The sequence below is a fragment of the Perca fluviatilis genome, chromosome 17 (assembly GCF_010015445.1).
Source record: "Perca fluviatilis chromosome 17, GENO_Pfluv_1.0, whole genome shotgun sequence".
Taxonomy (NCBI): domain Eukaryota; kingdom Metazoa; phylum Chordata; class Actinopteri; order Perciformes; family Percidae; genus Perca; species Perca fluviatilis.
Window position 1 is genome coordinate 31792533 of NC_053128.1, and position 58700 is coordinate 31851232.

The 58700-nt window shown below is 41.4% G+C and overlaps 4 protein-coding genes and 3 pseudogenes across 5 annotated transcripts in view; 6 read left to right on the forward strand and 1 right to left on the reverse strand.

Annotated features, from left to right (window-relative positions):
- The window catches only part of zcchc9 (zinc finger, CCHC domain containing 9), a 7692-nt gene extending 6103 nt beyond the window's left edge, over window positions 1–1589 (reverse strand). Inside the window, exon 1 of one of the 2 annotated variants that reach the window (XM_039778769.1) lies at window positions 1491–1589. Coding sequence is in view for 1 of the 2 variants with exons in the window: in XM_039778768.1 (XP_039634702.1) it covers window positions 1357–1383 (27 nt within the window). In the remaining variant the exon portion in view is untranslated. Of the gene's footprint in view, window positions 1–1356; window positions 1448–1490 lie in introns of those variants that run through there. The other variant, XM_039778768.1, reaches the window with a different exon arrangement.
- A 4109-nt stretch (window positions 1590–5698) lies between these two features.
- On the forward strand, window positions 5699–7501 carry LOC120546097 (tripartite motif-containing protein 16-like). Its single transcript, XM_039780871.1, has one exon. It carries the CDS (start codon window positions 5786–5788, stop codon window positions 7454–7456), a length of 1671 nt encoding a protein of 556 aa, XP_039636805.1. The 5' UTR covers window positions 5699–5785; the 3' UTR covers window positions 7457–7501.
- A 10996-nt stretch (window positions 7502–18497) lies between these two features.
- LOC120545761 lies at window positions 18498–20036 on the forward strand (annotated as a pseudogene).
- A 6000-nt stretch (window positions 20037–26036) lies between these two features.
- LOC120545813 lies at window positions 26037–27774 on the forward strand (annotated as a pseudogene).
- Window positions 27775–37790: 10016 nt separating this feature from the next.
- LOC120544927 (tripartite motif-containing protein 16-like) lies at window positions 37791–39728 on the forward strand. The gene has a single exon (XM_039778811.1). It carries the CDS (start codon window positions 37930–37932, stop codon window positions 39670–39672), a length of 1743 nt encoding a protein of 580 aa, XP_039634745.1. The 5' UTR covers window positions 37791–37929; the 3' UTR covers window positions 39673–39728.
- A 9864-nt stretch (window positions 39729–49592) lies between these two features.
- Window positions 49593–51665, forward strand: LOC120544976 (tripartite motif-containing protein 16-like). The gene has a single exon (XM_039778889.1). The coding sequence runs from the start codon at window positions 49596–49598 to the stop codon at window positions 51273–51275; it is 1680 nt and encodes a 559-aa protein (XP_039634823.1). The 5' UTR covers window positions 49593–49595; the 3' UTR covers window positions 51276–51665.
- Window positions 51666–56244: 4579 nt separating this feature from the next.
- On the forward strand, window positions 56245–58210 carry LOC120545678 (annotated as a pseudogene).
- Window positions 58211–58700: the final 490 nt, after the last annotated feature.

Below are 58700 nucleotides of genomic sequence, written 5' to 3' on the forward strand. Positions count from 1 at the left end.
GACACCATGAAAAGTTTTCAAAACTTTTTAGTTGGGGTGCACGATATATCGACTCAATATCGTTATCGCGATATCCTGTTGCACAATATTATATCGAAAGTGTCGCGATAAGTATGCAATATTTAGTTTATTTTGTGGAGCGCTGTGTCCCGTCCGTTGGCTGTGGGTCTTAGTTGTGTTTAACTTAGAGCTTGAAACGCTGTAATGATCATCGTTTCATTGGCCAGTTACCATGGTTACCGTGCCACGTGCACATGTTAGTGCACGTCAGCGCACGGGGCCACTACGTGACAGACCCTATGGAGCGTACCATGTGTGTGCATATTTCAACAGAGTGACAGTGTAAGGGAAGAAATAGAGAGAACTAAACGAATCAGAGAAGTGAAAGAAAAGTTGTGTCCCGTTCTCTTTATTTATATATTTTATACTGTCCAACCAGTCAAACATGTCCTGTTCTGTAGACATGGTCCTTATTTATTTATTCATGTTGGACCAGTCCAATATGACTGGTACAGAGTGTGTGTGTGTGTGTGTGTGTGTGTGTGTGTACACATGGTCGTTATTTATTTATTCATTCATTGTGTCACCAGTCCAATATATGAACCTTTTGTTGATTTAAAAACTTGTTTAATTTGTTATGAATCTATTTTGATGCGTTTTTCCCATAACTTGTGTAATTTGACATACGTTTAAAAATATCCAAATTAATATCGATATCGCAATATTCATAATCAATATCGTGCAACCCTACTTTTTAGAGATACTGTACGTGATTCTCACAGGACAGCGACGCCGCAAACATATTTTGATCTTATAGACTATGATACACTGCTCTACCCAACAGTAGATTAAGAGTTAAAATTAACCTTAAACATCTACAGCAGAGAAATGCAATATACACATGAACGCGGCAGGAATATTTATCCATATTAACATGAGATAGAAGAGGAAACACTGACAGGAAACATTTTACATTTAACTACTTTCAGCTGATACATACATGTTGAATGCAGGACTTGTAACGTTAGTGGAGTATTGTCACAGTATGGCATTAGTACTTCTACTTCAGTAAAGTGTCTGAATACTTCTTCCTCCTGTTTTTTGTGAAGTTACAGAAGTTTAGAGTACACGAATAACGTGAACGGCTGATGCTGAATATAGAGAAACGTGTCAACCATTGCTGAGACTGTCTGTGGTTGTTGAATGTAACTGCCATTTAAAACACCTTAAAAAGAAATGACTATACGTCAAAACAACTGACGTTAGCAATAACGTTAGCTTACGTTTTTCTGTTTTCTACGTTAGCAGCTATAAGCTATAAGCTAACATTAAGCTAGCTAAAACACAGCGCGTTACCTTAGTTTTTAATCGGAAGAAAAGCATTTTCCCGACTAGCGACGATACCTAATTCAACATGATGACAAAATAAACTCTCCCTACCGGAGATTTCGTTTAAAAAGGATGAATGTAAGATTAAAAAACAACGTTACCTTCCAAGATGTTCAGCCCATGTGTTTGTATTATTGCTGGAAGCGAATTTGCGTTTCCTATGACGGCATAGGAATGTCCCGCCCTACTCTGCCTTACTCTGCCTCTGATTGGCTTACCCTGTTAACCCTAACCAATCCGAACACATGCAACGAGTATTAGCCAATCATAGGCAGAGTAGGGCGGGTCATTTATTATTTGACGTTGTTTATTGGCGGATCGCAACGTGTAGAACAATTATCAGACTTCTGTGACTGTATTGGTAGATAGATAGATACTTTATTGATCCCCGAGGGGAAATTCAAGATCCCAGTAGCTTATATAGACATCACACACAACATACACATACATCATAAACAGGATGATAAAATAACAAATCCACAATATAACAATAAAAGAAAAAAATCCACATGAATGTACTAAGGGATGTATAAGCATGATACGCTTGCAGTGACAGGGCAGGGACTGACCCTGTGATTCAGTCTGCATGGTAAGGTGCTCTATGAGAGTGTGTGTCATGATGGTAGTGCAAATAAGTCCAATAGTGCAATGATAAAGTCTAGAGACCAGGGGGGGTTGTGCATATTGGCTAATATAGCCAGTAAACAGTGTAGACAGTGTAAACCGTGTAAGCAGTAAACAGTGGGCCAGTGGACAGTCAGTACATAACTATTGTTATAGGAGGTAGTGGAAGTAGTGGAGAGGGAGGAGAGGCAGACAGACTATGCAGAGAAGTCTATCTCTCATCTTCCCTTTTGTGAAGCACTGTAGAGTTGAGACAAATGACTTTCTCGGTCTGTCAGTTGTGCATGGCAATGTGCAAAGTTTTGAGCTGATCATGCTCTTCTGCTTTACACTAGTGCTGTGGAGTGGATGACAGTCATTGTCCACAATGTTGTTCAGGGTTGTTCAGGGTCCTTTTATCTGATATTGAAGTGATGCACTCCAGTTCAGCACAGACGACAGAGCCAGCTTTCCTTACCAGCCTGTCCAGTCGCCCAGCATCCCTCTTCTTAGTGCTTCATCCCCAGCATACCACAGCATAGAAGAGGACACTGGCAACAACAGACTGGTAAAACATCCAGAGGAGCTTGCTGCAGACATTATAGGACCGCAGCCTCCTCAGGAAGTACAGCCGGCTCTGCCCTTTCTTGTAGAGTGCTTCAGTGTTGGCTGACCAGTCCAGTTTATTGTCCAGGTGTATCCCCACTCGTATAAGTGTTTACCACCTCCATATTGACCCCCTCAATGGAGACTGGCAGCAGAGCGAGCTTAGACTTACGGAAATCCACCACCATCTCCTTGGTCTTAGAAGGGTTGAGTTGTAGGTGGTTGAGTTTGCGCCATTGCACAAAGTCCTCCACCAGGCCCCTGTACTCCTCCTCCTGCCCAGCCCTAATACACCCCACAATTGCAGTATCGTCTGAAAACTTCTGCATGTGGCATGACTTCGTGTTGTAGCAGAAGTCAGATGTGTACAGGGTAAACAGGACTGGGGAGAGCACAGTTCCCTGTGGAGCTCCAGTGCTACTGATCACAGTGTCAGAGAGTCTGACAAACTGTGGCCGCTCTGTCAGGTAGTCTGTAATCCAAGATACCAGGTGAGCGTCCACACCCATCTGCAAAAGCTTGTCTCCCAGTCTGAGGGGTTAAAAGCACAGGAGAAGTCAAAGAACATGATTCTCGCAGCACTTTTCCCCCTTGTCCAGGTGAGAATGCGTCCTGTGCAGTAGATATGTGATGGCATCGTCCGTGCCCACCTTCTCCTGGTATGCAAACTGTAGCGGGTCTAGTGCATGGCATACCGGGGGTCTGAGTATCCACAGAACCAGTCGCTCCATGGTCTTCATCATGTGTGATGTTAGAGCGACCGGCCTGTAGTCATTAAGCTCATTTGGGTGTAGATTCTCTGGGATGGGGATGAGACATGATGTCTTCCACAGTGTTGGGACTCTTCCGAGACGGAGACTCAAGGCTGTTTTATGCTTCTGCGTCAACTCCACGCCTTAGCTACGGCGTCGCTCCTACGGCGTTGTGACCCTTTCAGAGTTCTGTGTCGGGGTTGCTTTGCATCACGGTGCATTTCACCGCCATAACGCTAGGGGGTGATAAGTCTGAGGTTATTTGCGAGGTGTCTGCCAGCCAGTTTATGTTATGTTAGCAAGCAAACTTTAGCACAACTGCCCACAAACTACTGCTTGCTGGCGAAGTGCTAATTTCAGAACGTTACTGACATATAGACACTTTACAAACGGATAACCCCGTCATTGTAACCAAGATATGTCCGAGTTTATTTGCAGAGGTTATCTCAGTGAACTAGCATGTTGCTACTCCCCACAGTAGGCTGCTGGAAACACCCACTAGCAACACACAGGACCAGTTGACCAATCACAGTCCTTGCGGTCTGTGTCGCCTCGACGCAAAGTTAAACATTTTTGGAGGTGCAAGCCGAGCTACGGCGGAGCGCTCGGAGGGGGGTTTGCGGCGACGCAGAGGGGTCTGCAGGGGCACGCCGTCGATTCGACGCAGAAGCATAAATCAGCCTTCAGGTTGAAGATGTGCCTCAGTGGCTCCCCCCGTTCAGCAGCACAGACTCTGAGCAACCTTGGACACAGTCCACCCACCTTCCTGGGGCGGAGTTTCCTCAGCCGTCCTCTGACTTGGTCTGCCGTGATGATGGGGGGAGGGTGGGTGTGGTGGCTGGTGACTCAAGTCAGTGCAGCCGCACTGTCCGTGGTCACCTTGTGGTGGAGGGGTGCATCAGCCTTTGATGGTGGGGGTGAGTGTTGCACTGAGAGTGAGAGTGAGGGGGGAGGTATTGGTTGGGCAGGCAAGCAAGCAAGCAAGAGCGGTGTCTGGGTGAGCAGTGGGTGGTGGCCAGACCACTGCCGCTGGAGCTGGGCAGTTGAACCTGTTGTAGAAGTGATTTAACTGGTTCGCCCTGTCCAGATCTCCCTCCACAGAGCTGCTACTCTTCCTCAGGCCCGGTGATGGTCTTCATTCCGTCGCAGACCTTCACGTTGTTCTCCTGCAACTTCAGTTCCACCATCTTTCTGTATTCCTACTTAGCCTCTCTCAGCTTGATTTTGAGTTCCCCCTGTACGCCCCTCAGCTCTGCCTGGTCCCCCTCTCTAAATGACAGGTTAAGTCTGCAGATAATGTAACTGGTGTCAATGGTTAAACTTGTGAAAATTAAAAAAGTAAAATAGGAATGCTATTATTTCTGCCAGTATGTATAGAGGCTATATTAAAGGAATATATTTTGAAGTGGGGTTGTGAAGCTGTTCAATATCAGTTTAAGTGGACGCTATATTTATATTTTCTCAGCTTTAACTTGCCATCAGACAAAAACTTTTTACTACACAGAACACGGGAGTTGCTGGTTTACCGCTGCCTCCATGAGTTAATTAATTTGTTAGTTTTGTTAGGTCCTAACCCTTTAAAACAGCAAAGTCACACAATAACAAAATAACTAAGCGATGGAGGCAGCCGTAGAGCAGCAACCCCTGTGTGCTGTGAGTTAAAATTACTGTTTTTGTCAAAGGAGTCTGGTGGCTTTGGAGAGAGCAGAGTTAAACTGAAATATTCAAAAGTTAAAGCGCTCATCATTCAGAAGTAACCCTCTCAGGATGTGTTATTGTCCAAGGCCGAACTATATTACATTTTTTGCAGAAACTTTAACATGTCAGCACTATTTTAATGATGGTTAAGGTGGTGCTAAATCTATTCTATATATTTCACAGATTATAGTTAATTTGCAAATTTGCTATTTACTATCAAAAAGCAGTGATTCATTCAAGTGTCTTCCATGTTCTGTGTTTGAATTTTTGTAAACAATATAAATTTAATTACAGGACAACTCAGTCATTTAGTAAACTGGGGAGCCGTCTCCAAACCCTCTGATTCTAAGAAGAGTTTACCTCCTAAAAGCTGAAGTCAGTAGAGGTTTTAAATGAGGAATGAGCTCTGTTGTGAACAAGTGTTGCTGCATTCCTTATCGCATACTTTTCTCTTTTTACTTTTAGCACAAACTGTAACTGCTCTTACAATGTACGTACTGTTGCCTGCAGTACAGTCTGCAGAAAACTGGTACTTACAAAAATGGTTTCTGGCATGCTAATGGTAGTATGGCATTGCAACACACCCAGTATCTCTCTCGAACTCCCCCTCCTCTAGGAAGGAAGCAAAACTTGTTAACTCCTCCCAAACACATGCTGTTTTAAGATCAGAGCTCAAACTAGTTTCACTTCTCAGGAAGTGAGACTCAGACAGTTGTTGTCACTGAGCGAGAGGTGAAATGGCGCAGAAAGGAGTTCAGCTGGACCGAGAAACCTTCTCTTGTTCCATCTGTCTGGATCTACTGAAGGATCCGGTGACTACTCCCTGTGGACACAGCTACTGCATGAACTGTATTAAAGACACCTGGGATGAAGAGGATGGTAAGTACATCTACAGCTGCCCTCAGTGCAGGAAGACGTTCATACCGAGGCCTGTCCTGCTGAAAAACACCATGTTAGCAGATTTAGTGGAGGAGCTGAAGAAGACTGGACTCCAAGCTGCTCCTGCTGATCACTGCTATGCTGGAGCTGAAGATGTGGCCTGTGATTTCTGTACTGGGAGAAAACTCAAAGCAAACAAGTCCTGTCTGCAATGTCTGGCTTCTTACTGTGAGAAACACCTTCAGCCTCATTATGAATCAGAGACATTCAAGAAACACAAGCTGGTGGAGCCGTCCAAGAAGCTCCAGGAGAACGTCTGCTCTCGTCATGATGAGGTGATGAAGATGTTCTGCCGTACTGATCAGCAGCTTATCTGTTATCTCTGCTCTGTGGAGGAACATAAAGGCCACGACACAGTCTCAGCTGCAGCAGAGAGAGCTGAGAGGCAGAGAGAGCTCGAGGGGAGTCGACAAAACATCCAGCAGAGAATCCAGGACAGAGAGAAAGATGTGAAGCTGCTTCAACAGCAGGCGGAGGCCATCAATCTCTCTGCTGATAAAGCAGTGGAGGACAGCGAGAAGATCTTCACTGAGCTGATCCGTCTCCTGGAGAAAAGAAGCTCTGATGTGGAGCAGCAGGTCAGATCCCAGCAGAAAAGTGAAGTGAGTCGAGTCAGAGAGCTTCAGGAGAAGCTGGAGCAGGAGATCACTGAGCTGAAGAGGAAAGACGCTGAGCTGAAGAAGCTCTCACACACAGAGGATCACAACCAGTTTCTACACAACTACCCCTCACTGTCACCACTCAGCCAATCAACATCCAGCATCCATATCACTCCTCTAAGCTGCTTTGAGGACGTGACAGCAGCCGTGTCAGAAGTCAGAGATAAACTACAGGATGTCCTGAGAGAGAAGTGGACAAACGTCTCACTGACAGGGACTGAAGTGGACGTTTTATTGCCACAACCAGAGCCCAAGACCAGAGCTGAATTCTTAAAATATTCATGTGAAATCACACTGGATCCAAACACAGCAAACACAATGCTGTTATTATCTGAGGGGAACAGGAAAGCAACAGTAATGAGACAACAACAGTCTTATTCTAGTCACCCAGACAGATTCAGTGGCTGGTATCAGGTCCTGAGTAGAGAGAGTCTGACTGGACGTTGTTACTGGGAGGTGGAGAGGAGAGGGAGAGGAGTTTATGTAGCAGTCGCATACAAGAATATCAGCAGAGTAGGGAGGTTGATCGAATGTGTATTTGGACGAAATGGAAAATCTTGGGCATTATATTGTGAGGACAACAGTTATACATTTTGGTCCAACAAAGTTCAAACTCCCATCTCAGGTCCATGGTCCTCCAGAGTAGGAGTGTACCTGGATCACAGTGCAGGTATTCTGTCCTTCTACAGCGTCTCTGAAACCATGACTCTCCTCCACAGAGTCCAGACCACATTCACTCAGGCGCTCTATGCTGGACTAAGGCTTTATTGGTCTTCTGGAGACTCTGCTGAGTTGTGTAAACTGAAATAGACAGAAGTCATTTAAGTCATTTCGTCATTTATTTGCTTTTTTCTACATTTTTGACACTTTTTTTGTAATATGTTTGCTATTATCAAAGTTTTTGTGGCTTTTTTCCATTGTTCCTTTTTTTGGCTGTCTTCAACGTTTTTGTTGCATTTTTTGACGCATTACCTGTTTTTTAACTAACTATTCTAAAACTGTTTTCATCGTTCTGAAACCAGAACACAACAAATGATGACTTGTCTGTAAATTATAGAGTGTGTTCTAGACCTACTCTATCTGTAAAGTGTCTTGCGATAACTCTTGTTATGATTTGATACTATAAATAAAATTGAATTGAATTAAATTTTCCCTCCTGACACCTAAAGAGAGACAGAAACTGTCTGATGTTTCTGTTTCTATAAGTCCTATAACATAGGTAGAAACTGTCTGATGTTTCAATAAGTCCTATAACATAGGTAGAAACTGTCTGATGTTTCAATAAGTCCCATAATATAGGTAGAAACTGTCTGATGTTTCAATAAGTCCCATAACATAGGTAGGGTTGCTGCGTTGACTGAGGGGAAATGACAGAAAGTTGAAGTTATTTTAAAGGTTCCATGACATGGTGCTCTTTGGATGCTTTTATATAGACCTTAGTGGTCCTCTAATACTGTATCTGAAGTCTCTTTTATATAGACCTTTGTGGTCCCCTAATACTGTATCTGAAGTCTCTTTTATATAGACCTTAGTGGTCCCCTAATACTGTATCTGAAGTCTCTTTTATATAGACCTTAGTGGTCCCCTAATACTGTATCTGAAGACTCTTTTATATAGGCCTTAGTGGTCCCCTAATACTGTATCTGAAGTCTCTTATAGGCCTTAGTGGTCCCCTAATACTGTATCTGAAGACTCTTTTATATAGACCTTAGTGGTCCCCTAATACTGTATCTGAAGTCTCTTATAGGCCTTAGTGGTCCCCTAATACTGTATCTAAAGTCTCTTTTATATAGGCCTTAGTGGTCCCCTAATACTGTATCTGAAGTCTCTTTTATATAGACCTTAGTGGTCCCCAAATACTGTATCTGAAGTCTCTTTTATTTAGACCTTAGTGTACCCCTAATACTGTATCTGAAGTCTCTTTTATATAGACCTTAGTGTACCCCTAATACTGTATCTGAAGTCTCTTTTATTTAGACCTTAGTGGTCCCCTAATACTGTATCTGAAGTCTCTTTTATATAGGCCTTAGTGGTCCCCTAATACTGTATCTGAAGTCTCTTTTATATAGACCTTAGTGGTCCCCTAATACTGTATCTGAAGTCTCTTTTATATAGACCTTAGTGGTCCCCTAATACTGTATCTGAAGTCTCTTTTATATAGGCCTTAGTGGTCCCCTAATACTGTATCTGAAGTCTCTTTTATATAGGCCTTAGTGGTCCCCTAATACTGTATCTGAAGTCTCTTTTATATAGACCTTAGTGGTCCCCTAATACTGTATCTGAAGTCTCTTTTATATAGACCTTAGTGGTCCCCTAATACTGTATCTGAAGTCTCTTTTATATAGGCCTTAGTGGTCCCCTAATACTGTATCTGAAGTCTCTTTTATATAGACCTTAGTGGTCCCCTAATACTGCATCTGAAGTCTCTTTCCCGAAATTCAGCCTTGGTGCAGAATTACAGCCACTAGAGCCAGTCCCACAATGAGCTTTCCTTAGGATGTGCCATTTCTGTAGCTATTGAGGAAGAGAGAGAGGGGGGCAAGGTGGAGGGTGGGGGTGTGGCCTTGACCAACTGCCACTTTACTCGTTTGAAAGCCATGATGTCTCTCTCTCTCTCTCTCTCAAGATTCCAGATCGGCCCATCTGAGCTTTCATTTTCTCAAAAGCAGAGCAGGATACCCAGGGCTCGGTTTACACCTATCACCATTTCTAGCCACTGGGGGACCATAGGCAGGCTGGGGGAACTCATATTAATGTTAAAAAACCTCATAAAATTAAGTTTTCATGCCATGGGATCTTTAAAACCTTCAAAGAGTCAGCTCTTCAACTCTTATTTAGTCTTTATGTTTGTTGCTGAGAGTTGATTGTTGTGGCCTTTCTTCACTGCACAGAGATCAGCTGTCAATCAAACATTATGGGCGGTACTTTGACATGTTGTCATTAGTTGTTGTGTAAATGTTGAGTTTCTTTAGGTGGCGCTCCTTCCTGTGTCTGTTTGAAACATGAAACCTTCTCTGAGCTCTAAATGTTTGATGAATATTTGTATCGATGTATTTGTACCAGGCCTTACCTTGTACCAGGTGAATTAGAACAAAATGGTGCAATAAGATATTTTCTGGATGTGCACAAATATGCACCAAAACTGTCTTTAGTGGGAGACATGGGATGGAAATCATGTGAGGCTCGTTGGAAGATATGTACTATATACTGATGGGATGTGTGAATGGTGGATGTGTGAAAGGTGTGGATGAAGGGAATGTGTTGATGAAATCATTGAACAAGAGTCTTTGAACAGACTTTACTGATGGGATGTGTGAACAAACTGAAGCTTTACATGATGAATAAACTAACATGAACTGTAGTGGCGAATTGTCCTCAGACTGAACAAAACAAACTAAAAACTCAAAGTCCAAAAGCCACTGAGGCACCGAAGGAGTGAATCTTACGCAGAGATTTCGGCAACATTCCGGCCCCTAATTGTGAAAAGTGTAAACTCACAATTACCTTTCTTTATTTCGATAAAGGGAGCTATACTCTCTAGGTATGCTCTAACTTCCCTTCCCTAAATCAATTCTCCTTATCCGTTAGCTGTAAGAGAAACAGACAGAAAGAAGACAAGATAAAATGAGAGAAAGAAAGAATAAATGTCCATGATGTTACACTGTGGCCTTCAGCAGCAGGCAGATCTTTGTTACAGGTCTCTCCAACACACTGGTCTTCGTTTGGAGGCACACAGAACGAACCAATCCCTTGCAGTCAGACTTGGTATTCAGAACTCTGCCCATCATCCAGGATCCTCTTGGAGCTGTAGCATCAGCAATGATGATAATCTCACCTGGAGAGAAGCTTCTTCTTGCCTGAGCCCATTTTTGTCTTTTCTGCATCACAAGAAAGTACTCAGATGTCCATCTTTTCCAAAAGATCTCTGCAATATACTGTACTTGCTTCCATCTTCTTTTTATGTACAAGTCACTCTTCTCACAGATTCCTGGTGGAAGAATGGGTTTTCCTTTAGTGGGGTGATGTACTCCATGATGGGGAATGTACCACACTTTTCCATCATCTTGTTCCAACTGATTAGTGAGTACTGTTTCAGCATAGTCTTGAGCCCATGTATCACTGAGAAATGAGGTGTACTCATCTTTATACTTGACAATTCTTTCAAACTTCCTCTTCAGGCCTTGAAGCCTCTGCTCTGCAACACAGTGATTGTTTCGTCGGACAGGGTCTTTGGCTCTCTCTTCCAGATGTTCCACAGAAATCCGATTGGTTGTAACAGAGCAGCCAGTCTTGACTCCATTGTTGTCTCCACCGCGCAGTGGTCCATTAATTACCCAGCCAACTCTTGTTCGGACTGCATAGGGTCCTTCTCCTTGGCTGTTAATCACATCCCAAGGTTCTATCACTTTTGCAACATCAGTTCCAATGAGAAAATCAACATCTGCATCCACATCATGAAGCTTTATCTTCCTCAGGTAGGACCATTTTGCAACATCCTCCTGCCGTGGAACGTTCAGCCTTGAAACGAGCATAGTCTTTTGAGTTATGACGTTAGACAACTCCATAAAATCATCCATATCCATGCCGGAAACTTCCAAACCAGTCAGTACAGTGGTACTCACCATCTTCTTTTGGCCCATTGTTCTCAATAGAATGTTGGCTGGTTTGCCTCCCAAGCCCAGTCTCTTTGCCAAACTGACAGTACAGAATGTACCTGAACTCCCTGGATCCAAGAATGCATATGTATGCACAACTTTATTACTCCTCTGGCCTTTAACCTGAACTGCAACAATGGAGAAAACAGCATTATCCTCATCACCGGCCCCTATATGACCACATGTCTGCGACGGTCCAGGTAAATGTCTTAGTGGAGGGCTCACAGCTTTAGCTTCTTTAAAAGGACGTACTTGTATCCTTTTCCTCAATATGAAGGACTGATGGATGCTTCGGGTGACACACACTACAATCCAAACGACTCCTACAGTCTTTGCTTATGTGACCAGGCTTTAAGCAACCAAAACAAATTCCATTTTCCTTTATGAAACTTATCTTGTCCCGTTGCATTTTCATCTTGAAGTGTGAGCATTTATCCAGTGAGTGACTGTTTTCCTGACAAAATAAACAGCATCCAAGGTTGCTTTCAGAAGAAGAAAACTTGATCTTGTTGTCTGTGTAGACTTTATTTCCTTCTTTCAATGCAGTGACACTGGTGGCAAAGGTGCTCCCCTTTCTCCTTTGCTGAGGTCGACTAGCATCAGAAGCTTTAGTGTAGGTGGTAGGTTGTGAATCTTGAATATTTCCAAAGAGTGGGTCAGAGGCAATTTTAACTTGTTTTTCCACAAAGGTCACAAGGTCAACAAACATAGCTCTGCATCCACTTCGCTCCTGTAAATCACATGCATCATTTCTCCATTTTTCCCTTAACTTATAAGGCAATTTCATTACAATATTTCTGAGGTTAGATGGCATGTTCAACTCATCCATGTAGCTGATTTGCTGTGTTAAGTTGGAGCAACCTCGAAGAAAAAGAGAAAATGATTGCAGTGCATTAACATCCTCTGCTTTAATGGGGGACCATTGAAATATTTTGTCCATGTAAGCAATAGCAACTTTGTGTTCATTCCCAAAATGTTCAGCAAGAAGGGATTTAGCTCTTTGGTATCCTTGACCAGAGGGTAAATGCTGACAACTCTTTACAAGGTCTCTTGGCTGACCCCTAGTGTACTGCTCCAGATAGTGCAAGCAGTCACTAAAGTTGCTGGTTTTTCCTTCCACACCATTTTCAAAAGCTCTAATAAAGGATTGAAACTCAAGAGGGTCACCATCAAACACAGGAATATTTCTGCCTGGCAGAGAAGTTGCCAAATTTTGCCGAACCAAAAGCGCAGTGATGTCATTCTGTCGTTGCATGATGTTTACAATGTCATTTTGGCTGTTATTGTTGCTTGCTTGGTTCACATCAGGTCCATGTTCTATATGTTGAGCATCATAAACCACTTGTGTCATTTGTGCTTGAGTATTTCTTGTTACTGGTATGATGTCAGTTTGTGTTACTGCAGCTTGTTTAGGCCTCACAGACACTGCTTGTATCCCAGGGTGAGATTGACCTTTGACATTACTTTTATCAATCCTTTCTGGTACAAAATAATCTGCATTAGGATTTAATCCACTTGTTCTTTGGGCACTGATCTTTCCAAAATATGAATTAATTCCATCAGACACTTTAGAACCAGACTTTGAGTTCCTTTCCAGCACATGAAGTTTCGCATTGGCTGCAGCCAGTTTAGTTTCCAGAGCCAACTTTTCCTTTTCCCTTCTCAGTTCCTCCTCTTTGGCTTCCAATGAATGTTTCTTTTTTAATGCAGCCATGTGCTCCTCAAGTGCTGCCTTGTTAGCTTCCGTTTTAATTCTTGCAGATGAGGTGGATGATAATCTGGATAACTGAGAGTGTGGCCTGGAATGAATTTCTTTCACACCTGAAACGTTTGAAGCACTGTCCTCAGGTTTAATATCATCAAGCCACACTTTGGTTATCAGGAGACTCAACATCATTGTCCTTTAATTCCACAAATGGGTGGCCAGCATCAGCACACCAACTCTTTACCTCTTCAACGAAGTCATAAAACATGACTCTTTTTTCATGAAAATATTTCTTTTGTTTTTCAACTTCATCCTCTGGTAAATTCAGATTTAAGATGGATTCATGCATGTCATTAGCTTCCCTGCGACATTTGATGAATTTAACCAGCTGAGATTGTATACATTTCACATTGTCAGGGAATTCCATCAAATCATGCACTTGCTTCATGTCCCGGACTCACGGGAGTTCGTGTAAATGTCAACGTTATTCTTAATCTATTGATACGTGTTCACAGAGACGTTTTTCTCGTTTTTTACGTGTAAATGTCACGTTATTTTCTCGGGGAAAGGACGCCGGGAGGCGGCCGAAAAGGAAGCTCCATAAGCCGGGAGGCGCCCGCCAGGCGGCCCGCTGGGGACGCGCCACAATAACGGGATGGCGGAGGTTGGGTTTAGGAAAAACCTTACGGGGAAAGGGCGCCTTAAACGCCGGGAGACGCGGGACAAAACGCCACACGCAGGGACGCCATCCCCGGGAAACAAAGCGCCACACGCGGGACGCCATCCCCGCCGCCCGGGTGAAAGTCCTGTGTTGTTTCATGTCCGGCTCCACGGCAGTTCGTGTAAATGTCAACGTTATTCTTAATGTATTGATACGTGTTCACAGAGACGTTTTTCTCGTTTTTACGTGTGAATATCACGTTATTTTCTCGGGGAAAGGACGCCGGAGGCGGCCGAAAGGAAGCTCCATAAGCCGGAGGGCGCGCCGGCCAGGCGGCCCGCTGGGGACGCGCCACAATAACGGGATGGCGGAGGTTGGGTTTAGGAAAAACCTTACGGGGAAAGGGCGCCTTAAACGCCGGGAGACGCGCCACAGTAACACGCGGGACAAAACGCCACACGCAGGGACGCCATCCCCGGGAAACAAAGCGCCACACGCGGGACGCGATCCCCGCTCGCCCGGGTGAAAGTCCTGTGTTGTTTGACCCATCCACCACCCCGACCAACCTCCCTACGCGGATTTTCGGCTTTTTATATTACTCCCTACCATTTTCGTGCTGTGGCCACAAAATATGCTTCCCATTGAAATACATTACTTCACATTTTCGTGTTGTCCACCACGTAAAAACCGACAAAAACGTCTCCGTGAACACGTATCAATAGATTAAGAATAACGTTGATATTTACACGAACTCCCGTGAGACCGGGTTGTTCATGTACCACTTGGCTTGTTTGCATTTTAAAGACCTCTTTTCTTGACACATTTTCACATAAAATGCCAAGCCTTTCACTGTAAGCTTGACGCCCAGAGCGTGCAGACGCTGTTTCGCTCATTGCCTTTGATGCAGTGTCGGACATTATCTCCTTAACTTGGACCTTTAAGGCTCCTTTAATGTTGTCACTTTATTTGCAGCATTTCATAAAACACAGGGAAACATTTTCCATTTCATGACTTGTCTCCATGTTGGAGATTTTATGAATGCATGCGGCTCCGGTGAAGTAATGCGCAATCTGGCTGCGCGTCATCCAAAGTACAACTTTCCTTTCTTTAAAAGTCCCAATATTCATCAATATGCAGTGAAACAATGACTCAAGTACTCTAAATAGTAAAGCCGCTTTCCAATACAGCATCCTGAGTTAATCTTTTCACATACCGATGCTGTTGCGTGGCTTTAAGCGTTGTCCGTAGGCCGCTGACTCTCCGTGTGCCGACGCATCTTTCCACATACTCCAATAGTTGTCTGTTCCTCGTGAGAGATCCAAAACTTCCACAAAGTCCAACAACAAAAATTCCACTTCAAGGGCGGGTTTTTACTTGTATGTAGTGGCGAATTGTCCTCAGACTGAACAAAACAAACTAAAAACTCAAAGTCCAAAAGCCACTGAGGCACCGAAGAGTGAATCTTACGCAGAGATAAAAACGTTCATTGTCCAGGCAGAGATGGTATTTCTGTGAGGTTTATTAATCCAATTTCTCAGCAACAAACATTTCACACAAAGGAGCAATGCCGTCTCTAGGCTCTGGTGAAAAACCATCAGCCCTCCCCGTTGTCTACCTCCCACATAACTCAACACCCATATTTGTAGACTTCACCTGTGGCGAAGGCTGCTTGGTACTTTCAAAACAAAAGCACTAGATGATACTGAAAATAAGCAAAATAAAATACTACTGATATAAAAAAATGTATGTAGCTATATGATTCAAGCCAAAACAGAAATTAAATAAATTAATATTTAACTATTAAATATAACAAACAATGATGGCTCTAACAATAACAAACCAATGAATAGCTCCAACATGAAGAAAGCATTTTCTTCCTGTCTTCATTCCAGGTTTTCATACAAAGCTGACGGAGAAAATGTGAAACTGATATGAGAGTATAACTGAGGCCCTTTTCCTCCTGAAACACCACAAAATACAGTGTTAATGTTTAGAGTCAGTCAGTCTCTGTCCTTTCAACCTTTCCTCACTAAAACTGCATCGTCACAGAAAAATGAGCAGAGTTTTCTATCACTTGTTGCTTTTATAGCCAACATTTCCTCTCTACACTGAGTCAATAAATATTACACAGACTTAAAAGTCCTGACACACATAAGACAGTTGATGCTTCACATTTGGTTACATGTATTTCCACATTGAGGGGGTTACAACTTAAGAGGGGATTTAAATTTGAAACAACAGTATGCTTGGACAAAGCTCAATGTGTATTTTAATATGTCGTGTGTTTCTGTGGAATAGTCTGAGCGAATTGATCAAACAAAGTGTAAATATGTTGCAATTTAAAAAAAGGTTAAGAAGATTTATTTTTATTTTATTTGAAAATTACAGAAGTGAGGAAGGAGAGTGAACATCACACTGATGTTAATGCTGCTTGATTTTAGTTTTTATGTGTTCTTCCTTATCTTAATAGCTAGATAAAGTAGGATGTAAACATGAGTAGTACTTCTTTAAAATGGTTTGTTTAATTTATTTTGTTTGAACGTAATGAAAAGAGAGCTGAGCCAGAAGGTAAAGCTCTCGATCTAATGATCAATTTTGGTTTCTACCCTCATCTATCGTCATGAAGGCTGGGTCAAGACTGACAACAAGATCCAGGGTACAAGCGCGAAATGGGTTTCCTCAGGAAGCTGGCTGGCTCCTTTGCGTCAAAAGGCACTAAATGCTTGCTCTGCCTCCCTTGGGAGAATTACTGGAATTATTGGGTCTTTGTAAATTATAGAGTGTGGTCTAGACCTACTCTATCTATAAACTGTCTTTAGATAACTCTTGTTATGATTTGATACTATGAATACAATTTAATTGAATTAAAACTCTGTGATAACATTGCAGCTTGAACTTTGATCCTCTTGCTCAGATATGCTGCACAGAGGATTGTGGGTCAGAAAAGCACACTGGCTTGCATACTGCAAAATGCAACTGGAAGCATTTGGACATATATTTGACATACTATGTATTGGGGAAAACTTAATATTTTTTTTTTTTATTTTTGTTTTTTTTGGGGTTTAAACACACCCAGTATCTCTCTCAAAGCGATCCTCTTCCAGGAAGGCACAAAGTTTGATACCCCCTCCTCCTCTTCCGTCAAACACAGCCAGCTCCACTCTGTGCACATATTTCCTTGTTCCCTCCCCTTCAGAGCTACAGTTTGCATATGGGTGTAACTAACATGCCGGGGGGGAAGTACAACAGCGTATCAATGCTGTTTTTAGATCAGAGCTCAGACTAAACTGTTCACAAAAAATAAGGAAATTTGTGTTTGGTAGATTATGTCTTTGTTGTAACAATGATTATTTCCAATAAAACTTATACTATTGGAAAGCTTGATTATTTCCATTTTAAATGGTGCCACATTTGTAAGAGAGCTGAGTATGTGGGTCCCGCAAAAAATTTGCCAAATGGTCTCTGACAATGCCAAACAGCTTTTGTTTGCTGTTGCTATTGCAATCAGTGACCAAACCCTGTCCTCAAACAAACTTCATCCCCACAGAGCGGGGTTTATCAGAGACTACCTCCAGAATTTGGGAGTGGAGAGGATGGAAGGACCTTCCAGTAGTCCTGACCTCAACCCCATCGAACTCTTGTGGGATCAGCTTGGGGGTGCTGTTCGTGCCAGAGTGACCAACACAACCATGTTGGCTGACTTGCGACTAATGCTGGTTGAAGAATGGGATGCCATACCACAGCAGTGTGTGACCAGGCTGGTGACCAGCACGAGGAGGAGGTGCCATGCTGTTGTGACTGTGTATGGTTCTTCCACACGTTACTGAGGCTCCTGTTTGTTAAATGAATGAATTGTTTAATTGCCAATATGTCTTGTTACTTTAAACTTCAATCACCCTATCCACTAAACAACACCAAACAAGAGTCAAAAAGAAAAGCTGTTTGGCATTGTCAGAGAAGATTTGGCTAATTTTTCATGGGCGCAACCCACATACTCAGCTCTGTGGCTCATCCCACAAATGCAAGTTCCTCACAAATGTGGCACAATTTAAAATGGAAATAATCAGGCTTTCCAATGGTATAAGATTTATTGCCAAGAAGCATTGTTACAACAAAGAAATAATCTACCAAACACAAATTGCCTTATTTTTTGTGCGTAGTTTATTGAAATCCTAATAGATAAAACATGAACGTTACCACTTGTAGCTCCAGCCAGTTTTAAAGCTCAATATGTCCATATTTATTTACGTAGAAAGGTATCTCTGGTCATTTAAAAACACTATATTAGTATAATAGTTTCCATATTTTAAGAAACTAGGCTATAGAGCCGACTGTTGTATAGGAAACTGAAGGCAACTGCTGACTGCCTGTCTGCCGCCGACTGCTGTCGCGTGTGGATGATGTAACGACACGTAATCTTACAAGAGACGGAACATCACTACACCCGGGTGGCTGTTGTTACCATGGTACCATGTCAGACAACCAAGCCAACTTTCCTAATGAATTACAGCAAAATCGTAGCACCATTTTATTAAATAGTAAAAATAAAAAGACCCAAAGACCTTTTATGTATTGAATGATTATTTTATTATGTACATACACAAAATGTGAACAGTTGCATTAGGAAGTATTTTTGACATAGCCTACTATGTATTGGGACATACTAAATCTTTTCCTGTCATACTAATGGTAGTATGGGCATTGCAACACCAAGCACTCCTCTTTCAGGAATGAAGATAAACTTGATAACTCCTCCCAAATACATGCTGTTTGGGAGGAGTTATCAAGGCTATAACTGCTGTTCTCAGGAAGTGAGACTCAGACAGTCATTGTCACTGAGCAAGAGGTGAAATGGCACAGAAAGGAGTTCAGCTGGACCGGGAAACCTTCTCTTGTTCCATCTGTCTGGATCTACTGAAGGATCCGGTGACTACTCCCTGTGGACACAGCTACTGCATAAACTGTATTAAAAGCCACTGGGATGTAGAAGATCGTAAGTACAGCTACAGCTGCCCTCAGTGCAGGAAGATGTTCACACCAAGGCCTGTCCTGCTAAAAACACCATGTTAGCAGATTTAGTGGAGGAGCTGAAGAAGACTGGACTCCAAGCTGCTCCTGCTGATCACTGCTATGCTGGAGCTGAAGATGTGGCCTGTGATGTCTGCACTGGAAGAAAACTCAAAGCACACAAGTCCTGTCTCTTCTGTCTGGCTTCTTACTGTGAGAAACACCTTCAGCCTCATTTTGAATCAGAGACATTCAAGAAACACAAGCTGGTGGAGCCGTCCAAGAAGCTCCAGGAGAACGTCTGCTCTCGTCATGATGAGGAGGTGATGAAGATGTTCTGCTGTACTGCTCAGCAGCTTATCTGTTATCTCTGCTCTGTGGAGGAACATAAAGGCCGCGACACAGTCTCAGCTGCAGCAGAGAGAGCTGAGAGGCAGAGAGAGCTTGAGGGGAGTCGACAAAACATCCAGCAGAGAATCCAGGACAGAGAGAAAGATGTGAAGCTGCTCAACAGCAGCGCGGAGGCCATCAATCTCTCTGCTGATAAAGCAGTGGAGGACAGCGAGAAGATCTTCACTGAGCTGATCCGTCTCCTGGAGAAAAGAAGCTCTGATGTGAAGCAGCAGGTCAGATCCCAGCAGAAAAGTGAAGTGAGTCGAGTCAAAGAGCTTCAGGAGAAGCTGGAGCAGGAGATAACTGAGCTAAGAAAAAAAGAGACGAAAAACGCTGAGCTGAAGAAGCTCTCACACACAGAGGATCACAACCAGTTTCTACACAACTACCCCCTCACTGTCACCACTCAGCCAATCAGCATCCAGCGTCCATATCCGTCCTCTGAGCTGCTTTGAGGACGTGACAGCCGCCGTGTCAGAAGTCAGAGATAAACTACAGGACGTCCTGAGAGAGAAGTGGACAAACGTCTCACTGACAGGGACTGAAGTGGATGTTTTACTGCCACCACCAGAGCCCAAGACCAGAGCTGGATTCTTAAAATATTCACGTGAAATCACACTGGATCAAAACACAGCAAACACACGGCTGTTATTATCTGAGGGGAACAGGAAAGCAACATTAATGAGTCAACAACAGTCTTATTCTAGTCACCCAGACAGATTCACTAACTGGTGGCAGGTCCTGAGTAGAGAGAATCTGACTGGACGTTGTTACTGGGAGGTGGAGAGGAGAGGGGAAGAGGAGGAGTTGATGTAGCAGTCGCATACAAGAATATCAGAAGAGCAGGGAGATCGATTGAATGTAGTTTTGGACGAAATGACAAATCTTGGCGTTAGATTGTATCAACAACAGTTATATATTTTGGTCCAACAAAGTCCAAACTCCCGTCTCAGGTCCTGAGTCCTCCAGAGTAGGGGGGTGTACCTGGATCACAGTGCAGGTATTCTGTCCTTCTACAGCGTCTCTGAAACCATGACTCTCCTCCACAGAGTCCAGACCACATTCACTCAGCCGCTCTATGCTGGACTAAGGTTTAATGTTTGGGTTTATGGTTATGGAGACTCTGCTGAGTTGTGTAAACTGAAATAGACAGAAGTCATTTAAGGGTTAAATTCTGTGTTTTAACTTGTTGCTTTTATCAATGTTTTTTGTCAATTTTTCGACAGTTCTTTTCTTTCACCGTTTTTAGACGCGTTGAGATGTTTTTGGAGCCTTTTTAAACGTTTTTTTTTGCTTGTGTCAACATTTCATTTGTAAAGAAATGTAGATTTACATTTATTTGTTTGGCCAAATTATATCATAATCAATAACTCATTCTTTTCTTTTACATAGCTGAGATTCTGGTTCAAACAAAGTGATTGTGTGGATGAAGTGAATCTGTTCATGAAATCATTGAACAAGAGTCTTTGAACAGACTTTACTGATGGGATGTGTGAACAAACTGAAGCTTTACATGATGAATAAACTAATATGAACAAAGTATTTTCTTCCTGTCTTCATTCCAGGGTTTCATACAAAGCTGACGGAGAAAATGTGAAACTGATATGAGAGTATAACTGAGGCACTTTTTCTTCTTGAAACACCACAAAGTACAGTGTTCATGTTTAGAGTCAGTCAGTCTCTGTCCTTTCAACTTTCCTCACTAAAACTGCTCCGTCACAGAGAAATGAGCAGAGTTTTCTATCACTTGTTCACAGCGTTTAAGTAGTGAGTAAGAGCATTTCAATAGTGTATATAAGGGAGTTTAAGTTGTATGTTAAACAAATTTTAATAGTGTACACGAAAGTGAGAGCGTTTCAATAGTGTATAATCTATAGTGTTCTGGTTTCAGAATGATTAAGACAATTGAAGAACAATTACATATTTCCATGTAAACTATCATGTTTTTGCCAAATGATGTACAGATGTTTAGTCATTCTATTATCTGAAATGTCTTGAAATGTAGTGCAAATAGCTCTGGTAAATGGGATAGAAATCTCCTTGGGAGAAATAGATTTAGAGTGAGCCCTGGATGTTTACAACATCTGGCTCCGCCCTGGGACATGAAGTACTCTCTGTGCTTTGCACACACCTCTTATTAAGCGTCTTTATGAGTCATTTAGTTTGAACATGTTTGTGAGGACGTCAGAAAGTGACAGCTCTGATTACCTAACAGAACTCATCGACTGTTTGACGGAGTTCATTTGAATTAGATTTGACTAAACTGAGAGACGCAGTTCACGGAACTTTATAAAACTATAAGGCTCTTCTAAAATAAGCACCTGACTTTCAAAATAAAACCAGAGAAAAAATATTGAAATTTTGAACCAATGTACAGCAGAAACAGATTAATAACAGAAAAACAATAAAACTGCTAAAATATCTGCTGTGCTGTAGATAATCACTCTTATTAATACTCAACAGTGTCGGAGTCATGGAAGATGTTTTAAATATAATCACAGCCTGTCAGAAAGTGACAGCTCTGGTTACGGAGCAGAACTCATCGACTGGTTGACGAGTTCATCTGAATTAGATTTGACTAAACACTGAGAGCGCCCGGGTTCTTAAACCTGAAGAGGAAACTTCCTGATGACTGTTGTCTCTGCAGCCTGTGTGACTTGATGGGTAACTCCACTTCTCTTGACAGGTTTATGTATGTTCTCACTCTGCAACCTGTAATTAGTGTCTGGGTTTCAGCGTCCTCCCAAAACATTTTTAATCCCAGAGGAATACTCTGTGATTATAAAACAGAAAGATACTTTTTATTTACCTTTGAATCTAAAACTAGAGCGGCAAAGATTAATCGATAAGTCGTCAACAATTAAGTTAATCGCCAACTATTGTGATAATCAATTAATCAGTTTGAGTCATTTCTTATTATAAAAGTAAAACTTCTCTAAATTGCAGCTTATTAAATGTGAATAGTTTCTGGTTTCTTCACTTCTCGAGGCCTTTTTCTGCATTTCGATGAGTTTTGAAAACGCTTTTGACACATTCAAGGCTTTTGTTGATTTTTGATACATTTTCCAACGTTTTCAATGTTTTTTTTCAGATACATTTTTTATAATTCTTTTCATTTTAAACAAGAGAACAGACAGACACACTTGAACAATAACTTTGGTGTTTGTTTGACTAAAAACAGGCTGTGGTCCAGTGTAAACATGCTTAAAGGTGTCCTCAGGGTGGAGGATAAATACTGATAAATCATGGATATAAAGTATATATTTTTCTTTAATCGCTGTGGTCCTGCTCAGCGCGCCCTGCTATGCCCTGCTACACCCGTTACACTATGCAGTGCCCTGCTATGCCCTGCTATGTCCTGCTATGCTGTGCAGTGCCCTGCTACGTCATGTTATGCCCTGCAGTGCCCTGCTACACCCTGCTACACCATGAACTACTACAACTACTATTTCTAGTCATAGTTCCATTATCTTTAGTGTAATTATTATTGCCACTGTTCATCACACCCCCAACCGTCACTGTCAGACACCGCCTACCAAGAGTCTGAGTCTGTCTGAGGTTTCTCCCTAAATTGCGTGGTTTTCTCCGGGTGCTCCGGTTTCTTCCCACCATAAAGACATGCATGCAACTAGGACTACAGTTGAAAATTAGCCGATTGGCTAACACTGGCGCATTTACAGAAATGTTGATTAATGTGCATTGTCCTAATCAAATAAATAAATCTATATATAAAGGGAGTTTTTTTTCCACCAGAGCACTAAATGCTTGCTCTTGTGGGAATTACTGGAATTGTTGGGTCTTTGTAAATTATAGAATGTGGTCTAGACCTACTCTATCTGTAAAGTGTCTTGAGATAACTCTTGTTATGATTTGTTACTATAAATAAAAGTGAATTGAATTAAAACTCTGTGATAACATTGCAGCTTGAACTTTGAGCCTCTTGCTCAGATATGCTGCACAGAGGATTGTGGATCAGAAAGCACGCTGGCTTGCATTCTGCAAAATGCAGCCGGAAGCATTAGGACATATATTTGACATACTATGCATTGGGGAAAAACTAAATATTTTCCTGTCATACTAATGGTAGTATGGGCATTAAAACACACCCAGTATCTCTCTCAAAGCGATCCTCTTCCAGGAATGAACAAAGCTTGATAACTCCTCCCTCCTCTTCCTGCTCTCAAACACAGCCAGCTCCACTCTGTGCACATATTTTATTTTACCGTCAGAGCTACAGTTTGCAGATGGGTGTAACAAACACAACAGGAAGTACAACTGCATATCACTGCTGGTTTTGCATCAGAGCTCAAACTAAACTGTTCACAAAAATAAAGAAATTTATGTTTGGTAGATTATGTCTTTGTTGTAACAATGATTCTTTCCAATACATCTTATGCTATTGGAAAGCTTGATTATTTCCATTTTAAATGGTGCCACATTTGTAAGAGAGCTGAGTATGTGGGTCCCATGAAAGATTTGCCAAATGGTATCTGACAATGCCAAACAGCTTTTGTTTGCTGTTGCTATTGCAATCAGTGACCAAACCCTGTCCTCCAAGATAAAACGCTCGTCCCCACAGAGCGGGGTTTATCAGAGACTACCTCCAGAATTTGGGAGTGGAGAGGATGGAAGGACCTTCCAGTAGTCCTGACCTCAACCCCATTGAACTCTTGTGGGATCAGCTTGGGGGTGCTGTTTGGTACAGAGTGACCAACACAACCATGTTGGCTGACTTGTGACTAATGCTGGTTGAAGAATGGGATGCCATACCACAGCAGTGTGTGACCAGGCTGGTGACCAGCACGAGGAGGAGGTGCCAGGCTGTTGTGGCTGTGTATGGTTCTTCCACACGCTACTGAGGCTCCTGTTTGTTAATGAATAAATTGTGAACCAAACACACCAAACACGAGTCAACAAAGAAAAGCTGTTTGGCAGTGTCAGAGAAGATTTGGCAAATTTTTCATGGGCACAACTCACATACTCAGCTCTGTTGCTCATCCCACAAATGCAAGTTCCTCACAAATGTGGGACCATTTAAAAGGGAAATAATCAGGCTTTCCAAAGATATAAGACTTATTGCCAAGAAGCTTTGTTACAACAAAGAAATAATCTACCAAACACAATTCTTTTGTGCATAGTTTATTTAAATCCTAATAGATAAAAGCTTAAAGCACAATATGTCTCAATTTCTTTATGTCAAACTCACTGACTACACGTAGAAAGGTAATTTAAAAACATTATCTTAGTATAATAGTTTCCATATTTTAAGAAACTAGGCTATAGAGCCGACTGTTGTGTACACACTAAAAACTCCTGGGTTATTTCTTCAACCCAGTTTCTGGTTTTATGTGTTGGGTTAAAATTATGTGTTATTTTTTCAGAGAGTAACCATTTTCTGCGTTATATGGTTGCTTTTTTTTTTTTTTTTTTTTTTTTTTTTTCTCTCTATATATAAATATATATGATGTATTTTTGTTGGAGGGGTGTATTTTACGGAGTTATATTATCATGTCAATATAGTTTATAATATGAACAATCACACTTGTGTGTTGTGTACATTATGATAAAACAGTATCACCAGTATTTGTAGGAGAAATAAAGTGACACACGCTCTAAACATGGATATGTTAACTAAGAAATAGAAGAAATAAGTTCATGCATTAAACCCTTGCCCCATATAACATACACATCAGTCTGCCAGAAATTCAGAAGAAGAGGAAGAAGAAACACCTCTTTCCCTCTCTACCCCGGAGAAGAAGAACACCCCCCGCCTGCAGTTGTTCTGGAATAGAGCTCAACAGTCCCGCCCTCCTCTGAGAGACCTTGGGTTCTGGAAGTAAATTTCCCATTCATATCTCATTCATTTCTCCCATTGACATCTGGAAAAATCCATACATAAAGAGTTTTAGACCATGCCTTTGGGCTAACCAGACGGTACGTGACTCATAAGCATACAACATATGTACATATCGTCATTTTAGAGCGAAGGAACTACTCATCCCATAAACCACTGCGCACTAGATGAGTAACTTAGTATTTGAAGTAATGCAGGAAGTGTGCATTTAGTTTCCACAACAATGTCAGAGGAGGTCATAACAGAGGAGTGTGATGCGCCAGATGAGAATGCAAAGGTTTAGTTGCGTATTTCATGGCTGTAAAAACACCAATGTCCATCTGTATGTCTTTGCCAAATGCAAACCAGTACAATAAATTGTTGGGCAGGGTCATCCCTTTTTTTCCCATATCATTTTGTAGGGTCATCCAAAATGTATTACTGGTGAAGGGAGGGTCGGTCTATTTTGACTAAAGGTCCCAAAACTCTTTGGTGGCCCCCTTAAATAAATAACAAACAGTCTGAAATAAGACATACTGGCATAGTAACCCAAGTTAGGTTATTTTTGACCCAACTCCTGGTTGAAATAACCCAGAAATTAGTTGGTCCCTTTTAACCCAGCAGTTGGGTAAAAAATAACCCATTATGGGTAGGAACTGAAGGCAGCTGCCGACTGCCTGTCTGCGCGACGGCTGTCGCATCTGGATGACGGAACAAGACGTTATCTTACAAGAGACGCAACATCACCAAACCCTGGGGGCTGTTGTTACCATGGTACCGCGTCAGACAACCCAATGAATTAGAGCAAAATCATAGCACCAATTCAGTAAATATTCAAAACAAAAAGACATAAATACCTTTTATGTGTTCAATGATTATAATATAATGCACATACACAAAATGCGAAAGGTTGCATTAGGAAGTATTTTTGACATAGTCTACTATGTATTGGGACATACAAAAATCTTTTCCTGGCATAATAATGGTAGTATAGGCATTGCAACACTAAGCGCTCCTATTTTAGGAATGAAGCTAATCTTGATAACTCCTCCCAAACACATGCTGTTTGGGAGGAGTTATCAACTGTTATAACTGCTGTTCTCAGCAAGTGAGACTCAGACAGTCATTGTCTGAGCGAGAGGTGAAATGGAGCAGAAAGGAGTTCAGCTGGACCGGGAAACCTTCTCTTGTTCCATCTGTCTGGATCTACTGAAGGATCCGGTGACTACTCCCTGTGGACACAGCTACTGCATGAACTGTATTAAAAGCCACTGGGATGAAGAGGATCGTAGTACATCTACAGCTGCCCTCAGTGCAGGAAGAAGTTCACACCGAGGCCTGTCCTGCTGAAAAGCACCATGTTAGCAGATTTAGTGGAGGAGCTGAAGAAGACTGGACTCCAAGCTGCTCCTGCTGATCACTGCTATGCTGGACCTGAAGATGTGGCCTGTGATGTCTGCACCGGGAGAAAACTCAAAGCACAGAAGTCCTGTCTGCAATGTCTGGCTTCTTTATGTGATAAACACCTTCAGCTTCATTTTGAATCAGAGACATTCAAGAAACACAAGCTGGTGGAGCCGTCCAAGAAGCTTCAGGAGAACGCTGCTCTCGTCATGATGAGGTGATGAAGATGTTCTGCGGTACTGATCAGCAGCTTATCTGTAATCTCTGCTCTGTGGATGAACATAAGGCGGCCACGTACACAGTCTCAGCTGCAGCAGAGAGAGCTGAGAGGCAGAGAGAGCTCGAGGGGAGTCGACAAAACATCCAGCAGAGAATCCAGGACAGAGAGGAAGATGTGAAGCTGCTTCAACAGCAGGCGGAGGCCATCAATCCCTCTGCTGATAAAGCAGTGGAGGACAGCGAGAAGATCTTCACTGAGCTGATCCGTCTCCTGGAGAAAAGAAGCTCTGATGTGAAGCAGCAGGTCAGATCCCAGCAGAAAAGTGAAGTGAGTCGAGTCAAAGAGCTTCAGGAGAAGCTGGAGCAGGAGATCACTGAGCTGAAGAGGAAAGACGCTGAGCTGAAGAAGCTCTCACACACAGAGGATCACAACCAGTTTCTACACAACTACCCCTCACTGTCACCACTCAGCCAATCTACATCCAGCATCCATATCTGTCCTCTGAGCTGCTTTGAGGACGTGACAGCAGCCGTGTCAGAAGTCAGAGATAAACTACAGGACGTCCTGAGAGAGAAGTGGACAAACGTCTCACTGACAGGGACTGAAGTGAATGTTTTACTGCCACAACCAGAGCCCAAGACCAGAGCTGGATTCTTAAAATATTCACGTGAAATCACACTGGATCCAATCACAGCAAACACACGGCTGTTATTATCTGAGGGGAACAGGAAAGCAACATTGAGTCAAAAACAGTCTTATTCTATTCACCCAGACGGATTCACTAACTGGTGGCAGGTCCTGAGTAGAGAGAGTCTGACTGGACGTTGTTACTGGGAGGTGGAGAGGAGAGGGAGAGGAGGAGTTGATGTAGCAGTCACATACAAGAATATCAGCAGAGCAGGGGGGTTTGATGAATGTGGATTTGGACGAAATGACAAATCTTGGGCGTTAGATTGTATCAACAACAGTTATACATTTTGGTCCAACAAAGTCAAAACTCCCGTCTCAGGTCCTGAGTCCTCCAGAGTAGGAGTGTACCTGGATCACAGTGCAGGTCTTCTGTCCTTCTACAGCGTCTCTGAAACCATGACTCTCCTCCACAGAGTCCAGACCACATTCACTCAGCCGCTGTATGCTGGACTAAGGTTTAATGTTTGGGTTTATGGTTATGGAGACTCTGCTGAGTTGTGTAAACTGAAATAGAAAGAAGTCATTTAAGGGTTAAATTCTGTTTTAACTCTTCAACATATTCCTTCTCCTTGTTTTTACGTTTTTGATGCTTTCATCAATGTTTTTTGTCAGTTTTTCGACATTTCTTTTTTGCCTTTATCATCGTTTTGGACGTGTTGAGATGTTTTTGGCGCTTTTTTATCTTTTTTTCACTTATGTTGACATTTTATTTGTAAAGAAATCTAGATTTACTTTTATTTGTTTGGCATACCAAATGTTATCATAATTAATAACTCATTCTTCTCTTTTACATAGCTGATATTCTGGTTCAAACAAAGTGATTGTGTGGATGAAGTGAATCTGTTGATGAAATCATTAAACAAGAGTCTTTGAACAGACTTTACTGATGGGATGTGTGAACAAACTGAAGCTTTACATGATGAATAAACTAACATGAACAAAGTATTTTCTTCCTGTCTTCATTCCAGGGTTTCATACAAAGCTGACGGAGAAAATGTGAAACTGATATGAGAGTATAACTGAGGCACTTTTCCTCCTGAAACACCACAAAGTACAGTGTTCATGTTTAGAGTCAGTCAGTCTCTGTCCTTTTAACTTTCCTCACTAAAACTGCTCCGTCACAGAGAAATGAGCAGAGTTTTCTATCACTTGTTGCTTTTTACAGCCAACAATGAGTCAATAAACATTACACAGACTTAAAAGTCTTGACACACATAAGACAACAGATAATGTTGAGTTGACCCTTTACATCTGGTTACATGTATTTCCACATAGAGAAGGGGGATTTAAATTTGAAACAACAGTATGCTCGGACAAAGCTCAATGTATATTTTGATATGTGGGGTGGTTTTGTGGAATTGTCTGAACGAATCGATCAAACAAAGTGTAAATATGTTGCAATTTAAAAAAAGATTCAAAAGATTTATTTAAAAAAAAAACAGAAGTGAGGAAGGAGAGTGAACATCACACTGATGTTAATGCTGCTTGATTTTAGTTTTTGTGTGTTCTTCCTTATCTTAATAGCTAGATAAAGTAGGATGTAAACTGGAGTAGTACTTCTTTAAAATGGTCTGTTTGATTTACCTTGTTTGACTGTGACGAAAAGAGAGCTGAGCCAGAAGGCAAAGCTTTTGATCTACCGATCAATGTTGGTTCCTACCCTCACCTATGGTATGAAGGCTGGGTCATGACCGACAGGACGAGATCCAGGGTACAAGCGGCCAAAATGGGTTTCCTCCTTTTGACGCAAAGGCTGACTCCTTTGCGTCAAAAGGAGCTAGTTGAGGTGGTTTGCGCGTCTGGTAAGGATGCCCCCTGGGTGCCCCCCTAGGGAGGTGTTCCAGGTCCGTCCAGCTGGGGAGAGGCCTCAGGGGAAGATCCAGGACTGGGTGGAGAGATTATATCTCCACCCTGGCCTGGGAATGCCTGGGGATCCCCCAGTCAGAGCTGGCTAATGTGGCTCGGGAAAGGGAAGTTTGGGGTCCCCTGCTGGAGCTGCTGCCCCCGCGACCCCGGATAAGTGGACGAGGATGGATGAATGGATGGATGGATGGACCGATTTAGATGTGGTAAAGCCTGGGGGGAGGACCTGATACGTCTAGGGCTTCTACAGATTGGTGAGTGTTATGTTGACGTTTTGTTTTATGTTTTAGTTATACATTCATACATTTTATATGTATATATGTTTTTCTTTTAAACATTTAAAATAAAGATTTAATTCATTCATTCCTTCTAGAGCCCGACCGATATATCGCCAATATTATTGACAGATATCAGGCATTTTCCAAACTATCAGTATCGGCATTTATAATGGCCGATAAATGAATATTTAAAAAATAAAAACGGACGAAACACCCTTCAACCATGTTATGAGTGTTGGCGTTGCATAGTTTGTCCACCAGAGGGCGCTCTACAACGTTCCTGTTGGCAACACTTAGATTTTTGTTGTTATTGTGTTTTTGTTCAAAGAACTTTAAGTTTCATATCTTAAGTTTGTATTTTTCTACATTTTATTTATCAGAACTTTAATATAGTTTGATGTTCCTCTGTTCTGTTGTGACAATAAAACAAACAAGTTTATTTTTAAACTGCATTATCATATTATTTTAGTGAGGACTCATAAATAACTACAAATAACCAATGTTAGGTGTTTCTGGATTTAAAAAAATATATATATATCGGCCGATATATCGGAGTATCGGATTTTTAAATCACTAAATATCTGTATCGATATCGGCCTTAAAAATCCTTTATCGGTCGGGCTCTAATTCCTTCATATTGTTTCATCACAATTCAAGAAGTCAGAGACTATTGGCCAGGTGTCCATGCTTACATGTACAGGTCCTATCCCCTGACCAATCCCCTAACGTTAACCACCCAAACATAACCTTAACCACTTGAGGTCAAAAGCCTAACCCCAACCAATTGAGCTGCTTCGTAGGGCGGGTCTTGGCATGGCCATAGTGGGATTCGTAATTTTGTGTCCGGTATACTCGCCGTTCCCGACTCTGTTGTGCGACAGTGTGACGTCATGGGAGCACTGTTATGGTACAGATCCATTTGACCGTGCAACGCTTCTGTCGTGCCGCGCTCCACTCTATTCCTATGGGTGACGTCAAGCGACTTCAACATGCCTGCAAAGCATTCCGGGAAGGCGGCGCTGCATTGGAAAAAATGCTGCGTGTCAAAAAGCTGGCCGATGCCCAGCTTTACGGTACAGATCCATTTGTCCGACACGACTGAAGCATGGTGACGTGACGTCATACAGCCGTGGTTGATGCTCCATGCCCCTGACCAGCAGCTGATTGGACGAATGCGTGACGTGGGTCTGGCTACTCGAGAATTTCAACAGACTGCCATGGCGGCTCGTTGAGAATACGACCTCATATTGTACTAAAATAGTTCACCGAAACGTGTTTCCGAAAACATTTTAAGCGAGAAATAGGCCATGCAGTTGCTGAATCTGTCTTCATTTCAGATCGACAAAGGTTAGATTGAAAGATTTTCGTCTACTTCTACTGGATAGTTGCGTTGCGTTCAACGGATTAATTTACATAAAGCTGGGCATCGGCCAGCTTTTTGCAATTATGGTGAATGGCTTTTTTCCAATGCTTTGCATACACGTTGAAGTCGCTTGACGTCACCCATAGGAATAGAGTGGAGCGCAGTGGGGCAGAAGCATTGTGCATGGTCAAATGGATCTGTACCGTTATGCAAATTAATCTGTTGAACGCGACACAACTATCCAGTAGAAGTAGACGAAAATCTTTCAATCTAACCTTTGTCGATCTTAAATGAAGACAGATTCAGCAACTGCATGGCCGATTTCTCGCTTAAAATGTTTTCAGAAACATGTTTCGTGAACTATTTTTGTAAAATACGAGATCGTATTCTCAACGAGCCGCCATGACACTCGCCAGATCCACCTCACGCATTCGTCCAATCAGCTGCTGGTCAGGGGCGTGGAGCATCAACCATGGCTGTATGACGTCACGACACCAAGCTTCAGTCGTGTCGGACAAATGCATCTGTACTGTAACTGTTTATACTCGTGTGTGGTGGTCGCAACACTAATTGCAGTCTTCTCCTGAACAGAGGTGGCGCTAATGAGGAAAGGCTACCGACTTTGGTATTTCTACGGACTAGAAGAAGAAGAAAAAGGTAAACAATGGCGAAGAGAAGAAAAGAAGCACTTTGAATACTTCAGAATGTCTGCACAACGATTCAATGACCTACTTGGTCGGATCGAGCCTTTCATTCACCATAAAAGAACTCATCTTAACCCAGTAAATTTACTGACTGTCACTCTGAGACTCCTGGTATCTGGTTGCCCTCGAACCCGTCCATGCTTCCTGTTTTCGCTTTGTCGTAGGGCGTTGAAATAAATAGAGTGGTGCACGACCTCTGGTCACGTACTTTACTGCTGCGTTCATACCACCTGGGCATAACAGGGACCGCCCCCCGTGATTACATTGTTTTTCCGACTGCCAGAGTTCACATGTCCAGGATGCGTGTTTTTCTTCTTCTGTTACATTGGGGTTTGGCATAACAACTTGTTGCATGACTGCCACCAACGTTTGGCCGTAGCCTAGAGCATCAGGTGCGTGAAAACATGGAGGCCACAATATCAAAAGATTTGCTGCTGTTTTCTTATACAAACATAGAAACAGCACATAGACAGGTTTGTTTGTGTTATCTGCAGGACAACCAACGGGAAAGGACACGGATAAGGTGTTTTTTTTTCATACTTGGCCTATTTATGAATAAATTGAAAGATGTTATGTCTGTGTATGTTTCTTGGCAGAGGCATTTGTCCACAATAAACAGTTGGACCCCAATCCAAGATGGCAGAAACTATGTTTGTCCTGTTTTGTTTGTTTCTTGTCTGGAAATGGCATCTCTTTTAAATAATATTTTAACCTTGAAAATCACAACATATGGACTTCTGAAGCATTCTGAGTGGATTACTGTGTTCCGTTGTGGAGTTTACTCGCTTGATTCCTGGTACTTTTGGGCCTCTGTATCTCTGCACTACTGACTCACAGTTTGCATCATTCTTTGGAACAGCAAGAGGTACATCTGTATGTTTGCCTCGGATGGGTGAGAGAAAATCTGAAGCACATTACTGTGTTTTACTGGTGAATGTCTTCAAACTGGAATTACTGGAGTCTTTCTGTGTAGCTTAGCTAGCTGTGGGCTAGTAGCCATTTTGTGCCTTGGCCTACACTACAATTTCCACCTCTAGCCTAATCCTCACTCCACTACGAATCAGCTAGCTTCCACTTGCTTTAAACTTAAGCTCTGTTACTAGCTATCACTAACAACTAGAAACTAGTCATAGGCAAAAACTGCAACAACTCTATGCACTACTCTTAGCACTACTTGCAGCAAAGTAGGTGGCTTACTCATAGCCGCTACTAGCTAGCTACCACTAGCGACAGTTTTAGCCCTCACTGCTTGCTGTCACCAGCCACGGCCTCTACCACCAAACTGCTGACTGCCTACCTCAGCTGTGGCACCCACCTCTTCATCATCACCACCTCAGAGGGCCTGCCTGCTACGGCCGCAGCTCCCTCCACCTCACCAGTCTATTATCTGCTGCAGCTTCAGTGGATACAACCTCAACCATCAGTCTATCACCGGCTAAAGCCTCAGCTGCCTCCATCTCTGGGCTGTCATCTGTTATCATCACCGGACTTGTCGTCTGCTACAGCCTTAGCTGCCTCCACCACCACCGCACTTGTTGTCTGCTAAGGTCTCAGCTGCCTTCATCACTGGACTTGTCGTCTGCTACAGCCTTAGCTGCCTCCATCACCATTGGGCTGTCGCCTGCCTCAACTCACCGGTCTCCTGTTAACTACTCACTGCATTGTTATCTATTTCACCTTTTGCTACACAAAGCTGTCTGTCTAGTGTTTTAAAAATGATGCTTTATCTAGCCTTGTTTATCTTTCTGATCCCCCTTCACAGTGGGGTTGTCAAACTGCAGTCAGAGAATGAGTCCATCCATATGCAGTTCCCTTATGTAGTCTCGAGGCCTGAGAACTTTCCCATTGTCCAATTTAAATCCCAGGGGCCAAGTCACTCATTTATGTTTGTTTACAAGGCTGCAAATCTACTATACCTTCACTGTCTCTCCATTTTGAAGGATTGGTTCATTGTCTCTGCAGACTCACTCCCTGCCTTTTTAATATCATTACATTCTAGATCTGGTACTTTCTGCTACAAATCAGCTAAGTCCAGACTCCCTGTTATTATTTTATTATTAATCTCTGGAAATGTTCAGCCTAATCCGGGACGTGATAGTTTTACGCTGTGTGATACACCTGCAGATTTTAAATCTAGGTCTGGCCTAGGTATTATTCACCTAAATGTTCAGAGTTTAATGTCCAAACTGGATATGGTTAATTTATGGGTCAGGTCATCTGATGCTGACATTGTTGTTTTATCTGAAACCTGGTTGACAAAATTTGTCCTTGATAAAGATATTGGCAACGATGGTTATAATGTGTATCGCTCAGATCGTCTAAAAAGGTGGGGAGGTGTTGCTATTTATATCAAATGCAAATTTAACTCTAGTTTAATGCTCTCAAAATCAGTGAGTAAACAATTTGAGTTTTTGGCCTTAAACCTTGAAGTCTCCAAAGACCACTATGTCAGGGTGGTTGGTTATTATAGAACTCCATCTGCATCAAATGAATCTTCATCTACACTATCAAATTTGTTAAGTCAAGTTCTTTGTAATGACACTATTGTTGTGGGTGATCTAAACTGGGACTGGCTGAGGCCGCTATCAGATGCTTTTAAAGAGCAGTGTGATCATTTAAATTTGACTCAATTAATTAACACCCCTACTCGGCCAAATCCTAAATGTCCAGAGAAATCACCACTCATTGATTTAATCCTTACCAATGTCACTTTTAAGTACTCTGCAATAGGTGTTTTTGCAAATGATTTGAGTGATCACTGTGTGATTGCTCCTGTTAGAGACACAAAGGTGCCCAAGTCTGCACCTCGTATTGTTGAAAGGCGAAATATGAAAATGTTTGTTGAGCAGGGTTTTTTACATGACTTATTTTATTTTGACTGGAGTAGAATTGTCCTGATTGATGATGTAGAATTAGCCCTGACCTTCTTTCAGAACAGTTTTCTTGATATTCTGAATAGACATGCACCTATCTGTAAATTTAGGATTAAGGGGCGGGACAATCCCTGGTTTACTTCTGAGATATCTAATTTGCTCTACGAGAGAAATATAGCCTGGGCAAAAGCAAGGAAATCAGATACTGACGCTGATTGGCTTGTTTTCAGACAGTTGAGAACCAGATTCACTTCACTGTTTAGAGAAGCGAAGGCTGAATTTTACCTATCTGAAACGACCGAGAAGCTAAATGACCCAAAACAATTCTGGAAAACTAAGTCATTATCTGCATCTACTAAATAAACAGGTTTTCCGTTGTCTCTGGTTAAGAATGGTGTGACTATATCTGACAAAGTAGAAATGTTAAATTGTTTTAATGAGCATTTCATCTCATCTGGGTTCTTGTTTGACTCTGTTGCCCCTACGGTGTTGGTTCATGTAAATGATACCTTTACTACTGATGAAAACATTTTTAGTCTTAGCTCTTTCTCTGTTGCTGATGTTCATAAAGCCCTGAAACATTTGAATCCTCGAAAACCTGCGGGCCCCGATTACTTAGAACCTTTCTTCTTGAAATTAGCTGCAGATATCCTAGCTGAACCTTTGACTCATCTTTTTAATCTTTCACTGATCACAAACAAAATTCCCAAGGTATGGAAGTCTGCTTATGTTTTACCACTTTTGAAAGGAGGTGACCCAACCTTGCCTAATAATTACAGACCCATTTCCAAACTATCAGCATTGGCCAAAGTGTTGGAATCCTTGGTTAGTAATCAAGTGAAAGAGTACTTAAATGCTCAGTCAATTTTATCTAAGCATCAATCTGGTTTCAGGAAAAAACACAGCACTACCACTGCTGCCATAAAAGTAATTAATGATATAGTCAAAGCACTTGATGATAAGAAACACTGTGTGTCTCTGTTCATTGATTTGTCCAAAGCATTTGACACTGTTGACCATAGCATACTAGTTCAGAGACTGATCAGTATAGGTATGTCTGAGCACTCTGTGGGCTGGTTTATCAACTACCTCGCTGATAGGACTCAAGCTACACAAGTTGAAGGCCTAACGTCAAAATATTTATCAATCTGTAAAGGGGTTCCCCAGGGCTCCATTCTGGGGCCACTTTTATTCACTATTTTTATAAACTGTCTGGGGGAAAATGTCCAACATGCATTTTTCCATTTTTATGCAGATGATACTGTTATTTATTGTTGTGCAGCTACCATTAAGAAGGTGTATGAATGCTTGCAAACTGCTTTCGACAGAGTGCAAGCACAGCTTTATCAATTAAAGCTTGTGCCTAATGCTGAGAAGACCAAAGTAATGGTCTTTTCAAACTCAAGGAAAAAGGAGTTAGACCTGAATATTGTTACTGATCAGGGTAAAACAATTGAGGTAGTTTCATCTTATAAATATTTAGGATTTTTAATTGATGATCACCTTTCTTTTAAGCTTCATATACAGAACCTAGTAAAAAAGTTGAAATTGAAGCTAGGTTTTTTCTTTAGGAACAAATCTTGTTTTACTTTTTCTGCTAGAAAAAGGCTAGTTGATGCCACATTTCTCTCTATTATTGATTATGGTGATCTGTTGTACATGAATGCCCCATCAAAGTGTCTTCAGATGTTGGATGCTGGGAGCTTTAAGGTTCATTTCAAATTGCAGACCCCTCACTCATCACTGTATACTTCACTCCACATTAAATTTGCCCTCTCTGTCAAATCGCCGGCTTACTCATCTTTATATGTTCATATACAAAGGCATTTTAGGCAGGCTCCCATGTTACATATCTGAATTTCTTTCTTTTACACAGAGTATGGTTTACGGTCCCATAACACTATTTCATTGAATGTACCTCAAGCCCGGACAGAGATGTTTAAAAAGGCTTTCATGTTTGCTGCACCTTCTACTTGGAATGACCTACAGAAAACACTCAAACTACAGTGTCTAATTTCCTTAAACGATTTTAAAGGTTATGTTAAAACCATAGCATAGAACATGAGTCCATCCACACGTGCAAATGTTTTAACTAATGGTACTTTAATTTAATTGAAATGCACTTGAGATGTCTTTGCCTCTTTTGTGTTTGTTTTGTGATTGTAAATTGTTTTGATATGTAACATACTTGTTCTGCTATCTTGGCCAGGTCTCTCTTGAAAAAGAGATTTTATATCTCAATGAGACTAACCTGGTTAAATAAAGGTTGAATAAAATAAAAATTTACAGGGTGTGAGTCCTGTGAACAAACTGACACACGCACACGCACACACACACACACACACACACACACACACACACACACACACACACACACACACACACATACAGTGTGATATTACATCTGTTTAAATATCTCTTTAATGATGTTGTGTGAAGTTTGGACATGTCTTCCTGCAGTGAACATCCCAGCAGGTTAACAAGTGAAATGTGAAACTGATGCAGGACACAAGAGGGCGCCTTCATCCTGCTAACCAGGGATGTAGTGGAGGTTAAAGCTCCTCAGCTCACTTTCTCTGCAGCTTTTAGTTAACAACATGTTTTCAGGCTGATACAAACCTTTTATAATAAACATGCAGTGTGCATTGGACTTGTGGAGGTTTCTTACTGCTAGACTGCTTGAATCTAGGCTGAGTACTTTCTTTAATAGGCTTCTCTGCTTCACTGTTACTGTATCTGCTGTCTGACGTTAACTTGACTGCTCTGTTTGAGCTGTGTTTCTTACCTAGGTCTGTGTGAGCTAGGATTTAGTTTCACTCAGGTGTTTGAGAGAGATAAGAACCAGTTAGAGTTAAGGTCCCTTTAATAGCTGCAAAGCTATAAAGTTTGATTTAACTTAATTAGAGGACAACTCAGTCATTTAGTAAACTGGGGAGCTATCTCCAAACCCTCTGATTCTAAGAAGAGTTTACCTCCTAAAAGCTGAAGTCAGCAGAGTTTTTAAATGAGAAATGAGCTATGTTATAAACAAGTGTTGCTGCATTCCTTATCACATACGTTTTCTTTTTACTTTAGTACAAACTACAGCTGCTCTTACAAAGTACGTACTGTATCCTGCATTGCAGTCTGCAGACATTCGGGACATAAAACTCTGTCATAACATCGCAGCTTGAACTTTGAGCCTCTTGCTCAGATATGCTGCACAGAGGATTGTGGGTCAGAAAAGCACGCTGGCTTGTATACTGCAAAATGCAACCGGGTGCATCAGGACACATTTTTGGCATTCTGCATTTGACATTATATGTATTGGGATATACTATATATTTTCCTTTCATACTAATGGTAGTATGGGCATTGCAACACACCCAGTATCTCTCTCAAAGCACTCCTCTTCCAGGAATGTACAAAGCTTGATAACCCCTCCCTCCTCTTCCTGCTCTCAAACACAGCCAGCTCCACTCTGTTCACATATTTCCTTGTTCCCTCCCCTTCAGAGCTACAGTTTGCAGATGGGTGTAACCAACATCCTGTGAAAGTACAACAGAAGATCACTGCTGTTTTAACATCAGAGCTCAAACTAGTCTCACTTCTCAGGAAGTGAGACTCAGACAGTCGTCACTGAGCGAGAGGTGAAATGGCGCAGAAAGGAGTTCAGCTGGACCGGGAAACCTTCTCTTGTTCCATCTGTCTGGATCTACTGAAGGATCCAGTGGCTATTCCCTGTGGACACAGCTACTGCATGAACTGTATTAACAGTTTCTGGGATGACAGGGATGAGAAGGAAACCCACAGCTGCCCTCAGTGCAGGCAGAGCTTCACACCGAGGCCTGTCCTGCTGAAAAACACCATGTTAGCAGTTTTAGTGGAGGAGCTGAAGAAGACTGGACTCCAAGCTGCTCCTGCTGATCACTGCTATGCTGGAGCTGAAGATGTGGCCTGTGATGTCTGCACCAGGAGAAAACTCAAAGCAAACAAGTCCTGTCTGCAATGTCTGGCTTCTTTCTGTGAGAAACACCTTCAGCTTCATTTTGAATCAGAGACATTCAAGAAACACAAACTGGTGGAGCCGTCCAAGAAGCTCCAGGAGAACGTCTGCTCTCGTCATGATGAGGTGATGAAGATGTTCTGCCGTACTGATCAGCAGCTTATCTGTTATCTCTGCTCTGTGGATGAACATAAAGGCCACGACACGGTCTCAGCTGCAGCAGAGAGAGCTGAGAGGCAGAGAGAGCTCGAGGGGAGTCGACAAAACATCCAGCAGAGAATCCAGGACAGAGAGAAAGATGTGAAGCTGCTTCGACAGCAGGCGGAGGCCATCAATCTCTCTGCTGATAAAGCAGTGGAGGACAGTGAGAAGATCTTCACTGAGCTGATCCGTCTCCTGGAGAAAAGAAGCTCTGATGTGAAGCAGCAGGTCAGATCCCAGCAGAAAAGTGAAGTGAGTCGAGTCAAAGAGCTTCAGGAGAAGCTGGAGCAGGAGATCACTGAGCTGAAGAGGAAAGACGCTGAGCTGAAGAAGCTCTCACACACAGAGGATCACAACCAGTTTCTACACAACTACCCCTCACTGTCACCACTCAGCCAATCAACATCCAGCATCCATATCCTTCCTCTGTACTACTTTGAGGATGTGACAGCGGCCGTGTCAGAAGTCAGAGATAAACTAGAGGACATTCTCAGAGAGAAGTGGACAAACGTCTCACTGACAGGGACTGAAGTGGACGTTTTACTGCCACAACCAGAGCCCAAGACCAGAGCTGGATTCTTAAAGTATTCATGTGAAATCACGCTGGATCCAAAGACAGCAAACAAACGGCTGTTATTATCTAAGGGGAACAGGAAAGCAACACTGCGTCAAAAACTGTCTTATTCTAGTCACCGAGACAGATTCACTGGCTGGTATCAGGTCCTGAGTAGAGAGAGTCTGACTGGACGTTGTTACTGGGAGGTGGAGATAAGAGGGAGAGGAGTTTATGTAGCAGTCGCATACAAGAACATCAGCAGAGCAGGGTGGTTGGATGAATGTGGATTTGGACTAAATGACAAATCTTGCGCATTATGTTGTGACAACAACAGTTATACATTTTATTACAACAAAGACCAAACTCCCGTCTCAGGTCCTGAGTCCTCCAGAGTAGGAGTGTACCTGGAGGACTTAGGTCCTGACTCAGGTCCTGACCTGGAGGACTCAGGTCCTGAGTCCTCCAGAGTAGGAGTGTACCTGGATCACAGTGCAGGTATTCTGTCCTTCTACAGCATCTCTGAAACCATGACTCTCCTCCACAGAGTCCAGACCACATTCACTCAGCCGCTCTATGCTGGACTTCAGGTTTATGGTTGTTATGGAGCCTCTGCTGAGTTGTGTAAACTGAAATAGACAGACGTCATTTAAGGGTTAAATTCTGTGTTTTTCATTTTGTTGCTTTTTTTCAATGTTTTTGTTGCTTTTTATTATTTTTTTGCTTTTATAAAAAAAAACTTAAAGTGATGGTTCAGAGTAATTTCACCCTAGGGTCCTTTGCACCATGACCTCGAGCCAAACACCCCCCAGAAGCTTTTTTCACCTGGGTCTAACATTGGGAGCGTTAGCGTAGAGTAGCATTATCAGCTGAATAGCTTAGCGCAGGGCTAATTGACCACGTTTGTGACCCCAGTAAATGTCACTAATAATGTCGAGACGATACCAACGTCTACACTAGTACATATAGGTTATGCTCTCATAAAACGATGGATTGGAAAGTTTGTAAGTACACCAGAAGTTTATGTAAATAACACTTGCCTGCTGGCTTCTGCTCTCTGCTGTTGTTGTTGCTGCTGTAAGACGAGTGCTTACAAATTACATCACCGAAAAGAGATGCAACAAAAATATTTTTTAATTTAACTTTTTTTTTTTAAGTAAGTGCTGTAGTATAACTAGCAGGAGATAAGTAATAATTGAGGTAAGTTTAGAGACATTACCTTATTTAATCATTAAATTAATAAATATTTTTGTTGTATCTCTTTTCGTGTAGTAAGTTGTTGACGGCCTAAGCACTCGTCTAACCGCAGCAGCGCCAGAGAGAGCAGAAGAGAGCAGGCAAGTGTTCATAAACTTCTGGTGTACTTACAAACTTTCCAATCCATCGCTTTTATGAGTACATAATCTTTTTGTACTAGTGTAGACGCGTTGTATCATTTCGGGCATTATTAGTGGGGTCATTTACGAGATACAAACGTGGGTCCATTAGCCTCTGCGCTAAGCTATTCAGCTGATAACACTACTCTACGCTAACTCTCCCAATGTTAGACCCAGGTGAAAAAAGCTTCTGGGGGGGTGTTTGGCTCGAGGTCATGGTGCAAAGGACCCTAGGGTGAAATTACTCCGAACCATCACTTTAAACTTTTTTTGACATTTATTTGCTTTTCTAAACGTTTTGTAAATTTGTTTGAGCTTTCCTTTGCCTGTATTGACATTTTAGAAGTGATGAGATGTTTTTGTTTGTTGAGAAAAACATTCAGGGAGCTCCAGAAGCTCTCAATGTGCTCAGTTGAGATCTGTTATTTTACTTTTGATTGTTGAAACAGGACGACATGTTAAAAATAGATCTGTATTGAGATGATCTGTAGATATTAGTTGTTGTTTGTTATTCATGTGTTTCTCCACGTTATGTATCTGCGGGACAGGAAGATGTCTGTTAAATAGCGGTGTCTTGTAATCCCATGTGGGACGGGTCAAATGTTTGCCGTGACCCAGAAATCAAATCAAACTAAAAGTGTATTTAGTTTTTCTTCCACTGCGTGGCTCTGAAGAGAGAAAGCAGCAGACCTCCTTTATCCTACACACTTGGTTTTCTTTGTGAACATTTGTAAAGAAATCTAGATTTACATTTATTTGTTTGGCGGACCAAATGTTGTTATCATAATCATAATCAATAACTCATTCTTCTCTTTTACATAGCTGAGGTTTTGGTTCAAACTAAGTGATTGTGTGGATGAAGGGAATCTGTTCATGAAATCATTGAACAAGAGTCTTTGAACAGACTTTACTGACGGGATGTGTGAACAAACTGAAGCTTTACATGATGAATAAACTAATATGAACAAAGTATTTTCTTCCTGTCTTCATTCCAGGGTTTCATACAAAGCTGACGGAGAAAATGTGAAACTGATATGAGAGTATAACTGAGGCCCTTTTCCTCCTGAAACACCACAAAGTACAGTGTTCATGTTTAGAGTCAGTCAGTCTCTGTCCTTTCAACTTTCCTCACTAAAACTGCTCCATCACAGAGAAATTATCAGAGTTTTCTATCCCTTGTTCACAGCATTTAAGTAGTGTGCGTTAGAGCATTTCAATAGTGTATATTAGTGCGTTTAAGTAGTGTGTGATAGGTTTTCAGTACTGAGTATGAGATGCTTTTTGATTTTGATTTTTATGTTTTTTTCATTTAAAGCTTTTTAACGCTCGCTTTGGACGGCCCAGCACAGTAAGAAATAGACAAACTTAGTTATTGCCAACGACAACTTCTATATTTACTGTATATTTATTATTATATTCATGTATAAACATATGATCAGTAAAGTAATTATCTACAAGCAGTCAGATAATTGTACTACTGTAAAAAGTACAGTAACAAAAATATAAATATACGCAGTTTACGGGAACTTTAGAAAACTATAAGGCTCTTCTAAAATAAGCACCTGACTTTCACAATAAGAGCAGGTAAAGAAATATTGAAAGTTTTAACCAATCTACAGCAGAAATGCCTATAATTAATCCTAAAACTGAACTAAATTGTAACTTGTTTGAAAGCCTTGTTCATACTCTTCTACGTCCAACATGGAAAACATTACAGCCAATTATATTTGTTGTTGTTTACTGAGCTCCTGCTCCGTATTCTGAATTTGTATCTGAATTTTGTACTCTGAGTTTTTATCATGTGTAGTCCTTAAATCAGACAAAGTACTTATTATAGGTGATTTTAATATCCATGTGGACATTGACAATAGCCTTAGTATTGCTTTCAACTCACTACGAGATTCAGTTTGTTTCAGTCAGAGTGTGCATAAGGCCACTCACTGTTTTAACCAGACCCTCGACCTTGTGCTGGCATATGGCATCAAAATTGAAGATTTAATAGTATTTCCGTAGAATCCTTTATTATCAGACCATTCTTTAATAACGTTCGAATTTTTACTACCCGACTATACGAAATTAGATTGATTGATATCTTTATTTTGAACATGTAAATAAAATAAAAAAATATAAGACAGTTAAACAACAAAATAAACCTGCATAATTTCCAGTGCTTAAATACATCTATTTACACATGCAAAAAGGAGTAGGAAGAAGTAAAACTTATGTATCCCTACCCCTTTATACCCTTTCTACCCCTACCCTATGAATTAGCTACAAAATAATAAGTCCACAGAGATAATAAATCTATAATCAATGAAAATATATATTCAAAAGTTCTGTTCATATTCATATATTTACCCATACACAACAATAATTATACACATACTACAAATATAAGCCCAGGTTATTAATTACACTGTGTTTCTGTGTACCTCTGGAATATAATTTCTTTGAACATCTTTTTGAATTGGAATATGTTTAGACATTGCTTTAATTCATTATTTAGTTTATTCCACAATTCCGTACCACTGACAGATAAACAGAAACTTTTCCTTGTAGTTCGACAACTGGGAGTTTTAAAATTTGACTTTCCCTTTAAGTCGTAGCCCCCCTCTCTTTCAGAAAATCTTTTCTGTATGTTGCCAGGCAATAAATTGTTTCTCGTCTTGAACAGAATTACTGCGGTTTGAAATTTGACTAAGTCAAGTAATTTTAATGCTTTAGACTGTGAAAATAATTAATTGGTGTGCTCCAAATATCCAGTGTTATTAAGTATTCTTATTGATCTTTTTTGAAGTATAATTAACGATTTCAATGCATTTTGATGCATTGAATACATATGCATTTGATATATATGTGTTTCCCCAAACCTCTACACAATAATTTAAATAAGGTAACACCATTGAGCAACACAAAATGTGGAGTGATTTGTAGTCTAAAATATGCTTTGCTTTAGCCAAGACTGAAATACTTTATATTTGTTTGGATATATTTTATGTGAGATTTCCAGCAAATCTTGTCATCTATAATCACTCCAAGGAATTTCATTTCATATACTCTTTCTATATTGACACCTTCTATCTGTAACTGAGCTTGATTGATTGTTTTACTCACATTTAATGATAACTTATGTGTCAAACCACTGTTTTATTTTTCTGAATTCTGAAGTGATTATGTCCAGGAGTTGCTGTAAATTCTGACCAGAACCAAATATGTTTGTGTCATCTGTTAATAATACAAATTTCAGTAATTCCGATACTTTACATATGTCATTTATATAGATAAAAGCTTCTACACTAGATGCCTATGTAGCCAGGTAGTCTGAGCATTCATTTTAAGAGTAAAGTCATCTTACAGTGATGATAATATTATTTTATTAAAAGGGATATTTCACTGTTGGAAAGATGAATATATCTTTAAATTGGGTCATTTATGTAGTAGAAATGTGATTTATTTTTAGAAATTGGTGGCTTCTAGGCCAAGAAAAGCCAGAAAACGTGTTTTTGGTTCATGTGGATGAAAGACACCAAATTCCAGAATGCACTTGCTTCGCTGCTTTAGAGTTCACTCCCAAGCCACGCCTACCGTTTACAGACAGACAGTGAGACAGTCAACTCAACTCAAGTGTGTTTTATTGTCATTTCAACCATATACACGAAACATAATTTCACCGTGGCTCAAGTGGTGTTACACATTTAAAATATATGAAAACAACATTATATAATAATGACATACAGTACAGGCCAAAAGTTTGGACACACCTTCTCATTCAATGCATTTTCTTTATTTGACTATTGTAGTGGAAGTTTCCTTTGCAGCAGGGGAGAAGTTTTCAAAGTTTAGTAAAGTGAAAAAAATAAGACAGTTGAAACTAAACCAAATTTAGGTTTTTGTATTTTATTAAAAATATATATTTGCAAATATAGGAGCAACATGATTTCACAAAAGGCCGCAGTCCAGTGTGGAGTCAGTTCCTCAAATGAGTAAAGGGAAACACTGAGCTTAAATGCACATTGGGGAAAAGGGGAGTGACAATCACACATGGTCTGTTCTAAACATGACTTTACATTTTCTCACAGGCACATAAAAATAAAGATCCTGCCAGCTACCTCTCACAGGCGACATAAAGATACAGATCCCGCTAGACGCTTTCTAAATCTACAGAAAGCGTCATAAAACCACTTCATCTAATCCCTTGTTCTCTACTTTCACAGCTGGGGTCACATCCCCCGTACATCTAAACTGACAAATGAGGAACTAGCTCTGGGAAGGGAGAAAGTTTTACTGTGGCCTTGCAGTTTATCAGTTCAAACAAAGGGCATACACATTTGTCTCTCAGACTCGCTGTCTCCACAGTTAAGCAGAATCAAATCAACATTTGAAAATGAGATAAATTGTCTTTTAATAATGTGAGAAAATGCAATGTGCTAATAAAAACATGAGAATATATGGAATAATGCTTAAATGTAATTTTTTGCCATTACACTATTTACATTGTAGATTCTCACTGAAGGCATCAAAACTATGAATGAACACATATGGAATTATGTACTTAACAAAAAAGTGTGAAATAACTGAAAACATGTCTTATATTTTAGATTCTTCAAAGTAGCCACCCTTTGCTTTTTTGATAGCGCTGCAAACCCTTGGTGTTCTCTCAATGAGCTTCATGAGGTAGTCACCTGAAATGGTTTTACCTTCACAGGTGTGCTTTGTCAGGGTTAATTAGTGGAATTGTTTCCCTTATTAATGGGGTTGGGACCATCAGTTGTGCAATAGTCAGGTTGATACACAGCCGACAGCCCTATTGGACAACGGTTAGAATTCATATTATGGCAAGAACCAATCAGCTAAGTAAAGAGAAACGAGTGGCCATCATTACTTTAACAAATGAAGGTCAGTCAGTCCGGAAAATTGCAGTGCAGTTGCAAAAACCATCAAGCGCTACAACGAAACTCGCTCACATGAGGACCGCCCCAGGAAAGGAAGACCAAGAGTCACCTGTGCTGCTGAGGATAAGTTCATCCGAGTCACCAGCCTCTGAAATCGCAAGTTAACAGCAACTCAGATTAGAGACCAGATGAATGCCACACAGAGTTCTAGCAGCAGACACATCTCTAGAACAACTGTTAAGAGGAGACTGCGTGAATCAGGCCTTCATGGTCAAGTAGCTGCTAGGAAACCACTGTTAAGGACAGGCAACAAGCAGAAGAGATTTGTTTGGGCCAAGAAAAACAAGGAATGGACATTAGACCAGTGGAAACCTGTGCTTTGGTCTGATGAGTCCAAATTTGAGATCTTTGGTTCCAACCGCCGTGTGTTTGTGCGACGCAGAAAAGGTGAACGGATGGATTCTACATGCCTGGTTCCCACCGTGAAGCATGGAGGAGGAGGTGTGATGGTGTGGGGGTGCTTTGCTGGTGACACTGTTGGGGATTTATTCAAAATTGAAGGCATAGTGAACCAGCATGGCTACCACAGCATCCTGCAGCGACATGCCATCCCATCTGGTTTGCGTTTAGTTGGACCATCATTTATTTTTCAACAGGACAATGACCCCAAACACTCCTCCAGGCTGTGTAAGGGCTATTTGACCAAGTAGGAGAGTGATGGAGTGCTGCGCCAGATGACCTGGCCTCCACAGTCACCGGACCTGAACCCAATCGAGATGGTTTGGGGTGAGCTGGACCGCAGAGTGAAGGCAAAAGGGCCAACAAGTGCTAAGCATCTCTGGGAACTCCTTCAAGACTGTTGGAAAACCATTTCAGGTGACTACCTCTTGAAGCTCATCAAGAGAATGGCAAGAGTGTGCAAAGCAGTAATCCGAGCACAGGGTGGCTACTTTGAGGAATCTAAAATATAAGACATGTTTTCAGTTATTTCACACTTTTTTTGTTTCCATATGTGTTCATTCATAGTTTTGATGCCTTCAGTGAGAATCTACAATGTAAATAGTCTTGAAAATAAAGGAAACGCATTGAATGAGAAGGTGTGTCCAAACGTTTGGCCTGTACTGTATGAAACAGGCTACATTTAGTGCACACACATAGGCTCCGTGAAGTTCAGCTAACGCATACTAGCATTAGCGCTTGGTGGGCTGTAAACACAGAGTATAAACACAGCCGTAAACTTGCGTGGAATGTAGAATGGTCGGCATCTAACAGTCACAAACTAGTTAGTTGGATCCAAGCACCCCATTTCTGTACCAGTCCATGTTAACACAGCCCACCTCCACTAGTCTTACCCGGCAACAGAGCAGCAGGCCTGGTAGCTGGATAGTCTGGTACACTGTTGTTCAGCCATGTTTCCACAACAAAAAAAACACAGCAGTCTCTGAACTTGCGTTGGGAGTTTCGTTGAAATTGGATGTAGTCCAGTTTGTTGTCTAATGAGTGGATACTTGCAAGCAGGATTGATGGAACAGGTGGGCGGCTAGCTTTAGCTTTCCACCTAGCTCGCCTCGAACTCCTGCACTCACTTTGCGTCATCGGAGGGCTTTTTTCCAGACACACAAAACAGATATCTCTCATCTCAGGGGGACATGAGGAAGGGAAGCATGATCATTCAAAAATACTACTGGGTTTCTACTGATACAAAGCTTAATGCTAATCGGTGAAGTATCCCTTTAAACTTTTATTATCATTAAACTACCCACCTCTCATCAGACAGTTGTGACAGTATAGAATAATTACTCCCTCAGTTATTGTGGTCCACTGGCTCCCCGTAGTGGTTTAATTGAGAGAGGGCAGTAAGAAAAAAAAGAGAGACAAGAGAGAGAACGTGAACACAATAGTAGCGCCAGCAGGTAGCTCTTGTGTAATGGAAAAAAAGTTGAAGTAGAAAACTAGCAACGATAAACAAGGAAAGATTCTTGAAAGCGTGAAAGAGAAGTTATATAACATCGTGGAGCTGCCGACCCCGTCCAAACGGCATGTGAAGTGAATATTCCGGTGAGTTGGCTTAGCTGCTAGCTAACAGCAAATTAGCACTATCGGTGTTGTTAACCTTGAGAATTGTTGCTTGATTTGTGTTTTAAAACCAGTCGGAATTAGCTACTAACCTGATGAAGCTACAAAGGTCGTGGTTAATATTGAAATTGTTGTCATTGTACATTTGTACAAATGTTAACTTAGCTGTTGGTTAATCCAGCTACAGATATGTATTTTCCATCCTTTCGTTGTGACTGCTACGTTTTCTGTAAGCTAGTCAGTTAAGATGGCCAAATAAGATTGAGTTAAGCTAAAATGTTTAAGTGAAATGTGGTTAAAATGTGTAGTATGTAAGAATATTTTGTATCCTGAGGAGAAAAACAAGTGAACTGTTGCTATGGACAACTGAGTGATTATTCTGCACATTTTGTGCAGGCTGTTTTTTTGTTGAGACTCTACTAGAGACAGAACTGTGCTGCTTAAGTCACCGTCATCATACCGCCTTCTGGGTTTCATCTTCATCATCACCATCTTCTTACCACTCACTGGATCTTCGCCATCATCATCTCCACTACTCCATTCTCTGAGGAGCCAGGATGGACTGTTTTACCTGCTAAGGGTGGTGGTAGGAAAACCTGTTCATGGTTGTGAACATGGCTCAACCTGTTTTTGGTTAATTTGGTTTTATATATTTATTATAGATTTATACATTTTATTTTTCTTTGTCTGGTTTTTTATATTTTAATTTGTGGTTTGAGTACATTGGGTTTTAACCTAACTGGCCTATCTAACTTTGATTACCATACTGAATCATTTAGTTTACCCATGCTAGACTTCTGGTAAAAGCTTATTATGCATAATCTCAATTTCAAAGTATTACTGGTTGTGGGTGCAATTTTTTTCATGCCGAAGGTACGAGTTAAATGATACCCTCCTCTTCCCGCTCTCAAACACAGCCAGCTCCACTATGTGCACATATTTCCTTGTTTCCTCCCCTTCAGAGCTACAGTTTGCAGATAGCTGTAACCAACATGCCGGGGAAGTACAACAGCGTATCACTGCTTTTTTTTTTTTTTTTAGATCAGACCTCAAACTAAACTGTGCACAAAAAATAAGGAAATTTGTGTTTGGTAGATTATGTCTTTGTTGTAACAATGATTATTTCCAATAAAACTAATACCATTGGAAAACCTGATTGTTTCAAATTGTTAATTTTTTTAAATGGTGTCACATTTGTAAGAGAGATGAGTATGTGGGTTGCGCCCATGAAAAATTTGCCAAATGGTCTCTGACAATTGCTATTGCAATCAGTGGCAATCCCATATCTCCACAGTCTTGGACCAAACCCTGTCCTCCAAGATGATAATGCTCGTCCCACAGAGCTGGGTTTATCAGAGACTACCTCCAGAATTTGGGAGTGGAGAGGATGTAAGGACCTTCCAGCAGTCCGGACCTCAACCCCATTGAACACTTGTGGGATCAGCTTGGGCGTGCTGTTCTATAGTCTACCAGTCTACTAATAATCTACCACACACACATTTCCTTATTTTTTGTGCGTAGTTTATTTAAATCCTAATAGATAAAACATGAACGTTACCACTTGTAGCCGGTTTTAAAGCTCAATATGTCTATTTCTTTACGTCATACTCACTGACTACACGTAGAAAGGTATCTCTAGTCATTTAAAAACAGTATATTAGTATAATAGTTTCCATATTTTAAGAAACTAGGCTATAGAGCCGACTGTTGTGTAGGAAACTGAAGGCAGCTGCTGACTGCCTGTCTGCCGCCGACTGCTGTCGCGTGTGGATGATGTAAAGACACGTAATCTTACAGGAGACATAACATTACCACACCCTGGTGGCTGTTGTTACCATGGTACCACGTCAGACAGCCAAACAAACTTTCCTAATGAATTACAGCAAAATCATAGCAACTTTGTATTAAATAGTAAAAATAAAAAAGACATAAAGACCTTTTATGTATTGAATGATTCTAATATTATGCACATACACAAAATGCGAATGGTTGCATTAGGAGATATTTTTGACATAGCCTGCTTGGGACATACTAAATCTTTTCCTGGCATACTAATGGTAGTATGGGCATTGCAACACCAAGCGCTCCTCTTTCAGGAATGAAGCTAAACTTGATAACTCCTCCCAAACACATGCTGTTTGGGAGGAGTTATCAAGTGTTATAACTGCTGTTCTCAGCAAGTGAGACTCAGACAGTCATCACTGAGCGAGAGGTGAAATGGCACAGAAAGGAGTTCAGCTGGACCAGGAAACCTTCTCTTGCTCCATCTGTCTGGATCTACTGAAGGATCCGGTGACTACTCCCTGTGGACACAGCTACTGCATAAACTGTATTAAAAGCCACTGGGATGTAGAGGATGGTAAGTACAGTTACAGCTGCCCTCAGTGCAGGAAGAAGTTCACACCGAGGCCTGTCCTGCTGAAAAACACCATGTTAGCAGATTTAGTGGAGGAGCTGAAGAAGACTGGACTCCAAGCTGCTCCTGCTGATCACTGCTATGCTGGAGCTGAAGATGTGGCCTGTGATGTCTGCACTGGGAGAAAACTCAAAGCACACAAGTCTTGTCTCTTCTGTCTGGCTTCTTACTGTGAGAAACACCTTCAGCCTCATTTTGAATCTGAGACATTCAAGAAACACAAGCTGGTGGAGCCGTCCAAGAAGCTCCAGGAGAACGTCTGCTCTCGTCATGATGAGGTGATGAAGATTTTCTGCTGTACTGATCAGCAGCTTATCTGTTATCTCTGCTCTGTGGAGGAACATAAAGGCCACGACACAGTCTCAGCTGCAGCAGAGAGAGCTGAGAGGCAGAGAGAGCTCGAGGGGAGTCGACAAACCATCCAGCAGAGAATCCAGGACAGAGAGAAAGATGTGAAGTTGCTTCAACAGCAGGCGGAGGCCATTAATCCCTCTGCTGATAAAGCAGTGGAGGACAGCGAGAAGATCTTCACTGAGCTGATCCGTCTCCTGGAGAAAAGAAGCTCTGATGTGAAGCAGCAGGTCAGATCCCAGCAGAAAAGTGAAGTGAGTCGAGTCAAAGAGCTTCAGGAGAAGCTGGAGCAGGAGATCACTGAGCTGAAGAGGAAAGACGCTGAGCTGAAGAAGCTCTCACACACAGAGGATCACAACCAGTTTCTACACAACTATCTCTCATTGTCACCACTCAGCCAATCAACATCCAGCATCCATATCACTCCTCTAAGCTGCTTTGAGGACGTGACAGCGGCCGTGTCAGAAGTCAGAGATAAACTTCAGGATGTCCTGAGAGAGAAGTGGACAAACGTCTCACTGACAGGGACTGAATTGGACGTTTTATTGCCACAACCAGAGCCCAAGACCAGAGCTGAATTCTTAAAATATTCACGTGACCTCACGCTGGATCCAAACACAGCAAACACACGGCTGTTATTATCTGAGGGGAACAGGAAAGCAACATTGAGTCAAAAACAGTGTTATTCTAGTCACCCAAACGGATTCACTGACTGGTGGCAGGTCCTGAGTAGAGAGAGTCTGACTGGACGTTGTTACTGGGAGGTGGAGAGGAGAGGGAGAGGAGGAGTTGATGTAGCAGTCGCATACAAGAATATCAGCAGAGCAGGGGGGTTTGATGAATGTGGATTTGGAAGAAATGACAAATCTTGGGCATTAGATTGTATCAACAACAGTTATATATTTTGGTCCAACAAAGTCCAAACTCCCGTCTCAGGTCCATGGTCCTCCAGAGTAGGAGTGTACCTGGATCACAGTGCAGGTGTTCTGTCCTTCTACAGCGTCTCTGAAACCATGACTCTCCTCCACAGAGTCCAGACCACATTCACTCAGCCGCTCTATGCTGGACTAAGGTTTAATGTATGGGTTTATGGTTATGGAGACTCTGCTGAGTTGTGTAAACTGAAATAGAAGTAATTTAAGGGTTAAATTCTGTGTTTTAACTTGATGTTGCTTTTATCAATGTTTTTTGTCAATTTTTCGACATTTCGTCTTTTCAAGTGTTGGGATGTTTTTGGCGCTTTTTTAAACGTTTTTTTTCGCTTGTGTCGACATTTTATTTGTAAAGAAATGTAGATTTACATTTATTTGTTTGGTGGACCACTTGTTATCATAATCATAATCAATAACTCATTCTTCTCTTTTACATAGCTGAGATTCTGGTTCAAACTAAGTGACATTGTTGATGAAGTGAATCTGTTGATGAAATCAATGAACAAGAGTCTTTGAACAGACTTTACTGATGGGATGTGTGAACAAACTGAGGCTTTACATGATGAATAAACTAATATGAACAAAGTATTTTCTTCCTGTCTTCATTCCAGGGTTTGATACAAAGTTGACGGAGAAAATGTGAAACTGATATGAGGCACTTTTCCTCCTGAAACACCACAAAGTACAGTGTTCATGTTTAGAGTCAGTCAGTCTCTGTCCTTTCAACTTTCCTCACTAAAACTGCTCCATCACAGAGAAATGAGCAGAGTTTTCTATCACTTGTTCACAGCGTTAAGTAGTAAGTAAGAGCATTACAATAGTGTATATGAGAGTGTTTAAGAAGTGTGTGAGATTTATCAGTAGTGTGTATGAGAGCATTTCAATAGTGTATATAAGGGAGTTTAAGTTGTATGTTAAACAAATTTTAATAGTGTATACGAAAGTGAGAGCGTTTCAATAGTGTATAATCTATAGTGTTCTGGTTTCAGAATGATTAAGACAATTGAAGAACAATTAGATATTTCCATGTAAACTATCATGTTTTCGCCAAATGATGTACAGATGTTTAGTCATTCTATTATCTGAAATGTCTTGAAATGTAGTGCAAATAGCTCTGGTAAATGGGATAGAAATCTCCTTGGGAGAAATAGATTTAGAGTGAGCCCTGGATGTTTACAACATCTGGCTCCGCCCCTGGGACATGAAGTACTCTCTGTACTTTGCACACACTTCTTATTAAGCGTCTTTATGAGTCATTTAGTTTGAACATGTTTGTGAGGACGTCAGAAAGTGACAGCTCTGATTACCTAACAGAACTCATCGACTGTTTGACGAGTTCATTTGAATTAGATTTGACTAAACTGAGAGACGCCCGGTTCTTAAACTTGAAGAGGAAACTTACTGATGACTGTTGTCTCTGCAGCTTGTGTGACATGATGGGTAACTCCACTTCTCTTTAGAATAGAATAGGTCTTTATTGTCATTGTCACAGGTACAACGAAATTTACAGGTTTATGTATGTTCTCACTCTGCAACCTGTATTTAGTGTCTGGGCATCAGCGTCCTTCCAAAACATGTTTAATCACAGAGGAATACTCTTTGATTATAAAACAGAAAGATACTTTTTTTTATTTACCTTTGAATCTAAAACTAGATCTGCAAAGATTAACCGAAAACTCGTCAACTATTAAGTTAATCGTCAACAATTAAGTTAATCGTCAACTATTAAGTTAATCGTCAACTATTTTGACAGTCAATGAATCAGTTTGAGTAATTTTTTATAAAAACAAAAATTTAAACTTCTCTAAATTGCAGTTTGTTATGTGTGAATATTTTCTGGTTCCTTCACTCCTCAAGGCTTTTTTCTGCATTTCGATGTCCTTATAAAACGCTTTTGACACATTCAAGGCTTTTGTTGATGTTTTTTCATAAATTTTCTAATGTTTTCAATGTTTTCTTAAAGCTTTTTGACTCTCGCTTTGGATTCTCACTTTGGATGCTCGTATTTGACGGCCCAGCACAGTAAGAAATAGAAACACAGACTTAGTTATTGCCATCGGCAACTTCTATATTTATATTATTATATTCATGTATAAACGTATGATCAGTAAAGTAACTACCTACAACAGCAGTCAGATAAATATACTACTGTAAAAAGTACAGTAAGAAAAATATAAATATACGCAGTTCACGGGAACTTCATAAAACTATAAGGCTCTTCTAAAATAAGCATCTGACTTTCACAATAAAAGCAGAGAAATATAATTCAAAGTTTTAAGTAATTTACAGCAGAAACAGATAAATAACACAAAAACGATAAAACTGCTAAAATATCTGCTCTGCTGTAGATAATCACTCTTATTAATAGTCAACACAGTTTCAGTGTCTGAGTCATGGAAGACATTTTAAATATAATCACAGCCTGTCAGAAAGTCACAGCTCTGATTACGGAGCAGAACTCAGCGACTGTTTGACAAGGTCATCTGAATTAGATTTGACTAAACTGAGAGACGCCCGGTTCTCAAACCTGAAGAGGAAACTTACGGATGACTGTTGTTCTTCTCTCTGCAGCCTGTGTGTTTCTACGTCTTATTCATCCACTGCATAATGCCAGACGCCCATCTTTCTGTGCAGAAAGTGAGAAGAAGGATTACAATTTATGTTTTACAGAAGCTTTAACTGGAGTTCTGATTGAACAAAACTTTTAGTAAAACCTCCATACATTTTAAAACAGGAAGTTAACAAAATGCTCTACAGGATTGAACTTAAATCAAATAAACTTTTAGTTATGTAATGAGCATTGTTTGAGAAGATTTTCATTGCCAACAACTACTTCTGTTATTGTTGTGCACATGACTTCTGTTATGACCCCTCCCTTTTCTGCCTGCTGTTGGCTTCTCTGGCTTTCCTGGCTGAGCTGGCAGTATGGGATGGGTCGTTAGTTAATTGGTGGACACCTGGGTAGGCCTCAACCAAGACTGTTTGTACAAGTCACGCCTCATTGTTCTCTCTCTCTGCTGAGTTGTGTAAACTTAAATAGACAGAAGTAATTTTAGGGTTAAATTCTGTTTTAACTCTTCAACATATTTATTCTCCATGTTTGTTGCTGAGAGCTGATTGTTGTGACATTCGATTTCTTTTTACGTTTTTGATTTTTTTATCAATGTTTTTTTGTCAGTTTTTCGACATTTCTTTTTTGCCTTTATCACCGCTTTAGACGTGTTGAGATGTTTTATGCGCTTTTTTATTGTTTTTTTGCTTCTGTCGACATTTTATTTGTAAAGAAATCTAGATTAACTTTTATTTGTTTGGCGGACCAAATGTTGTTATCATAATCATAATCAATAACTCATTCTTCTCTTTTAATAGCTGAGATTCTGGTTCAAACAAAGTGATTGTGTGGATGAAGTGAATCTGTTGATGAAATCATTGAACAAGAGTCTTTGAACAGACTTTACTGATGGGATGTGTGAACAAACTGAAGCTTTACATGATGAATAAACTAACATGAACAAAGTCTTTTCTTCCTTTAAATTTGAAACAACAGTATGCTCGGACAAAGCTCAATGTGTATTTAGATATATGGGGTGGTTTTGTGGAATTGTCTGAACGAATCGATCAAACAAAGTGTAAATATGTTGCAATTTAAAAAAAGATTCAAAAGATTTATTTTTGAAAAAAACAGAAGTGAGGAAGGAGAGTGAACATCACACTGATGTTAATGCTGCTTGATTTTAGTTTTTGTGTGTTCTTCCTTATCTTAATAGCTAGATAAAGTAGGATGTAAACTGGAGCAGTACTTCTGTAAAATGGTCTGTTTGATTTATCTTGTTTGACTGTGACGAACTGAGCCAGAAGGCAAAGCTCTCGATCTACCGATAAATTTGCGTTCTTACCCTCATATATGGTATGAAGGCTGGGTCATGACTGACAGAACGAGATGCAGGGTACAAGCGGCCGAAATGGGTTTCTTCAGGACCTGATAAGCCTAGGGTTTCTACCTATCCCTTTTCCAACGGGGCGAGTGTTATGTTGACGTTTTGTTTTATGTTTTAGTTATACATTCATACATTTTATGTTTATATATGTTTTTCTTTTAATCATTCAAGATTTCATTCATTCATTCATTCATTCATTCCTTCACATTGTTTCATCACAATTCAAGAAGTCAGAGACGTTTTAACATTTAGCCTAAAATTTCACATTCCCAAATACTATTAACAACCTCAGAGCTGAAACTCTTCTCTCCCATGTTTCCCATGATACCTGCATGCAGCATCGTGTTACAGGGTGTGACTCCTGTGAACAAACTGACACAGTGTGATATTACATCTGTTTAAATGTCTCTTTACTGATGTTGTGTGAAGTTTGGACATGTCTTCCTGCAGTGAACATCCCAGCAGGTTAACAAGTGAAATGTGTAAACTGATGCAGGACACAAGAGGGCGCCTTCATCCTGCTAACCAGGGATGTAGTGGAGGTTAAAGCTCCTCAGCTCACTTTGTCTGCAGCTTTTAGTTAACATGTTCTCAGGCTGATAGAAACCTTTTATAATAAACATGCAGTGTGCATTGGACTTGTGGAGGTTTCTTACTGCTAGACTACTGCTAGAGTACTTTCTTAGTCATTTAGTAAACTGGGTGGCTATCTCCAAACCCTCTGATTCTAAGAAGAGTTTACCTCCTAAAAGCTGAAGTCAGCAGAGTTTTTAAATGAGAAATGAGCTCTGTTGTAAACAAGTGTTGCGTTCCTTATCGCATACTTTTTCCATTTACTTTGAGTACAAACTACAGCTGCTCTTACAAAATACATACTGTATCCTGCAGTGCAGTCTGCAGACAGTCGGGACATAAATCTCTGTGATAACATCGCAGCTTAAACTTTGAGCCTCTTGCTCAGATATGCTGAACAGAAGATTGTGGGTCAGAAAAGCACGCTGGGTTGCATTCTGCAAAATGCAACCGGGTGCATCAGGACACATTTTTGGCATTGTGCTTTTGAAATACTATGTATTGGGACAAACTAAATCTTTTCCTGTCATACTAATGGTAGTATGGGCATTGCTACACACCCAGTATCTCTCTGAAAGCGCTCTTCTTCCAAGAAGGAACAAAGCTTCATAACCCCTCCCTCCTCTTCCTGCTCTCAAACACAGCCAGCACCACTCTGCACATATTTCCTTGTTCCCTCCCCTTCAGATCTACAGTAGTTTGCAGATGGGTGTAACCAACATGCTGGGGAAGTACAACATCATATCACTGCTGTCTTTAGATCAGAGCTCAAACTAGTTACACTTCTCAGGAAGTGAGACTCAGACAGTCGTTGTCACTGAGCGAGAGGTGAAATGGCGCAGAAAGGAATTCAGCTGGACCAGGAAACCTTCTCTTGTTCCATCTGTCTGGATCTACTGAAGGATCCGGTGGCTATTCCCTGTGGACACAGCTACTGCATGAACTGTATTAACAGTTTCTGGGATGACAGGGATGAGAAGGAACCCCACAGCTGCCCTCAGTGCAGACAGAGCTTCACACCGAGGCCTGTCCTGCTGGAAAACACCATTTTAGCTGTTTTAGTGGAGGAGCTGAAGAAGACTGGACTCCAAGCTGCAACTGCTGATCACTGCTATGCTGGAGCTGAAGATGTGGCCTGTGATGTCTGCACCGGGAGAAAACTCAAAGCACACAAGTCCTGTCTGCAATGTCTGGCTTCTTTCTGTGAGAAACACCTTTAGCTTCATTACGAATCAGCTCCATACAAGAAACACAAACTGGTGAAACAGTCCAAGAAGCTCCAGGAGAACGTCTGCTCTCGTCATGATGAGGTGATGAAGATGTTCTGCCGTACTAATCAGCAGCTTATCTGTTATCTCTGCTCTGTGGATGAACATAAAGGCCACGACACAGTCTCAGCTGCAGCAGAGAGAGCTGAGAGGCAGAGAGAGCTCGAGGGGAGTCGACAAAACATCCAGCAGAGAATCCAGGACAGAGAGAAAGATGTGAAGCTGCTTCAACAGCAGGCGGAGGCCATCAATCTCTCTGCTGATAAAGCAGTGGAGGACAGCGAGAAGATCTTCACTGAGCTGATCCGTCTCCTGGAGAAAAGAAGCTCTGATGTGGAGCAGCAGGTCAGATCCCAGCAGAGAAGAGAAGTGAGTCGAGTCAAAGATCTTCAGGAGAAGCTGGAGCAGGAGATCACTGAGCTGAAGAGGAAAGACGCTGAGCTGAAGAAGCTCTCACACACAGAGGATCACAACCAGTTTCTACACAACTATCCCTCACTGTCACCACTCAGCCAATCAACATCCAGCATCCATATCACTCCTCTAAGCTGCTTTGAGGACGTGACAGCAGCCGTATCAGAAGCCAGAGATAAACTACAGGACGTTCTGAGAGAGAAGTGGACAAACGTCTCACTGACAGGGACTGAAGTGGACGTTTTACTGCCACAACCAGAGCCCAAGACCAGAGCTGGATTCTTAAAATATTCACGTGAAATCACACTGGATCCAAACACAGCAAACACACGGCTGTTATTATCTGAGGGGAACAGGAAAGCAACATTGAGTCAACAACAGTGTTATTCTAGTCACCCAGACGGATTCACTAACTGGTGGCAGGTCCTGAGTAGAGAGAGTCTGACTGGACGTTGTTACTGGGAGGTGGAGAGGAGAGGGAGAGGAGTTGATGTAGCAGTCTCATACAAGAATATCAATAGAGCAGGGGGGGTCGAATGAATGTTGATTTGGACAAAATGACAAATCTCGGGCGTTAGATTGTATCAACAACAGTTATACATTTTGTTACAACAAAGTCCAAACTCCCGTCTCAGGTCCTGAGTCCTCCAGAGTAGGAGTGTACCTGGATCACAGTGCAGGTCTTCTGTCCTTCCACAGCGTCTCTGAAACCATGACTCTCCTCCACAGAGTCCAGACCACATTCACCCAGCCGCTCTATGCTGGACTTTGGGTATATTGTTATCCTGGAGCCTCTACTAAGTTGTGCAAACTGAAATATACAGAAGTCATTTAAGGGTTAAATTCTGTGTTTTAACTCTTTGACTTATTGTCCTCTATTTTATCGATCTGAAATGCAAGCATCAAACGTGAAACGCAAGTAGCTTTGTGGGCGGATCTCGGGCACTGTTGCTATGATACCGGCGGGATAAATGACTCTCGCGTCCGACGCAAATCTAAAATGGGTTGGTCTGAAGTAGCTAGGTGCGGTTTGGGCGTAACGTGCAATAAACCAATCAGAGCGTCATCTCACATTCCCTTTAAGAGCAGGCGCGCTTATGACAGCAGATTTGCCTCCCGCACGCCAGCGGGAGTTGTCCAGGATGCGGCAAAGTAATAAATGCCCATCTTGACCGGGTGGCGATGTTGCTGCGGCCTCTTGGGCGCATCTCCACAGTATGGAGAGGATTACTGCACCCATGGAGCGTGGGCCTCTAAACGCACCACTTGCTCCTTGTGCCCCTTCCTCCCCCCCCCCACTCCATCTCCGTCCACCCGCTCCATCAGGAGCGCATTGCCATTCCCGGACCAGATCCCGCTGGAGTTCAACATCACGTCTCTTTAAGTCCTCTAATATTTCCTCATTTATGTCATCAACACATCCATGATTC

What these genes read in the sequence shown, in the direction of transcription:
- LOC120544976 (XM_039778889.1), top strand. Translation starts at nt 49,596, where the DNA reads ATGGCACAGAAAGGAGTTCAGCTGGACCAGGAAACCTTCTCTTGCTCC.
- LOC120546097 (XM_039780871.1), top strand. Translation starts at nt 5,786, where the DNA reads ATGGCGCAGAAAGGAGTTCAGCTGGACCGAGAAACCTTCTCTTGTTCC.
- LOC120544927 (XM_039778811.1), top strand. Translation starts at nt 37,930, where the DNA reads ATGGCGCAGAAAGGAGTTCAGCTGGACCGGGAAACCTTCTCTTGTTCC.